General features: G+C 32.6%; 2 protein-coding genes across 3 annotated transcripts; one reads left to right on the forward strand and one right to left on the reverse strand.

Annotated features, from left to right (window-relative positions):
- Positions 1-15,005: 15,005 nt before the first annotated feature.
- On the reverse strand, positions 15,006-33,094 carry LOC149571874 (uncharacterized). Of its 2 annotated transcripts, XM_089813287.1 has the most exons (5): positions 32,422-33,094; positions 17,244-17,404; positions 16,168-17,155; positions 15,817-16,061; positions 15,006-15,716 (listed from the first exon to the last, which is right to left on the reverse strand). In XM_089813287.1, exons 3-5 carry the CDS (start codon positions 16,873-16,875, stop codon positions 15,614-15,616), a joined length of 1,056 nt encoding a protein of 351 aa, XP_089669413.1. In that variant the 5' UTR covers positions 16,876-17,155; positions 17,244-17,404; positions 32,422-33,094; the 3' UTR covers positions 15,006-15,613. The 2 variants fall into 2 exon arrangements, with proteins under 2 accessions (XP_089669413.1, XP_089669414.1); XM_089813288.1 differs by lacking the exon at positions 32,422-33,094 and having other exon boundaries at positions 17,244-21,210.
- LOC149571875 (uncharacterized) lies at positions 23,887-29,636 on the forward strand. The gene is made up of 5 exons (XM_089813286.1): positions 23,887-28,019; positions 28,148-28,444; positions 28,556-28,680; positions 28,775-29,051; positions 29,159-29,636. The coding sequence occupies exons 1-5, from the start codon at positions 26,880-26,882 to the stop codon at positions 29,543-29,545; spliced, it is 2,226 nt and encodes a 741-aa protein (XP_089669412.1). The 5' UTR covers positions 23,887-26,879; the 3' UTR covers positions 29,546-29,636.
- Positions 33,095-72,089: the final 38,995 nt, after the last annotated feature.

A 72,089-nucleotide genomic window follows, 5' to 3' on the forward strand; every position in this document is an offset into this window, starting at 1 on the left:
TATCTTAGTATGCTTTGCTTATCAACAGTAAAAATATTGGATTTCAATGTTCTAGATCATAAACTGTATTCAGGTTTGAAAAATAAATGATCTTTATATCTTGTACATGAACTATGTGAAAAAATAGATGTTTATTTAGTGCATATCATCTTAAACTCCAATCTTTATTTCTTACACATTAAGTGTTGTAAATAGCTCAATCTTTATTTCTTGCACATGAAGTTCTTTACAAGTCCTATCTTTGAAGACTTTGTAATATGTATATGATAATGCCTCCAAATGTTTTGGCCTCTACATATGCTCAGCATATGTTATGCCTAAAAGCTTATTTTTTCATGACACTACAATGATTTTTTCGTTCTACTTGGGTTTATCTTTTTAGCTCTACCTGAAATGATTCAGCTCACTACTAGCAAATATATCAAATTTCAGTGTTCAAATCTATAGATCATTTAATAATCGACATTCTTTAAATTTTTTCATATTATCTATTTTCAAAGTCTAATCTATGTAAAGTCTATAATATGTACTATTTGCATGACGCTCCAAATTGTTTTGTTCTCCATATATGTTCAGCAAACGGCAATGGTTGAAGGAATTTATTTTTTAGGTCCTCAAATGCTTTATATAGTCTGCTTTAAATGATTTAACTTGTCACCAGTATAGATGTCAACATCCAGTGTTTAGATCCATAGCAAAAGCACCACCTTTAGTTTTTTTTAGATAGTCTGTTTTAAAAATCTAATCCTTGTATTTAAATTCAAAAACTAGCTATAGTGAATGAAATATTTTCCTTTTTCATGTCATCAAACAAGTTTCTATTCCTACTTGAAATGATATATTTGCTTCCCTTATAGTATTGATCATGTGGAGTTTTTTCTACAGCATCTACATTGGGCATCAAAGAAGCAGTTCCAACATATCTAGATGACAGTCTCACCTCAAATGATTTTCTTACAAGAGTAAGCTTCGCTTCAACTAGCTCTAGCTATGATAATTTTACTGCAAAGAGTGGGGTAGGCATAAATAAGTCTTTTTAAAGCATTTCCATTTAAGCATTAAAATGGTTAAATTACCAGTGCATGTAATGTGGATAATTTGTTGTTGTTTTTTAATCTTCATAGTCTTAAGTAGTCTTCACCTACAATAAACTGACATGCATTCATTTGTGAACTAAAAAGGAGTTTGGATTTATATCTTATGGACATTGCCATCAATTGGAAATAACGCAACGACTATACTCTATCAGAGCTTATTTAAACAATTTGACCATTATTATTAGTTTTTTTGGGAGTTGATTTTGTGAATAATTTTTATTATTAGTGTGTTAGATTATACTACTTAATCCATCATCAACATTTCTTCTACTCCTTTGCATTTACATCTTGATGATGATCCAAAATGTTGATGATAGAAGATGTTCACACAATCAAATTCAGAAAAAAAAAAATTTAATAATATTGATGAATTGTTGAAATTTGATAGCTCTAACAAGACCATTTTTAAGTATCAAACAACTTATTCTAATGTCTCTTGGTATACATGATGTGTTATGATTTGTACAAGTTTTTAAAGAAACTTCAGCATTTTTTTATGTTGCCATGTCAAGTTTTTTTATTGTGGCAAAATTCTGCCAAGTTGGAGTTTTCCAACTACAACCTCAAGGATGCTACTTTTTTATAGAATAATATTTTTGAAAAGAAAATAGGCTTGACTATTGTCTTCCCAAGTGAGACAACGCATATTCCCCAAATGATAATATTATTAGAATAGCAAGAAATCAGTCAAATAACAGTTTAATCTAATTGTAAAAATAAAATTCAATTAAGTTTGGAAAGGAATGATCGAGAAAAAAGAAAATCAAATAAGAAAACTCATACCCAAATAAAGAAATGGTATAGTTCCCTAATATTATTTCTACTAACCTCTCTTATAGCCACAACCTCAGCATGTGCAGTTGGATCTGTTTGCTTTAGACTCATGTTATGACAACTCACAAAAACTTCCTCTCCAAAGACCACAACAACACCAAAGGCTCACCATCTTTAGATTCTACAGCATTGTATGCTTCTTTTATTGCCTTGGATACGAATTGAAAGTCCCTATTCTCAATTGCTGACAAAAACATAAGATATGCTTAGCTATTAACTTTCACAACCAGGCAAACTACATACTGGACTATTGCAAAAAGAGATATCATTATCCAAAGAGATGATGAATTTTGTGGCTCACATAGACCTTCATCATTTAGGTCAATTCTTATCTGGCAGGCAAGCAAATGCTTCTCAAGAAGCTCTGTAGGTCTTGGATATTGTGTTGCATGAGTTGCCTACACATAGGTGCCTTTACTTAATTTAATTTGTTTTCACAGAGGATGAATAGTTGGATGAGAAGGGAAGTTATTAAGTTTGATTTTCATTGTAGGTATTGTCCTGTCAGAAGATCTTTTTACTCTCTTGATTTGGGAAGGAGGCAATAGCTTGGTGAGGGTCTATAAAGCTAGCATGGATTTTACTAGAGCATAAGACCAACTCAAATGGGATTGTCACTTAATATTGGTAGGAAGGAATAGAAGTCCAATCTTTGTTGAAGTGTTTTTTCTTGTTTATTTTTTTTGCTCTGTTATTTGTTAACCTTTTACTAATTAGGATAATTTGCGTTTCTTTGTTAGAAAATGTTTCCCATATCATTATATTATATTCTGTATTAGGAAGGTGTAATTATTAAGTTTACACTTGAATGGTGACCTGCAAATAACAATCGACAACCATCTCCCTTGTTGCAGATATGTCATCAACTACCTTCATTGAGCCACTAAACGTTATTGATTTTGTGGCTCATCTATTAAATAGGGACATGGGATCTAGACCATTGTCTGATGCTGATCGTATCAAGGTATAAGGTTTCACGAACACCCAATTGGATTATATAAGATAATTTTAAAATGTGGACGTAAATAATGAATTTAGTCTAATATAGTCATTATGACATCTCTGTTGAGATAGATTAAGAAGGCCTTGAGAGTTGTAAAACTTGAGGTTACACATGGAGCAAATATGCAGAGGAAATATCATATTTCTAGGTTGACTTCTCAATCCACCTGAGAATTAACATAAGATTCTCAAGATGCTTAATATTAGTAATATGAAAATGGAAATATTTTTATTACAAGAGGCTACAAGTTACCTATATATGGTACACAACATCTTGTTGCTAATTATATTATTTTTATAGGTTTTCTATGGATGATAAAGGAACAATGAAATCTGTGGTGGAGTATTTCCAGAAGACTTATGGATTTACCATACAGCATACTAGTTTTCCATGCCTACAAGTTGGAAATCAGCAAAGGCCAAACTATTTGCCGATGGAGGTATACTTTTGTAATTCAAATAAAATCTTTTGGAACAAGAAGTGCTTTGTAGAAGTTAGCTATATTTCTATCTATTTATGCAGAATACTCATTGGTGTAACTAAATAGGTCTGTAAAATAGTAGAGGGCCAATGCTATTCAAAATGTTTGAATGAAAGGCAAATTACTACCCTTTTGAAAGTTACATGTCAGCATCCTCGAGAAAGAGAGATGGACATTTTACAGGTATTCTCTCCCTACACTGTAGATGTCTTTGGTGATAATTTAAATAATTATTTTTTCTATTTTCTGTAGTGTTGTAATATTAGGGAATCCAGTACAATAATTGATGCATACAAAAATGTGTTGCCCAAATGATAGCTAATTATAGTAGCTAACATGCCCTCAAATTGTTGCAATAGTTGCTACCTATCAAAATGAATGTAGCAAAGAATTATTTATTATTGAGAAATGCACATTCAGAATCCTAATCATGAAAATATAACTTTATTGACACATCAACATTCAAGAGTATAGCTTTGCAACCCTCCCAAAAATTACACAAAAAAATTTAACAAATTAAATTTAAAACATGCCAACAATAGTGCAAATATTGATTTGGAAGTTATTCCAAAGTCAAGGGTTTACCTCATCACTTAGGGAAGTAGCAACTTCTAACTTAAGAAATAGAAATGCAACATATAATTCTTTATTATTGAGAAATGCACATTCAGAATCCGAATCATGAAAATAGAACTTTATTGACACAATAGCATTCAAAAGTATAGGTTTGCAAGCCTTGCAACAATTACACAAAAAAAACAATTTAAATTTAAAACATGCCAACAATAGTGTTAATATTGATTTGGAAGTCATTCCAAAGTCAAGGTTTTGCCTCATCACACATCTTTGAATTCTTCTCTGATCACTTAAGGAAGTAGCAGCTTCTAACTTTCTTTTTAGACTTCCCCCTTGTATTATTGTATATGGATGGATATAGCCCACTATTTCCCATGATCTTAAAGTAGTGGTTTCATCAACCTAAAGCATGTGAATTGATAGATAATTGTACTAGCTCATACAATGATCTATAGAAGATTTTTTAATGAGATGTATTGGAGCTGCTAGAGAGTACTAAAAAGAGCTCCAAAAGCTCAAGATTCCTTGCCACCCTATATGGTTGAAGTAATGGCTACTTAAAGCTATTTAAAATAGTAAGTATTAAATTTGAAAGTAACAGCTACTACAGTGATGGTACCATAGTAGACAAGGGCATGGTAATGGCCCAACTATAGGTAGGTATTTTTTAATCCTACTAATCAAGAAATAGAATATATTATAATGTCACTAGGGGATTGCTGAGATAGCCATGTGATGCCTGATAAGTAAACACAACAAGTATAAAAACTCCCAAGTTGATTTATGAAGATTGGCTATGCTCAACAGATAGAGATCAGAACAAACACACAGAGAACCTGCAAAATTGAATCCCAAAATTGATTGAAGAAATCTCTTTGGGCATGTAGGATTGCATGTGCCCCAAATGTTTTTAGCACAGTTAAAGAAGAAAAGGATTTATTAGAGTACTTTGTAGCTTTTAAGACTAATTTGTTGCTTCTTTCTATGCAGACTATATTCCACAATGCATGTGATTCTATTGACCTAAAGGATCCTTAACCACAAACAATAGTAGTCTCCTCTATCCAAGATAATACAACTTTGTTTGGATTTAAATAAGAAAATCATAGCAGCATTATTAGTGAGGATTTGTGTCTGCTCAGAAACTTCTTATCTAAGAAAGCCTTCCTGAGGGTTGTGAGCTTGTCTATTTTTCCTTTACGTCAAAGGTTCAATGTGAGCATGTTGTTAAGAGCCTACCCAAGGTTAAAAATGCAAAGTGAACTGGTTTTTTATTGTCTCTTTTATTAGAGTAGATTTACCTGTGGGGTGTAGAGCACATGGAGAGCTTGCCCACTTATTTAGAGTTTTGTTTCTCATCCTTTTCCTGAATATCATATCATACAAAATACAAAGAGCTCACAAAAGTTTATATTATTCTCTTTCTAATTTTGGCAGATAGAAAACTATTATGGCTTGAGACTATGTTCAACATAATTTACAACCTCAACAAGAGTTGGAATCCCAGTTTTATACATATGTGGCATTGGTTGCAATAACAAGAATTTCTCTACATCATCTGGATATATTCAACAAATCAATATGCATATCCTACAATATTGGCTTACTATTAGATGACATTTCATGAAGGCAGTCAATAAAACAGTTCAAAAGCCTTACCTATGATTCCACATTTTGCATGCATGTCTACCAGGGCACTTGCAACTTAAACAAATATATTCTCTCAATATATCTATTTTGTGCATATCCAGCAACCATGGCTTTTGATGACCACATTACGTTCAGGTATCCTATCAAACAGTTCACATGACTTATCTATGCTTCCATTTTGCAAGCATGTCTCCCAAGGCAAATGGTACTACTTCATCTACACTGTCTAACAAAATCCTTTATGCTTTGATGGATGCCTATAGGTTATCCCAAAGCACTCATTTAGTAGTTATGAGATGATCAATCAAGAGGAAACAGTTGAGAGCTTACAGTGACATAATTTTCAGATGATCATATGAAATGAAATGGGTGTGTGAGTAGAAAGAAACTAGAAAGACATTGTGTACAAATGAAGGCATGAAATGGATGGTTTTGGAACACTCAGTATTCAGTACATATCATCATTCGAGATCAAATGGGTGTGTGGAATTATATGCATAGTGAATAATACAGGAGGGAATTGAACCCTCCCTGAGGCTCACAATTGTTGAGGTCCACTTCAGCAATGGCCCTTCCTATGAAATTATTGTCTAAAACCTTTCTAATGAGATAATGTGTTATTAGCTCTTCATCAATGGGATGGAACATGAATCCAGGAGGCATTTGTGCATCACCCATCATGACTGTAACTAAAGTTAAGAGGCTATATTATTGAATTCTCTTCCCTATCACCCATATGCATTTCCTTTGCTATTAATATGGGTGATAGGGAAGAGAATTCAATAATAGAGGCTCTTAACTTTAGTTACAGTAATGATGGGTGATGCACAATTGCCTCTTGGATTCACGTTCCATCCCACTGATGAAGAGCTCATAACACATTATCTCATTAGACAGGTTTTAGATAGCAATTTTATAGGAAGGGCCATTGTTGAAGTGGACCTCAACAACTGTGCCAAGCATTTGTCAAATTTTGACCAATGCTTGAGAATTTTCTACCAAGCAATGGTCAAAATTTTGACGAATGCCTAGCAATTTTCTCCTAAGCATTGGTCAAAATTTCGACCAATGCTTGGCAGAAAATGTGCCAACAATTTCAAAGTTTTCGACCAACTTATTGATTGAAATTTTGACCAACCAGTAGGTTGGTCAAAATTTGACAAGAAAAATTTTGACCAATGGGTTGGTCGAATTTGGTCAAAAATTTTGACTAAATTTGGTTGAAAAATGACCTCAAATGTACTAGTGTTTGAAAGTGTTGGGATATCCTAGGAGATGATCTTTGAAAAGAAATTGAGGTGACCAGGAACTCTGGATCTTTTTTATAGAAATTAACAATACCTACTTAGCTTTAATTCAAGGGTAGTTAGAATATGAGGATCCAAGAGATTTTAGGCCCATAGCTTTATGTAATACAATTTACAAAATTCTTTCAAAAGAATTAGCCAATAGACTTGAAAAAGTTCTTCCAAAACTCATTTTAGAGGAACAGACATGTTTTATTTGCAATAAGTCAATCTTCGATGGTATTTTGATTATTCAAGAATTAATATACTATGTAAAATCAAATAAGGAATTTTGTATGTTGATGAAATTAGATATTCAAAAGGCTTATGATAAAGTAGATTGAATATTTCTTTATAAAACTCTTGAATCTTTTGGATTCTCTCATCAATTGGTCAATTTAATATACAATTGTATTTCAACTCCAAAAATATCCCTTCTCCTAAATGGCACACCTGAAGGTTTTTTTAGTATTTCTAGAGGCGTGGGACTAGGGGACCATATTTCATCTTTTCTCTTTATAATTATGGCAGAAACTTTTGGTAGAGCAATAATAAATGCTCAAGATGAAAGGAAGATAAGAGGTATTATAGTTATTGGAGAAGTTTCTTAAATAACCCACCAATAATTTGTGGATGATACTATTTTGCAAGGAAAAACTACTATGCAAGAAGCTCAAAAATTTGAACAAATAATAAAAAAATTACATGGAAACTTCAGGATAAAAGATAAATGACAATAATTCATAAAGTTTCTTCATTAATAAAAAAAGAGGAAGTGGAAAGAGAAATTTGTAGAATTATGAGAAATACAAAAGGAACCTCCCCTTGTAAATGTTTTGGGATTCAACTTGAAATAGGTATTAGAGAAGGTAAATCTTAGGACTAAATTATAGAAAATTAGATTTAAAAAATGAGAAGTTGAAAGGAAAATGGTTAACTAATATTGGAAGGATGACTATGATGAAAGAGTTTCTTTCAGCTATTCCTATATATCATATGTCATGTCTACCACAACCCAAAGGTGTTGAAAGGAAATTGGACTCTAAACTTCAAAATTTCTTCTGAAAAGGGACTGAAGAAAAGAAAAAACAAGCTTTCATAGAACGTGATAAAATATGCAGACCTAAAGAATATGGAGGATTGTGAATGAAAATAATTAGTTGGCAAACCAAAGCATTAAGGCTAAATTTTGTAGAGAATATTCAAAGAACATAATAGTAAATGCGCCAAAAATTTATATCATAAATATTTAAATAGAAGTAATCCTTTATCTCTAATTAGAACAATAAATATGCCAAAAGGATCAAGAATTTGGAACTTTATGTTGAGTTGTCATCATTTAATAGTTAAAAACCTAACTTGGGATATTGGTTTAGGACAGGAAGCTTTATTTTGGGAGGACCCATGGGATGGGCTTCCTTCTCTAGATAGTGTGAATCTACTACTGAACGTAAAATAAATCCTAACAAATCTATGGGGTATGTGTGCGATTACAAAATTTTAAAAAAAAAAAAAAAAACCAATATGGAGAATGGAAATGGAAATCTTTAGATGACACCCCTTTATTAGATCAAGAGATACACATATTTAGTCAATTTTCAAATAAAAGAAAAACAAATCATAAAGAAAGGGAAGATAAACTAATTTGGGGAGCATCGAAAGATGGAAAGTACAAAGTTAAATTAGGGTATGAAAATATAATAAACTCAAGACAATGGAATAAGATTGATATTCCTCTAAATTTATGTTAGGATCATGTATGTCTTCCAAAAGAAGGCATCTTCCTTTGGTGGCTCTTCAAAGAAGAATTCTAACAGCAGATAGGTTTACTAAAATGGGTTTTGAAGGATAATCAGGATGTCCTCTTTGCGAAAAGGAATTTCAATTTGTTGAACACTTCTTTTTTTAATGTTTATTTGTTAAAGAATGTTGGTACTGGTTATGAAAGAAATTAAATTGGAATTCTACATTTCGTGAAAATCTTTTAAACTTTTCTAGTTGGCCAAAATATGGAAATTTTAATGTTTATAATAATCTGTGGAAAATATCCACATATATTCTTCTATAGGAGATATGCAAAGAAATGAGCAAAAGAAATTTTTGTAACACAAAGATGGATCTATCATGATTATTTAATAATTAGAGGTGTGCATAAGTGAGGTAGCTAATAATAATCTCAAATTTTCATATAAGGAGGAAGGATCCTTTTCAGATTGGGGTGTAGAAATGCAGAATTAATCCAATAAATCCTCCAATGATTTATACTAAAACAAATAAGATGCAAGGAAAGAATGTAAATGGGAACCTCGTCTTGTAGGATGGTCAAAATTAAATCTTGATGGGGCTTCTAGAGGTAATCTAAGATCAAAAAGCCTAAGATGTACAATTTATTCAAATAAGCAACTATGTCTAATTAAAGGTGTGAAACCCTTAAGATTGATGTCTAACAATCTAGTAGAATTAGAAGCACTAATAGAAGGCTTAAGACTAAGTCAAGATATCAAAATTAAAAGACTAATTATAGAGGGAGATTCACAAATTATATATAAATGTGTTAAGAAAAAGGGAAACCCCTAATTGGATCTTGAATTATAAACTTGAGTATACCTTAGATGTAGTCAATACTTTTGAAGAAACAATCATCAAACATATTAATAGAGAAGGTAATAATGAAGAAGATAACCTTGCTAATAAAGGAGCAGATGGAGAATAGATATTAATAAGATAAAATTGATAAGTAAACCATTAGATGGACAACTATGCTTAAATAGTAACAATTGTAGAAGAATTAAAAAAATAAAGATATGTTCTAATAAATATTAAATATAGATATTCTAAAATAAATTTAAAAAAAATAAATATAAATATGTAAAATCAAAATCATTTTTATAAAAGGCAAGAGCCTACAACACAATGGTAAATTGTGAGTCTCTTATCAAAGAGGTCTTGGGTTTGACTCTACACAAGCTTAATAAATAATAATAATAATTAATCACATCACATAATAATAATAAATGTTGGTTTCAACCTCTTACCGATAAAAAATAAATCATTTAATAATGTATTAATCATGTTTCTAACAACTTGATCTTAGCTTATTTTATTTTTGATAGGTACTTTAATAAGGATATCAAAAAAGTAAAACTGCAAATATGGAAGTTAAAAAGTTGGCAACAAATGATTAAATTAGTTAAGTTTTAATCAAAGATAATTATCCATCCCTAATCTTAGATAGCTCACAAAAAAGGATATCAAATTTATTTCTAACTTTGAGTTTAATGACCTTTTACCTATAAAAAAAATCAATAAAATAAAAATGCAACGAACAAAAAGAAAAATTATCCCCATACTTTTCCTATCATAATATGTTTCTAAAATTATTATAATTTTATGTAAACATTTTTATTTTAAAAATCATATGTTTAATCATATTAAAAACCACTTCAACTATTTTTAACTAAATTTATTCAAAACATGCTACCTAAACTTTTGATAATTGGTTTATTTAAGTTGAAAATGAAAGAGTTAAATATCTATTTAAATAATAAATGAATTAATATTTAAAATTGTACGAGAATAAGGCACATACTACATATCATATCTAAAAAATATATGCTAAAAAATATGATGTCAAAAATGGGGAGAAAGAATAGTGAACTTGTGAGATTTGCAAATTCAAATTTGGTCATTTGCAGATTCAAATTTCTTAAACCTAAGTTAAAAAAATTATAATTATTATTTGAGAGCTCACATGAATTTTTAAATCTACAAGTGGATAGATATTGATATTATCTACAAATTTTATTGCTTCCATAAAATATTTTGATAACATTTAGAAAGTAAAATGGATTGTTTGTGAAGCTCATGTCACCAACAGGGTCTTCTTAGAAAAATCAAAAAATGATTTTTTATTTTTTATTTTAATTCAATTTAGAATAATATGGAATGTATATAAAAACCTAAAACAACTATCAAAATCGTTTGAAACAAAAAAGAGTTATTTTGATGACTAATGTTAAATGGCTCAAAATTGTTGAAAAGATAATTGGTTGCAAATAAATTTTAGTATGTTTTGAAGAACAGACTTTCTTATCATTATAAATGAAGTTGATGGAATAAAATAAATTTGAGGAAGAATACTCATCTTCGGTATGAAAAGGAAATATCTATGACTTTACAAATAATGAAGCAATCTTTTGGGGAAGTTATAAAAGAAGAAATCAGATTTGATGTATGAATATGTTTTGATGATTGAAGGAGTGTTTGCAGAAATTACAAATAGCAATAGAGAGGGACTAAAATGTGATTGCTAATATCAATGAGGTATTATTGAATTGTTCTTGCAGATATAAATGTCAGATCTAAATTGCATTTGATTCTTCTACGGTCACTTTTGAATTTTCTTTAATATTGTTAGAGTGCTATTGGATGAGTTATTTTATAATCAGATTTAATATCTTGATGGTAAAATCTATACACAATCTAATTTGGTTAATGGATGTCTTGGTTTGAAAGATAATACTTATTTCAGATTTTGTTAATAACTAATATTTGAGATTGAAGAATAGATGAATGCTTTAAAGAAGAAATGAAAAGTTTTGAATATCATTTACATATTTGAGTATCACAAAATGGGTGATGGCAAAAAGGTTGACTATTTGGTTTATGAGTAAAATGTAGATTTGGATTTGTTTTAGATTTGTGAATGCAGATGTGTACAGTAGGCTTTGACAATATTGTTTATTGGTTATATTTTTGAGACTAATGAAGTATTTTGGAAACAATAAAAGAGTGGTATTCATATAAGCAGCAGTTGTCACAAATTGATTTGGATTTTTATATTACATCATATAATGACAATAGGTTTTTGACAGGTTTGATCATTAATCAAATTTGAACATTTGTGCAGATTTTGTATTACTAATATGAACGGTTTTTGCTACAAGAACTCTGGTTGCTACAGGAAGTTTGAAGGTGAAATATGCAGATTGTTCTTGAATCCAATGTTTTGTATAGAAATAGAGTAACCCTCTAAAACAAGTAATCACTTTTGTATTGGAAGGAAGTGGGTGCTTCTAAAGCTGCTATGTCAGGCAGTTTGGCTATGTGAGGCAAAAGAAATGTTATGTGAGGCATAATAAAATAATTTGAGAAAGTGGTTTTCACCTTAAGGGGATTTTCCACTATAAATATGGTGTCCATGATTTGATTTTGTATACTTGTAATGTTGTTCATTTTATCTTTATCTAAAGCACATATGATTAATGATGTTAAATGAATAATTACATATACATCATTCAATTAAAGTTAAAAGTTGAAGGAAAAAAATATATAGAACATTGATTTGCCCCCCTCTTAGTGATCGAACACTTTTACCTAATGGAAATTAAATAAAATTTAAAGGTTTTTTTTTAAGGTAAAGAACAAAAAGAAAAATTATCTCCATACTTTTCCTATCATAATATTTTTCTAAAATAATATATAATTTTATGTAAAAAAAATTATTTTAAAAAACATATGTTTAATTATATTAAAAACTACTTCTAACTATTTTTACCTAACTTTATTCAAAACGTACTACCTAAAATTTTGATAATTTATTTATTCAAGTTGAAAATGAAAGAGGTAAACATCTATTTAAATAATAAATGATAAAATTATTTTATTATTTGCAAAACATGAATTAACATTTGAAATTATAGTAGAACTAGGCACATACTACATATCATATCTAAATATAAATATATACACATTTATGCTTCATGTATTTATAAATGCTATAAATGTGTATACTCTAAGATTTTCAATATATTGATATAAAATAAACTTTAATTAGCATATCCATTAATAGCATTTAGTTAATTCAATTTGAAATTTTCAATTTTCTTTCATAATTGAAGGTGTCCATTTAACATTACAAAAGTTGAAAATAACAATGACTAAAAGTGGTTTCTAAATTTTGAAATAAGAATTTTTTTTTTTAAATGAAATTTTAAATAAGTTGTTAATTTATCTATAAAAAATTTAATAAATATAGAAATAATATATTTTAAATATTTTACTATTCATATGTTATCATCACAATTCATGAATTATGACAATCTTTTATTACTGATATGTCCAACCTCAGTTAAAAAAATAATTCATATCTCTCCCACTCTTTCCCCTTTATTACAATCTTCACATCTTTATGTATCTTTATGTGTATGTATATATATTCCTCTTTCTTTCTCTATATCTCTTCATATTTTATGAGTTCAAATAATTTATTTTAATTTATTTACTTATATTTAATTTTAAAATAATATTTTATTTGTTCTCTTTTCTTCTACATCTCTATTTGTGCATATCATCTCTTTGTATATCTACATCTCCATGTGTCTACATTTTTTCCATTTTCCTTTAGTGTATAACTTTGATGCATTGCATCTCTTATTTATAAATAGTGAAATGTCTTTATGAAACATTTTAAACAAATATATTCTCTTATTTATGAATAGGGAAATGTCATTAAAAAATATTTCAAACAAATATATTAAGTACAAACTTTTATTTTTTCGTTTATGTGGTGTATTATATTGCAAATATTTTTTAGATATCTCATTTTCATTACTAATATATCAATTTAAATGCTTTTTTTTTCTTTAAAACTTTGATGCTTTGAATCTCTTGTTCACTATTATAATATCTAATGACAATCATTTGAATATTGAAACACATCTAAGAATTGTCCTAGATCATTCAAACATTCTAAGTATGCTAAGTGATTAGGGACATTCCTATAAACACCCAAATTTAGAGTCACTTGCATAAAAACTTACTTACAGAGTATGACATTGTTTCCTTCCAATCTACCAACATTTAGGTAAGGTCACAAAGTTAGTCTTTCAAGGATATAATTGAGGAGAACAAGATCCCTTAAAATTTATCTTAAGATAATTTTCAATATGACTAATCCTCACTCATCAAGAAAAACAACCACAAACACATAAATCACAATAGCCAACAATTACAAAGTTAAAATTTTGGTCAAAAATTAATTTTTGGTATTTCATATTTTTGTACAAAGATTGATTAAAGTATGAGATTGACTCACGTAGAATTTCAAATATGTATATGTATAGATAGATCATTAATTCCAATGATAACTTTAAGAAGCCTCCCTTTGAAAAAAGTATAAAATTGTGACAAATCCAACATTACTTCAAGGAAAAAATTATTTCTTTCAGAAGAAAAGAAAATTTACTTTTATTGACTAATTTGTTTCTGTCATGAAAATTCTATAAAACCCTAGCGAATCTATAATTATTGATGAATCTCATTATTAGAAGTACAAATACCTAGAAACCATAATTTTATATCATATAAAACATCGTAACCCTTTTGAATAAACATTAGATGATCCCAAATCAACAATATAGATCCTATTTTGGACCAAAATGTTGAAGGACATATTTTAGAAAACATTTTCAAAATAATGACACCTTTGTACAATCAAATATATTTCATGCCAAAGATTAAAAGGAAAAAAACTTACTTGTAATGTCTTTGGAGTAGAGACATATGTCAAGTATATGTACTAAATAACCTAGCTTATGGATTTACCACATATTGGCAAATGTGCCTATCGAATATGATAAGCCTTAAAAAATTTAGGCAAAAATATATGATTTACTCTGTGGAAAGATTAAATTCCATTGGTGAAGCTATCAACCAAACTAATAATAATTATGTATCATTATTTGCGATTGGTCCAAGCATAGGATCCAATTTTCATCAAGTACGAACGACAACTATTCACCACTAAAATTATCCCTAATTTTATCCTTCAAATATTCATAGTCCGTCTTTATATCAGTATCTAAGTATGCATTTAATTTGTAAAAAGGAACTCAAATTTCACATCATTTATACATCATTTATACAAGCCTTTAATTAAGCAGCCTATATTTACATAAAGAAATCTATATTTTATAATAATAAACAACTATTTGAAAACTCTAAAACATTACGAGTTTTCACGAGTTTAAATAAAATCCAAATAACTAGAAGAAGATTTAATCATTGCAAACATTAAATATGTTGTCAAAGAACTATTTTATTATTATATTATTAAGGCCACTTATAGTTTCAATAAGAATGAAGGGTGAGTTATTTGAAAAAAAAAATAGTTAATCAAATATAATTAAACAATTTCTAATATTGTAGGGTAGTGATTCTTTTAACTTCCTGGAGCAACCTACCAAAACCATCTTCTTCATCTTAGTGAGACCTCGGAAGCTTGATGGTCATTCCTCTAACGCAGAACAGTGGCTCAAATCTAACTCTTCCAAATTTTGGAGCTGCCCAAAGTTTGAAGGCAATTTTTTCAAGCTTGTAAAATAATCTAAGAACAACTGTTTGAGGGAAATAAGATGTGCAAAGCTGGAGGGCAGTACACATAATGAAGAGCAGCCCGCTAAATATAATGCTGTCAAATTGCTTAGTTGCCCAAAATTTGGAGGCAATTTTTTCAATGAATAGCACTGATCCATCCACAACCTTTGTAGATTCCTGAGATCCGCCAATTTGGAAGGAAGTTCTGTCAACTGATGGCAATCAATTAAATACAATTCTTTTAACTTCACTAGCTTTTCCAATCCTTCTGGTAGTCTTTGCATACTTTTCAAATCAGAAAAGCCTAATTTTACAACCGAAGAATCTGGAATGATCTCTGAAGGAATTTTTGAGTTCTCAAATGCATTTTCAGAATAGCCTGTAAAGTGCAATGCGAGCAGGCTTGGAGGAAGCTGCATATTTGAACAAAAATTGACAGAAAGTAAGTTTTCATATACAGCCTAATTAAAGCAAAGTAAATGGAAAATGTGATCTGACGAGGTAGATCTGTACCTGGCAAGATGCCCAAGTTTCTCAAACTTCACAGGTAAATCCACAACATCACCAGGAATTCCAAGGTTTCTGAGTTGTTTGAATGGTTTATGACATTTCCCTCTGAATATTACTTGGGATCCTTCATAAGATAGCACTCTTATGGAATCGCTCATTGAATTTAGATGATTCTCATTAATTTCAATTGGAGAGTGCTCATACTCTTCATTTGAAACCAAAAGAAAGCCTTTTAGGTTTTTGAGCTTCTGCACAAAAATAAACCATATATATCATTATAAATGTGAACAACAAATGTATAATCATAATCTTGAAAAGTTAGAACAGATGTTATAACGACTGTCAACAACACACCTCTTCATCTTTCAAGCATTTTAATAATGTCTCAGGATCCCTGATCCTGTTTTGCTCTGACATCTTTTTTCCTCTCGCTCGAACTATGTCATGAACAATTACTGTACCAATTTGAGAGTCCTTGATGAATGAAGCGTCTTCCAGAGCTCTGAATTCCTCCTCTCCAACTATGTAGGCCACTTTTTGACTTGGCCAATCATGAAAGAAGCATGTAATATCTAAAAAAGCCTCTTTCACAGGTGGCAATAATCTGTGGTAAACAAAATCGACCATACGGTCACTGATATCTTCCTCTTCCACCTTCTCCCCTTCTCTAAGCAACTCTAATACTATATTAATTGTGTTTCTACTACTAATGGCCAGTTGAGAGCCAGCTATTTCCAGCAGAAGTGGAACACCACCACACAGCTCAAGGAGGTCATGAATATTCTTTTCATCTTTGTAATCAGTAGCTTTCTTCAACAGAATCTTTCTGGCCTGTGTGTGTGGAAGAGAACTGACACGATACTGTTGGCGTTGAATATTCCTGGCATTGAATATGTCTGTCTCATGGAGGTTTCTAGTCGTGACAAGTATTCTACTTCTGGGGGGAAGGCAACTGCCCAAGTCTTTGGGCAGAAGCTTCTTGAGATCTGTATTCTTAAGTCCATTGTCAATGTAAAGAAATAAAGCCTGATTGGGATGCTTTTTACAAAACAACCAGATCATTCCCGACCTTGGTCACAGTCTGTCAACTCCACATTCTGTTGGAACAACCCATACAAAATCTGCGGTTGGAGAACTTTCAGATCTTTCTTATTACAATTTTGATCCATGTGAATCCTACAATGTTTAAAATTTTTTAGGTCAATCTGTGCATAGACAGTATCAGCAAGTGTAGTTTCCCCAATTCCCCCAAGACCGTACACAACCACAACAATTGGTAAAGCATCCTGTGCATTCAAATCAAGGAGTTGAATTACACTTTCCAGTCTGCTCTGGATTCCAACTGTAAGTTTTGCAGCAAAATTCTATTAGGATTTGCTTAATATAACACGAAGAATTAGGTTTTTTTTTAAATTGCAGGTTTGCCCTACCTCGTTCCTGGTATGCATAAAACTCCTGTGACTGTAGTGCAATCTTTGGTCGTCTGCTTTCTATTTCAGTTACACCCAACAATGTGAGTTCAGCATATAGACGATTTATTTTGCCCTGGAAATCTTGTAAACTCTCAGCATTCACAGAAGCCGAAAGAAACCTTCAAACAAATCAACAATTAAATGTGACATTAGAAAATAGACCTGAATTTTAGATCCGTGTAAGGTATTAGTATCACCCAATAACATGCTGAATGCTGTGTTTATCTCCTAGTGATTGTTATCACTGGATTTCAATTTTGTTATTATGTAAAACGGGGTGCTTTAGGTAAGATCTAATAAATATTGAGTATACTGGGGTATGCCCCTTTAAAAATCTGTATAATATAAGACTTTGGTCCCGAGCAAGATTGGAGGTTTTCTTGCTCCGTTCTTTCCTACCAGTGCCCGTTTGAACGGAGAACAATGTAACTATTTTTTTTTCAAATATTTAATATAATATAAAGACTTTGGCCGTTTATTGATAAAAATTTTTAAAAAGGGGTGCTTTACAACTTACGATTCATGCACACGTCACTAGGAATAAATTATAAAAGAATGCCAAATAGAGGTTAGTTCAGTCAACTCAACAGAGCAACAAGTCGAATACCAATGGGTTTACTTCAAAGCATAAGCATTAAATAATTCATCTCAATCTTTGCTTCCTTCTTGATGGCTCTGAGGCCCGCGCTTCTAGTCAACATCAACATTGACCTGTTGGAGGTGCTAGAGATGGAAAATATTCAGATTTGTTATTTCTGAGATCAAAATATCTCTGGGATAAGATTTTGACAAGTTTCCTATAGCTTCTAGTTGTGCGCAACACTACATTGTTTCTGTGTGAGCACATTTTCTAGTGTATTGATGCACATGGTGAATGGTTCAATTAAAAAAAACCTTTGCTGATTGTCTATCTTGGAAGCCATTGAGTCCTTTCTCATTGTCTGGCAGCGGATACAAGGAGATCTCATTTTTCTCAGATCAAAAGGATGCAGAAATGCAGATCACAAGGCCTACGTCCAGTGAATATTACCTACATGTGTTTGTGCTAGAGGAGCCTTATTGAAAGACTTGATTGAATTCAAAGAACTGAGTGGTGTGGCAAATTTATGGTGTAGAGAAGGTAATGTGCAACACATTTGGGCTGCAATGACATTTGTGACCACAAGAGACGGACCTCATTCAGCAAGGTACACCAAGAGATGCTAGTAAGTTGTTTTCCATTTCCACGTATATATGTCTCATTAAGTTGTGATTTAATTTTGGCATTAGAAAAGTCTGGTTATGGTGGTTATTAATTGTAGTTTGAATATGCAGTTTTTAGCCTGAAGATTAGTTTTATAGTCTATTGTCATAAAAAATGTGTGAATGTAGAAGTATTAAATTTAAAATAAATTAATAAACACAGAAAAAGTTGTGTCAATTGGAGTGCATTATCGGTGGTACCTGACAAAAAGTTCACATTAAGGTGGGGAGGATATATTCATTCCTCAATGAAATGAGCCTTGAAAAACAAATTTTGCTAAGTAGAAAATCACCTGGAGGATGGAGGAGCACTGGAGGCTGTAGGAAATTTAGCAACCACACATCAATCACTGACAACAGGGCCGCTTATCAGCTCTGGTGGCATTTCATTTTTTATGTTGTGTGAATAAGTATAAATTTCTCATTGTAGGGGGAATGATGACCAATGTTCCATTCCCATTTCGTGCTGAAAAGACTAAAGCCAAGATTGGCTTCCAAGTGGTAACCGTAACCATCTCATATCATTTGCGATTAGAGTGGTAGTGATCTACAATGGTGGCTGCACTTGTGACAAAAGGGCTTGATGTTCAAGCTTTTTATGTAAGTAATTGGATGTGTGATGCAAAGAGAAGCGATGATCCATCAAGGATGTGTGATGATGTTTGTCCCCATTCACAAGATGATGTAAGTGATTGGAAGTGTTTGTCCCTAGTCAAAAGTTGGTGATTATGATTGGATGTGTTTGTTCCTAATTAAAATTGTTGTGAGTATGTGTGTATCCCTGTTCATGACTCGTACTGGATAGCTGTGTTTGTCCCTATCCAAACTTAATGTAAGAACTTGGATAGATGTGTTAGTCCCTATCGTTGACCCACAAGTAGATTTGTACATCATACTCATATCTTATGATGAACTATGAAATCTAGACATCATTGGTATTAAAGCTATCAGATTTCCACAATCCATAGTAATTATGCTCTTTTTGCTGGATTCAATTGTGTGGGGCTTTTTACCATCAACGTTCTAGATCACACTAGTGATCCATCATCAGGATGCACAAGAATAGCAGGAACAGAAAAAATGATAGGAAGCAGACTTAGCAGACACCAATCATAGATATCTACTTTCTGTCATTTTTTCTATTCCTGCTATTCTCTTGCATCCTAATGATGCATAATGGAGTGTTGATGCAAGAAGGGAATGAAATAACTAGGCCAAAGGGCACACCCAGCTATCCAAACCACCCTGCAAGAGTTAACACAGCAGAAAACACAACACAAGAAATAACAACCACAGGAGGAAGAAGAACAAAACACTTTTATAGATCCTTCAAATATTCAACATACATGCCCAGCTGTAAGGCCTTCTGGGTTACGGCCAAATACAAAATCAATTACAATACTCGATGATCCCACTTTGCATTCTGCTTCTTATTTCTCGAAGCCTCTCCCTTAAAACTTAGTCCAAGACCTCCTTAAATACTTGCCCAAACGGCTTACAGAAGATTCTAGAACATAGAAAAGCCACAAGTTGACTCTCAGCAAATATTAACTACCTATACCAAAATTAAATGCAAGCAAAGTCGGCCCAACCTAGAACCAGACACAGACTACACGACGAAAGAAGACTTCACAAAATACTGGCACTCGGCATCCGCACGAACTTGGCATCCAAAGGAATCACTCGGCAGCTACTACTAACCCGGCATCCTCCAACACTCGGCAACCAAAGGAAATGACTTGGCATCCAAAGGAACTCGGCAACCAAAGAAATCACTTGGCAACCAAAGGAATAACTCGGCAACCAAAGGAATAACTCGGCAACATTGAAAACTGATGCTCGGCAATATCTAATAGTATGAACAAAAGGTGCAAAATTATGAGGCAACCCAGGATGCTCCTGCATCAAGTGTAATCCAAGTTGTTGATAGGAAAAACTCTCGCCCAATTGAAGCTTGAAAAAAGAGCATTATCATTGATATTGTAACAGTGGTAAGCTAAGTTGTCAGTTTGGACTCGGGGACAGGTTTGGATTCGTGGGTTTGGGCAAAAAAAATCCATTTGGGTATGTGGGGGGAGTCATAACTATTGCATTATATATACAAAAAATAAGAGAGACAATTTTTAGGACTAGGCTTGACTGTCAATGTGGTTTCACGTTTTCCAATATATATTTCAATTTGGTATGATATTTTAAATCAGCTTTTTGATGGATTTAGACTAATGCAGTTGCTATTGATATTTAGTGTCACATTTTATTTTATAAATAGAGGGCTTGAATATATATATATATATGAGCTGTACCATTTATTTTTAAATTATATCAAATTGTAGTTTACTAATGGTACTGTTATACCATTTTGGCTGATTGCATCTTAAATTATTTTCAAGTAGATTTGTTGTTATATTTCCTTGCTCATACAGATTGATTAGCTTGTCATACCCAATGTTTGGGTTGCAAGTTTGTTCAAAGGGGCCATCACTTCAATGCTCCACATAAAAGAAACTTAAAACTTCTTACTTGGTTGCTATGCATATGGTTTTAATCAATGCTCAAGGAAAGTTGATGGGCATTTCCAGTATATACTACAACTTGCAACCCGAACACTTGGTATGACAAGCTAATGAGTCTATATAGGCAAGGCAAAATAACAACAGAAATTCTACTTGAAAATAGTATAAGATGCAATCAGCCAAAATTGTATAACAGTGCCATTAATAAACTACAATTTAATATAATTTAAAATTAAATGGTACAGCTCATATATATATATGAGATGTACCATAGTAAGATAATAATTATAGTTTCCTGTGTTTTTAATATACTTTTTGGCCTCATGGGCCATTGGTCCTGAAGGGTCTGTGCGGGCTCCTTAAGGGTCCATGCCAAGGACTATGGGTCCATAGACCCACGAGGACCCCTCGATCTGTGGCACAGACCCTGCCCAGACCAAACACGAATCCGGACCCGAGAAGGACCCAAACCCGGACCCAACTAGCAGGGTCCAAACCCAGTATCTCAGGTCATATGGGAGAGCAAATGACTATGCAGATCCTGTGGATATCAGACTTCTCTGAAGTGTGGTCAGTCGGTGATGATTTCAGTAAGAGTGAAAGCTGGATAAGTTCTCGTATGTAGGTCATCATGAGCAGCAAGATCTAGATAGCAGCATGCAGACCTAAAACTATGCATAGGCATACAATTTTGTTTCCAGTTCATGTGATGTACTTTCTACCTATGTTCACACTAATGGGGGGTGTTAGGAAATTATGTTCACATGGGTTTAGAATAACAATGTGTGCCATTAATAAACTAAAATTTGATATAATTTAAAATTAAATGGTACAGCTCATATATATATATATATGAGATGTACCATAGTAAAATAATAATTATAGTTTCCTGTGTTTTTAATATACTTTTTGGCCTCATGGGCCATTGGTCCTTAAGGGTCCGTGCGGGGTCCTTAAGGGTCCATGCCAAGGACTATGGGTCCACAGACCCACGAGGACCCCTCAATCCATGGCGCAGGCCCTGCCCAGACCAAACACAAATCCAGACCCGAGAAGGACCCAAACCCGGACCCAACTAGCAGGGTCTAAACCCAGTATCTCAGGTCATATGGGAGAGCAAATGACTATCCAGATCCCGTGGTTATCAGACTTCTCTGAAGTGTGGTCAGTCAGTGATGATTTCAGTAAGAGTGAAAGCTCGATAAGTTCTCGTATGTAGGTCATCATGAGCAGCAAGATCTAGACAGCAGCATGTAGACCTAAAACTATGCATAGGCATACAATTTTGTTTCCAGTTCATGTGATGTACTTTCTACCTATGTTCACACTAATGGGGGGGTGTTAGGAAATTATGTTCACATGGGTTTAGAATAACAATGTGTGCTAAAATAAAAGTGAATTGCCATTACAGTTCACATAATTAGCATTGATTGTTATTTTTTGTTTATGGGTAGTTACAACTTACCTATAATATAGGATATGCAACTCTCTCTGTGGATTAAATGAAACAGACAATAAGAAGAAGAAAATATAGTATAATGGTGTGCTATATGTGCTACTAATCTCTCTCTGTCCATATTTTAACAGATATGGTGTTTTGTGACATAGTCCCAATAAATGCTTGTACTTTTTAGTAGGTAGACCTTGGCTATATAACAACTATAATTTTCTATCACAGAGAAAATGCCCATTTACAGATGATAAGAAGAAGAAAATATAGTATTATGGTTTGCTGTATATGCTACTAATCTCTCTCTGTCCATATTTTAAAAGATATGGTGATTTGTGACATAGTCCCACTAAATGCTTGTACTTTTTAGTAGGTGACCTCTCTCTCTCTCTCTCTCTCTCTCTCTCTCTCTCTCTCTCTCTCTATATATATATATATATGGATTAAATGAAACAGCCGATAAGAAGAAGAAAATATAGTATTATGGTGTGCTATATACACTACTAATCTCTCTCTGTCGATATTATAACAAATATGGTGTTTTGTGACATAGTCCCAATAAATGCTTGTACTTTTTATAGGTAGACCTTGGCTATATAACAAATATAATTTTATATCGCAGAGAAAATGCCCATGAGATACAACATGAAGTTCAACTCCAAATCTTGAAACCTTTTAAGTAAGAAGGAACACCTTTAATAACAATTGTCTTAATTATAATGTGATGGAAAGAGGTTTTTTGAAAATCTAAGGGAGAGATTTATCATCTATTATACCATTGAGAAAAAGAAAAATCAAATTAGCAAACAATCCCAGCAGAAATTGTTGCAACAATAATCTGACTTGACAGCAACTAATCTAGCAGCTAGTTTGCCTCCTTTAAAAACATTACCCATCAAATTGATCTATGTCTGGGTGGTTAGCTTTCAAATTAAGGTACATACAGATTAACTCCTCAGAAAATGACAAAATGGGGACACAAATTACTGAATTATTATTTTTTTGATGAAGGGTTCAATTACTGAATTATTGAAAATGTGGTTTTAAGAGAAAGCATGAATCCTTGTGCCACATGACTCTACTCTCACTAAAGACAGAAGGAAAATGGAGATTAGGTATAGATCTAAGTTACCATATTCGCTCATGCCCACTGGAATTCGATAGTTGATTAGTGTCAAAGTCGGGTTCGAATCGAAATCGTTTAAAATTCGTTTTTTTCAGAGGAATTCGCTGCAAATTCACCAAAATGGACCCTGGTCGAATTTGCAACGATTTTTGCCAGGCATTTGTTGGAGATGACGTGCCCAAAATGAATGTCGTGCGAATGACCTGGGAATGTGGACCACTTTAAATGGATTTTTAATTCTTTTTAATACTATTTTTTTCATCGTTTTTGTTTTTAGGTTATGTGTGCGATACTCATTCTTCCGGGTTTGTTATGCGCTTGTGATAAATTTAAAACACCATTAAATATAGAACTCTGTTTTTACTGACTGCAGATTCGTCCTCTCATGACTAAGTCGCTTTTAACAGGAGCCTTTGATGAAACAATGGCCAATGAACAATTTTCTTCCACTGAAGTCAAACATACAAATCATTCTTCATGTGGTCCACATGATCCCTGCACTTGTATTTTAAATAAAGATTATAGCTATTTCTTTATGTGTCTCTGTCCATAGATACTGTTCAGAAAAATTATTGGTACATAAAGTTATAAAGACAGCAGGTTATAAAATTTATTGGTACTTGATGGCTTTCTGAAGACAACAGGTTATAAAGTTTATACAATCTAATAATATTTCTTTAATTCAGAAGTTCTACATGTGCAAACTTAATATCTTTCTGTTTGCAATTCAATCATTGAAATCATACAGTACTTTCCCAGTCCTTTGCAAGACCTGACAGTTTCATTAACAATCATCTTTGGTGCTTGCTTTCATATATAGATAGATAGATAGATTTCGCATCCGCATCCGAACCAGCAAATTAGGTATAGATTCTAGAGCCATCAACAAAATCACTGTGAAATGTTGACATCCATTGACCAGAATGGATGTCTTATTAAATTGCCTATAAAGTGCAAAGGTCTTCTCCAAGTCAACCTCAAAAGTGGATACCATCAAATTTAAAGTTGTGAAGGTGACACTTGGAAAACTACCTTCAAAAGCTGAGATAGGTTAATCGAAAGAGTGCTGGTTTCATTTGGATTGTCCAATGCTACAGCTACCTCCATCTAAAAAATTGAACTAGAGGTTTAGATTGGATATTGAAATTCTTTTATGGCATTTTAATTTTTAGTAGAAATATGGAGAATCGCAAGCATGTAGAACAGGTGAGAGTGGCACCTGACATTCTTAAAGCAGAAAAGTTGTTTATCAACCCTTGAAAAGAGTGAATTTTGCGAAAATAAGTTATCTGGTGGAATTTTATTTCAACACATGAGTTGAGCATGGATAGAAAATGTTAAGAATATTCTTGAGTACCTTGCTCCTCTTGATAATTACCAAGGTGAAGCATTTTCATGGGTTGGTGAATTGTTATAAGAAGTTCACTAGAATTTTCGGCAGCATAAGCATACCATTGAACGATTGCGTGAAAAGGAAGGTCTTTACTTGGGCAAAGGTAGATGTGAGTTTTGAAAGGCTCAAAGGGATGGTTAAGGAAGCAACTGTTCTTGTAATACCAACATAAACAAAATTTTATAGTTGAGTGTGATGCTTCAAGAGTAGCTATAGGGGGAGTATTAGACCAAGATGGAAAGCTTGTGGTGTTTTTCAGCAAGAAATGAAACGCTAAAAGTGCCTCTTATGATAAAGAATTCTACATTGGAGTGCACTCTTTTTACATAGGCTATTCATCTTGATTATGAATAATCAAGAGTTGAAGTACATAAAGTCAAAGGGTAAGATATCCCACAGACATGTCAAATGGGTTATTTCTTGCAGGCCACTACTTTTTTTGTATAGTATAGGAAGGGAAAAAACAATGTAGTGGCAATTACCCTAAGTAGAAGGTGTCGTTAATTTGTTGTGATGAGTCATGGGTTGGTTGGTTTTCAACAACTAAAAGGTGAATCTGCAAATTATACAAGCAAATGACCCAAGTAGAAGGTGCATTTATTTGCTGTAATAGGTCATGGGTTGGTTGGTTTCAACAAATAAAGGGTGAATCTGCAAATTATACCCACATATGACCTTAGAAGAAGGTGTCATTTATTTGTTGCAATGAGTCATGGGTTGGTTGATAAAGGGTGCATCTGCAGATTATACATATTTTAGTAGTATTTATGCAATTCTACAAAGTCAAAAACATTCAAGTGTGCATCCATTTATAGACTTCTTATTACTAGATGGCTTTCTGTCTAAGGCATCTCGACTTGCATCCCCTTCAGATTGAAAAGAGAAAAGCCTGTGAAGAGATATGACTTTTGGTTTAGTGAGTGAGAAATCCTTTTGGCCTAAAATGAAAAGAAATGAGGATAGATTTATTGTTGACTGCAGGGTGTGTCAAATAGTAAAAGGAGGAAATAGAAATACAGGACAATACATACCCTTGCTAGAGCCAAAGGTAAATATTTTAGATGGATTTTGTCTTTGGACTGCCACAAACCCAAAGCTGTAACAACTTAGTGTTTGTAATGGTGGACCAATGTTTCTAGAATGGCCCAACTCATGCCTTGTAGGAGACAAATGGTGCAAGTCAAGTGTCACATTTGTTCTTTAGGGAAGTCATAAATTTGCCTGGTATTCCAAAAACTATAACTAGTGACAAGGAAATCAAATTCTTATGCCACTCTTGGAGACTTTTGTACTCAGTTACCGGATTCGCCTGGAAAAGGCCGGATCCGGGCTCGGGTCCAATCCGGATCCGGATCCACGTATGGATCCGTGAGGATCCGGACAGGATTCGTAATCCTGCCTGTGGATCCGTAAGGATCCGCGGCCCGCGGATCCTTACGAATCCTGCCCGGATCCTCGAGGATCCACGCGCGGATCCGTGTGAATCCGCGGCAATGAAGGAGGAGAATGCAAAAATGTGGGCCCATTATCATTTTTTAATGTTTTTTTTTTGCCCTAAAGGCCCTAAACCCTAAAAACGACCCTCTAAATCACAATGCAAGTTCATTTGCTCTCTATTTTGCTCTCTATTTTGCTCTCTCATTTTGCTCTCTCATACTTGCTAGTTTGAAGTGAAGTGCTTGGATTCGAAGGAGATCGGTTGTGGAGCTTCAAATACCTTGCAAGAAGTGTTTAAGGTATGCATTTCAACCATATTCTTGAATTCTTTCATAGATTATTGATTTATTTTTAGTTTTCCAAATTTTCAAGTTTTTGTGCAAGTGTGAAGTATGGTTTTCTTTCACTTTTTCTAGATTGCAAGAATAGAACAATGAGTAGTCAAGGCTCAGTGGGTGGGGGTGGGGCTGCATCACCAAGCTTCAAAATTGATAAGGGGTCTCCTTTATGGAGACACACAACAAGAGTTGCACAATGTCCTGGGGGTGGGGCATACATATGGAAATGTAATTTTTGCAACATACAACATAGAAGCTCCTATTCCCGAGTGAAACTACATTTTTTGGGCCCTGCGGGTGAAGGAATTCACATGTGTCAAGGTAGTGATAAGAAGGGATTACCAGCTGCACAAATAGCAGCATTAGCAAAAGAGCAAGATGATGCTGATAGAGCAGTTGCAAAAGCAAAACGTGGTGCTTCCCAAAAAACAAATATACCAACACCATCATTTGATCAAACAAACACAAGAACACATCCTTTTTTGCCTATGCCAACTACAAATGATGAAGATGAAGACCCATCTCCACTCACCCGCAAGAGAGGCCCACTAGATAGGGCATTCCAAATTGAAAAGAGAGACATTGCTGATCACAAAATTGGACGTTGTTTAATTGCAAATGGTGTTTCATTTAATTTTGCTAGATCACCTTATTTTAGGGAGATGGTGGAAGCAATAAATGATGCACCCCATGGTTACAAACCGCCTGGTTATGAGAAGTTGCGCACTACCATATTACATGATGAGAGGAAAAATGTAGAGGCTCAACTTCAACCAATAAGAGATTTTTGGGTTCAATCGGGTGTGTCTATTATTTCGGATGGTTGGAAAGATTGTAGAAACCGTCCATTGATCAATGTTATTGCTGTATGCCCTAAGGGGGCAATGTTCTTGAAGGCAGTTGATTGTGAAGGGCAAGTGAAAGATGCAGAATTTATTTCACGCATTCTCATTGATGCCATAGAGTCAGTGGGTCCTGATAATGTTGTTCAAGTGGTCACGGACAATGCAAAAGTTTGCAGGGCTGCAGGGATAATTGTAGAGTCTAGATATGATCATATCTTTTGGACACCATGCACCGTCCACTCTCTCAATTTAGTGATGAAAGCAATTGGCACCGAAATAGATTGGGTGAAAATGATATATGAGGAAGCTGAAGAGATTCAAATGTTTGTGACAAATCACCACATGTCACAAGCAATTTTTAGGAGTTTCTCGGACTTGGAGTTATTGAAGGTAAATTTTTATATTTAATATATAATTGAATATTATTGGATTCCACAATTATTAATTTTTGTTGTTGTTTACATTAACATGTTTTAATTTTTAAATGTTTTACTAACTTGAGTTTAACATGTTCTTAGGTTGCTGAAACCCGCTTTGCCTCTCACACAATCGTCTTGAGACGACTTGTGAAGGTAAAAGAAGCATTGAAGCATATGGTCATTAGCCCCCAATGGGGCATTTGGAAGAATTCCAATACAGCAAGGGCTTTAAATGTGAGAAGAATGATACTAGATGAGGATTGGTGGGGTCTTGTGAGTTATGTGTTGGAAATCACCGATCCAATAATGGCAATGCTTCGCTTCGCAGATAGTGATGAGCCATGTCTTGGGGATATTTATGATTCCATGGATAGTATGCTGGAAAAAATTAAAATGGTAAGTTTTACGCTCTTTTACAACAATTTTTTATTTGAGAGATATCTAGATTCTAAAGTTTAAATTAACATATTCACTAATTATAATTATTATTCATATTTCATATCTTAGGTCATACAGAGGAGGGAGAATGATCCTGAGGACACCCTTTACAAGAAGGTGGAAAAAATTGTTCATCATCGATGGAACAAGATGACCACACCTTTGCACCTCCTTGCATATGCTCTATCCCCGAGGTACTGTAGTTCTTATCAAATGTTTGTGCTTATTTTATCCAATGTTTGTGCTATTGATATTTGATAGTGTTCAATTGTCTTTTGTTATCCCCAGGTACTATAGTGCAGATGTACTTCGCCTTCCAGGTAGAGTGCCACCATTTAGAGATGCAGAGGTTGCAGATGGGTATAAGAGGGCACTAGCTAAGATATTCCAAGATCCAGAGATTGGGGCAATTGTGAGGAGTGAATTTGCTGCTTTCAACTCAGGTGAGGATTTCAACCCTATTGCCATAGCAGACCAAAGCAGGATGGGTGCCATCAAATGGTGGTACCTTCATGGGCAAGCCTTCACGTACCTCCAACCTCTTGCCATAAAGGTCCTATCCCAAGTAAGTTTGTAAAATTAAGCTTAAGGTTAACATTCTCAATTCCTTGAATTTATTATTTAATTTATTTATCTTGATTGTTGTATTGATAATTTTTAATTTCTCTTTAGGTTGCCAGCTCTTCTGCCGCTGAGCGGAATTGGAGTACTTACTCCTTTATCCACTCAATCAAACGCAACCGGTTGGCTCCAAAAAAATCAGAAGACCTTGTGTTCATTCACAACAATTTGCGCTTGTTGTCACGGAAGGATCCTAAGTACAAGAAGGGGCCCGAAAAGCTTTGGGATGTAGCACCCGAGACTCCTGATTTAGATATGACCATCCGAGATCTTGCTAGATCCACTTTGATTGATGTGGATGATGAGGAGGAGGATTATGAGTTAACAATCCCCTCTACTACTAGTGGTTTGGGTTCCTCTACTAATACAGATGCAGCACTTGCAGCTCACCAGTACCCCTCTGATGCGGATTTTCTTGAAAATCCATTTGATGATTAAATAAAAAACTTTAGTGTTGACTCTTGACTCTTTTATGAGTAAATCATGTTATAAACTTTAAGTTTAATGATCTATATTTTGAATGTTACAAGCTTTCACTTTCAGTAATTCAATGTGAATGTGTTGATTTTCTTTATAATCGTGAAAATAGATTAATTATCAATGTCATTGATCAAGTATACTAGATTCATACTATGAAATGATTTAGTTTTAGAATTATGTATATTTCTCTTTTTTTTAGTATATATAATGCATATATATATATATATATATATATATATATATATATATATATATATACATGCATGAATCCTCCACGAATCATAATTGGGAAAAAAAAAAAATCCCGAATCCACGGATCCGATTCACGTGCCCGAATCGGATTCGTGTCACGAATCGGCAACTAAGCTTTTGTATAAAAATTGAATAGCAAGTTGCAAATCAGTTCAGCATACCATCCAAACCAATGGTGAAAGTAAGGCGGTGAATAGAAGCCTAGGTAATCTATTGAGGTGTTTAGTAAGTGACGAACATCAACAATGTGAGACAGTGATACATAAGATGAATTTGCCTATTACTTCAGCATAAATATGTCTATGTAAATCTCAAGCTATGGATTCAATTGATTACCAATAAGCCTACATAACAACCAAGAAGCTAGAATTTTTTTGTCGAGAATATGATGCCAGCAACTTGATTATGTACATCAACAAGTTAAGCTCAAATTACAGTCCATGAATAAGCATTATAAAAAGAGAGAGTTGATTTACATCTGCACAAGTAAAGGTATCCCCAAGGTGCCTTCAACAAGCTAAAGCACAGGATTGGACCTTGCACGAATGATAAAGAGGATGAACAATATGAATGGTAACCCCTACCAAATTGATTTTCCTGAGGACTTGGTCACGAATCCTATCTTTAATGTCACTGAGTTTTATTCAGACTTAGCTGGGACTAATGAGGATTAGAGAAAGAGAAGGAAAACAACAATTGGATGAGGCACTTGCCAAAAAAGAAAAGAAAGCAAGTTGAACAAGTACTAGATACCAAATTGGTGGTTGATCCAAATTTTATATACTGTATTAAGTGTGAAGGTCTGCCAAAATCTAACAACTCGCGGATCAAAAAGCTGATTTGTTTAATTACAGATAGAAAACTCCATCCTGTGAACCAATAGCAGGAGGTTTTACTTTACCAAGAGAAGGGGAAGTCAATGTTGAGTGTCTATGATGATTTTCTACTCCCAGACTCAGTCAGTTGAGTTGCTGTTCACCTATTTTGAGACATTTGTTCTAGTATTTTTAGTAGCCTCTTCCATCTTTGTTTTGACCAATCCTTAACAGCTGTCAGCTATTTTTACTTTCTAAGAGTTTGATACGTTTGAAATCTCTGGGAGCTGAGGAGTTGTTGGAGTTTGTTGGTTTTGACTCTTGAGGATCAGTCTAAATTACCGGTTTGAGTTCAGTTCCAAGTTCGAAGTTCGAGAACCGTTCGCAAGTTCATCAAAATTTTGGAAAGGGGCTTGGGTTTGTTTGGGTTCGTTAGTACAAAAACATACATACATACATATATATATAAACCATGAGTTAAAATTAGAATGTAGCAAGTAGCATAAACACATTTAAACAACAAAAAAACCATAGACTTGTAATCATAGTGTTCATACCATCATACATCAAAGATTCAAAGAAATAAAAATAAATCATAGCATCAAGTTCAATCAATCTTTGAACTCCTCCTTGCACAACCAAAGCCTTGCTCAACCACCTATTTGCTATTGCTTAAAACAAAATAACCTGTTTGGAAACAAAAAATGACAATGAGAGGCCACCAAAAGCATTTCATAACAACCTATTAGGGTTGTGGATGCCAAAAACTCATTAAATTTTGCAAACAAAACAGTTATTGCCGTCCACGGGGCCCAGAAATGAGGTGGTTCAATGATTAACGGCATGGTCCACCCAGGTTCGAACTTGCAGGGAAAATATCACGCCCTGCCCAAACCAGACATTGAAGCAGACCCGAACTTCAAACCAGTTCAAACTTCTGCTGGTCCAAGGGGTGCAAGGACGAACCATGGTAACTTAGGGGTAAGAGGTAAATTAGTAATGGAAAGATGGACCAAATCAGAGGAGACAGAGAACAGCAGAAGCTGAATGTTAGATGGTCAATATTTTACAATCTTTCCACAGCTATGGCTATTCCGGTAGATTTTTTTTTTTTTTACTGATATAAGATACAATAACTGGTTGTGTATTTCTCTTCGTTATAAAGTAGATGTATTGCGCCTTCTTGATTCTCTGCTGTTGACATTACTTGGATTCTTAAGGTAAGAATAGAGTATGTTTTGAGTCTAATTTGTAGCTTCTTAGAATTTGTTAACCGAACAAGCTTCTCTTTCTGGACTTCCCAAATTCTCATTTTAGTTCTCCTCGCAAAAGGAAAATATTGACCTTAGTTCTCCTCACAAAAGGAAGATATCAACCTAAGGGATGCAAATGAATGGACATCTGACTTACTTGACAACAGTCACTCCCTAAACTAATGACATTTTTGTTAGCTTCTTTATGGACTCCAGGAATCTTTTCCATAAGGAAGAAGAAGCTTCATCTGAACCATAACAGTCAGATTGCATCGAAGCCATTTTCACACCAAAATTTTGTAGTGGCTTCCAAAAATCTGTAGGTAAACCGAGCAAGCGAATCCAAACCTCCTAACGAGCAGTAGAGGATAAGGAACCCAATTAAGCCAGGGGATAAGCTTTTGAAATGGCCTTCCTGTTTTAACTTGTAATATTTTTATGGAGGAGCATAGCATCATTACTCTCTAAGAATGAAACATGCCAAAGTATTGAAAATTTTCGGGGTAAAATATACCTGCGGGGAGGTGGAAAAATAAGACTGCGCCGATTCTTGGATTGTTGGGACTAAGAGCCAAGGCTCATTACAGTGCCCTATTAAAGCATGGCCCGAACCTTCACAGATTCTGCTGCAACCAATGAATCTGAAATCTGGACTACTGGAGTAGGGTTGGCCATACCCATTGTGGGCGTAGACCCGATAACGCCATATTCCAAGCGGAACCGCATTAGCCAACGGGAAGCAGGATTAGCCCATATCAGCACGGGTTGTCACTTTGATCACTCTTTCCCTGCTTCTAGAGTTCCCCAAATTTCGCATATTCTAATCTCTATACTGCTGACTTTGATCTTGATCCATACAATGTATTATTTAGCCAGTTTATTTTCATTGTAGTGGTTGAAAATGCAGTAAAGTATGAAAGAACGAGCTAAGTTTCTCGCTTCAGAGCAAAAATTTAAGCTGCGGATGCAAGACATAGAAATCGTTCTGTGGGGGATTAAGCGTGAAGAAGGAACTTCTTCTCTGAAGTACATAGGGGAGAAAGGAATAGCCAGAAACATGTAAATGGCGAGTTTGCCTGGAGCTGTGTTCGATGTCTTCTGCAAGCAAATGCGCCGCCATTTCATATTCTAAACCGAAACCCATCAAATTATTAATGTGAGGTCTTATGGAGGGGAGTTTTTTATGAATTGTGGCAGTTTTTATTAGCATAAATTGGGCGTAATTTAGAATCTTTTGTTAAATCTTAAAGCAGTTACTATTCAGGAATTGAAATTAAGTTTTGGAAAAAGGGTCCTGAATATTAGTAATGTCTATAAATAATTTTTCCTTCTTTTTAAAAGATTTAATTTTAAAATTATTTTTTCAAACTTCTAATAATACAAACTATTATTAAATTTGTTAATACAAATTTTAATTTTTTTTTGCTTGGATGTAAGCAAAAATTAAGTATTCATGGTCATGGGTCAATAGCTCCACAAATATTTCCTTTTGAGCCACCACTCCTAGCTAAAATAATCAAAATGGCAGCATTGGAACATGGTCTTAGATCATGCATTTTTGTTGCCCCATAGTAGAAGCATTGTGATATTGCTATTAGGTTTTAAATATGTACTTTTTGAGTCAAATTCATCAAGTAGTGGTTCATATGACTCCAAACCAAACATTCTTTTAACCAAAAGTAAAACCTTTACAAGTGTCGTGCATTTAGAACCATTAACCATAGAGCCCCTTTAGCTTAGCAATTGACAAGTATGACATGTTTATCACTAGTCATATTTTTATATTGCTTTCAAGATTTGAAACTATGTAGTTTTTTACTCAAACTCGTTGACACATGCTTCATGAGTGGCTATTCATGAGAGTGAAAAAGTTAGCACTCATTACATCTAGGTGATAGTTCTTAAAGGTGAAGCATTGGACCTTCTCAAGAGTAACACATCTCAGTGCTACCCATTCTCGTATTGGTTCTTGTGAACCATTACTCAAGAACACATGGGTCAATGAGTTTGACTCAAGAACTACGTAGTTGAATCCTGATATCTCAATATCACAATTTGACTTGTTGTGGAAAATATCTCCTACTCATTAATTGAATAGCTAAATGGGCTCTATAATGAATGGTTCATATTGCATGATACTTGGTGAAGGCTTTGCAAATGAGGTAGCAAGCTAAGTGGGCTTAACCTTGGAGAAAGCTTCACACTTACATGCAGTTATGTTGGAGTAGTAATAGGATGGGTAACCTCCCAAGAAGGCTCAATGCTTTATATGTAGGAGCATCACTTAGATGCAATGAGTAATAAGTGTTCCTATTCATTCTCATGATCTCTTTTGAACGAGTACTCATTTAATATGGGCTAATGATTTTGACTTTAAAACTACATAGTTGAATCCTAATAGCAATATCATAACTTGACTCGTGTATGATATCTCTTACTTATCAAGGTGCATGGTGTTATGCATTTTGTAATGTAATTAAGCTCTTAAATTTATGGAAGTTGTCACTCGCATAAATTTTATTATTTTCTAGCATAGTAAAGTAAATAAATGTAGAGCAATAAAAAAGATAGTTTATACTATTATTTTTCTTTATATGATTGACAAGTACCATAAATAATCTATGGCAAGGAAATTTCTAGCACCTAATTGAAATTTGGAAATAAAAAATCAATGTTTCTATTGTGAGGAAACACTTATAATTAATCTTAAATAACATCATCCTTTGTTGAATGGGACCCATATTATTTTTTAAAAGATTTTTAAAGCCCCTCATGAAAGATTATCCTTATTCTCAAGGACATATAATATCTTGCTTTGGAGTTAATGAGAGCAATAATGAGAAGTTGAGATAACCACCAATGAGTTCTCTGAAGTTGACAATCATTGATCGTGTGACATGTTGATGAATCTAGGTTGTTTAAAATGTCATCACAATTTCAATTCTATCAATGCAAAATCACCTATTCTTGTTACTTTTTGGTAGACTTAGTTTTGTGTAAAATGACACCACAAAATTTGACTTTGTTGATGCAAAATCATCTAATTATTATGAAACTAGAAAGAGTCATACTAAACAGTCACACTTTTAATAGTACAACTTTTGTTTTCATTTTTTCTTTTATACTCAACAAACCTTACCTTCAGTGTAGTTGTTGCCAAGTTTGGGGATGGAAGGGGTGAGATAGAGCAAGACTAGTTCCATTCTGATGGATGGATTTTCCTAATGCACATTGTTTAACTTGGGCTACAACATACAATTCCATTGGAGTGACATCATTAAACAAGCAAGATTTTAGTAAATAGTAGCAAGATAACATTGTGATTATAGTTCAAATTGAGGCTAACAAAAACATAATATGTTTATTCGTTATGTTAATGTATTATAGTCATTTTAGTCTTGGTGTAACACACTGTATTCTATGAGAAATACCACAATATGTATAGGAATAACATAAGTTTCAGGACATGTACAAGTTTTGAAACTATTAAATGAATGATATCAAATAGACAAATCAAATTTTGCAAAAAAGTGAGATTTCCTAATTGTTTACATATTTTCTATTTATGTGATAAAATTGATAGACTTGACCCATCTTTCAAAGTACAAAAAATTGGAAAAAAAAATTATATAAGTTAATTGTATTAACCTTGGCTTCAGCCTCTTATTGATCAAAAAAAAAATTCAATAATTTTTGAAGAACAATTTTTTTTTTATATTAAGTTATTGTTTCTTATAATTATTCTTTAAAAAGTAATTACTTCTTTAAATAGTTATTATAAGTATATTGCAATAACAAAGACTGGTTTATTTCATCTTTATATAAGAGGCAAAATTTAAATCTTTATTAAATGATATTTTCTGAATTTTAATTTAATATTTATTTAGAATAATATATCATAACTTTGGACAGCAGTGAGTTATATTACCTTGTGACAGTGTTAAACCATTTCAACAACAAAATAATTGAAGTCTTTTTTTTTTCCAGAGATTAAACACACTTCCAAAATAAATCAAAGAGATAATTGAACTAACCTGAAAATTTCAGTTCTAGTTGATTGTGAAAGGCACATAGTGCATCCCATCACAATGCACTGAACTGCCTCATTTAGTGTGTGCTTCTGCTCTGGCATTTGATCATTCAATCGTACAATATGCTTTGCAAGATTAAACTTGTCTTTGAGAAGTTCAAGGCACTCTTGATAATTTTTCGACATCTGATTATATCTCTCCAATGCAAATCCTACTACAGATGATGCTGCTACCACCCAATGCATTTTTCCAGCACCCTTTAGAAAATTCATTACTACTTTCTCCGTCTCTGCCCTCACTGCATCCTTTAAATCTTGCTGCACAAATAAAAACCGATGTAAATGGTTCTCTTAGTTTGTGAATAAAGGTTGAAAAAATAAGTCAATTTTAACAATTTAACACTTTTTATTTAAGAATTAAGTCTTAGTGCGTGATGTTTAAGCCATCCTTATGAATACTAATATACTTACATATGAATGTAAAAGACTTTTAAATATAACTTTTTCAGTTTATTCTTGCATATCATTATTATTCTGATAATAGACAGTTGAAAATGTGATCAGAAATAATAATTCAAAAGCTTATACAAGATAATTCACAACTGAAACAGATCTTCACCTTTCATAATGAAACATTAAAAACAAACTTAAAAACACAATATTCTACATTAAAATTCTATAGCTCTCAGATGCATTAAATTTAACCTTATCACGAAGTCTATCAATGTGCTTCTCAACCGTTTCCAGCAACGTTTGGCCATCTTTGATATAAGGACTTGCTGATGCTTCTTCACTTTGCTTATCTGACTGCACGTGAAAACACAATATAGATATCATTCAGGCTGAAGTAGATTGACAAACTAAATTTAATATGAAGCTTGATAATGAAATTATAAAACAGAGAAATGTAATTTGAAAGAATGTGATGTTGAGTCCCTGAGTATGCATATTAAGTAAATTAAAAAGTATTCCAGTGAAGAAACGGGTACTTAAGCTGTCTGAAAAGCTCAATATAATATGAAACGATTATGCAGTGTTTGTTGTGTAGAATTTACTTATTTTGAATGTTTGGGATCAAACAAATTCTATAAAAGTTCTGAAGCAAATGAAATGTTCCCAACAAAATTTTTAGTATAGATAAACCGGGATAACTAACTTTGCTATCTAAGAGCTTCTCGATAAAGTGAATGAGATAGTTAAGCTGCCTGATATCACTGAATTTGTGGAGAAAACTCATAAAATCAGTCTCTACTGTAGTGGAAGATTCAGCAATAGTGTTATGCTGAGTAGAAGCAAGTGCTTGCTCAGGAGGAATTGAAGAGGATGAGAAGCAGCAGAAAGAAGGAAAAGAAGAATACTTTCCCATTGCAAGATACATAATTAGTTACAGGGAGGAAAGAAAACTAAAATGCTTCTGATTTGGCTCTTCTGCTTTAAAACTGAAATACTTGTGAGTTGGCCCTTCTGCCTTTCTTCCCTGTGCTTCTGATATGATTTATATCAATTTTCGAAGTGGGCTGAGGTTGAAAAGATGGGAATACGGGCCAAAAGATGGAATTGCACCCTGTGTGTTCCTGAATGGACGGGAGTTCAGGCAGAGTGTCACCCCATGTCCTTTCCTCTGATTATACTTTTAGCTGGCACTTGTTTATATGTCAAATGTTAACTTGTCAGAGCACTTCCTCGGAGGAGTAAAAAACTTTCATGATCGGATTGTTGAACAATGGAACACAATTATGTCAGCCTTTCAAATCGAATGTGTGTGGACTGTCTATCTTGTGACCACCGTATAAAAACACAGTCCCAAGGTGTAGAGGAAGCTCACTTTGTGACAAATTTGACAATGTTTGTACATGTCTTTCCTGGCGGCAAAGATCACCGCTCTTTGAAACCTCAATGTTTTTAAGATTCAAGTCCTGAAGGTGTCTTTATTGTTGTTATTATTATGTTTTTATTTTAGTAGGGCTACGGGATGTAATTATCTGTTTAGTGGTTTTTAAAATTTTCCTTTTTCCTAGAGTATAGGAGAAAAAAAGAGTTAAAAGTTGTATTATGAGTAGATGATAAGATGATTTGAGATTTGGTTATGTCTAGCTTCATTATTGACATATGATAGATTTTACTTTTTCAAAAGTTTTTATAATGTGTATGGTATTTAATTTCATTTCTATTGAACATGGAATTACATTGTTAAGTGAATATCATGAGCAAATGATAAGTGATCAACAATAAATTTTATCTAGATATCATATGTAATTTCATTAATAATCTGATTTGAGATTGATTGTATATATCTTAGTGAGAATTTAACTTCATTAGTAATTCCTATGCTATACAATCTCTTCTATATTGATAATTATCTAACGTGAAAGTAAATTTTAAGTGGATACCATGAGTAAATGTTAAATGCTTTTGTCTTCTTTCCAAAAAGACAAAATCTATTGTTGGTCACTAGTGAAGTGGAATTAATAATACATAATTGTTGATCAACCATTATTGTTGAACCATAGTGGATTTGATCTTTTAAAAAAACACTAGTGAAGTAGAATTAAAGATACTTATAATTATTCTTGAGTACTAGTAAAGTGTGTTTAGTGATACATAGTTATTAATAAAATCTAGATATTATATTTTCAAAAAAATTATGTATATAACATCTTTGATAAATTATGTAAGTGCTTGAGTCAAGATCGACCTTAATCTCTCTAATCGCTTTTATCTAACTCGTTCACATTTTGCATAGCCTTTGTATGAACAAAGACATGTTCTTTGAACATTATACTATTATAAACCTTCTTGTCAAGCAACTTACACGTAATACTTTACTTATTGGGAATTAAAAATTATTTTTCCTTTTACTAAGTGGAATTACTTGAATTCATTATAGTGGACTACTTAATGAACTTACACTTTCTTTGGAAAAAAATGAAGTAACATTCAAACACACTCACAAATGAGATGGAATATAGGGCATTTCCTAGTAATTGCAAGGAAACCAAGAAAATAGAAGGTTAATATCCTTCAATCCATTATAAGCATGAAATTTCACAAGTTTCCTTGATTCACGATGTCCATTCAAATTCCAATCATAGCCAATAACATCAATAAATTTAAAATACAATGGGAAAGTATTAACCTAAACATCAATATAAGAGTTAGCACTATGAACATTCAATTACTTGATTTCAATTTATGAAAATGCTCATTCTTATCTCCAAGGGATATGCAAATGTTTAATGGAGACTCAAAAAATATCTCAATACCATTAGGGTCCGTTTGGCTATGGGAATATAAAAATGGGAATAGGAATACTTATTCTCAAATAGAAAATGGGGTTGCGTATTCCTATTCTTGTTTGGTTCACCCAGAATTCAAGGACTCAAAAATATATGTTTTCTAAAATTTAAAAAAAATGGAATAGGAATACGTATTCCTATTCCACCTATTTAGGTGGAATAGCAAATGCTCATTTTTGGGCCAAAATTGGAATATGTATTCCAATTTTATTCCTATTCCAATTCCGATTTGGTGCATCCAAACAAAGAATTCAAAATTTTAAGAATATACATATACCTATTCCACTTGTATTCTCATTGCCAAATAGACCTTTAAGGAAAATAATATGCATTTTATGACATGTTCTAGGCTCAAATTGGAAAATTGAAACAATAAGAATATGGACAAGATGCCTTCTTACCAATGCTTCATCTTCTTGTACATTCAAGTTAGAGGATGTTCAATGCATGAAAAAGATAATAGTGTCAAAGAAAAAACATGGTAGTCATTGCTTTTGATGTAAGAAAAGATATGTATCTCCTTTAAACCATATTTTAATTAAATATAACTTTCTTGGATATCTATTTTTTTGGAATTGGAGAACTTATAAACATTGGTCTTAGTATTGTTTTCAATTAAAAACAAAAATAGGTTTTAAGGGGACTCAAAACCATATATAGTTATTGCATAAGATATAACATTGAAGCCCTAAAATAGATCACCATTAGTCAAAACTAGGCAAGCCATAGCCAAACCCCCAATAACCAAAAACTAACACCCACACAAATGAAACCACCAACAAAACAAGAAAAAAACATGAACCTAAACACCAGGAGTTAGGCCAACTCCTTAGTAGACATGGGTAGCTCTGCTTTAAGCTTGTTCATTTTTCAAACAACATTCTAAAATCTCCACCAGATCTAGAGAGGGATTGGAAGTATGCTTCTTTTTTGTATTGGACAGCGTGCATTTCCCTAGTCAAGCATCCTGCCTCACAAAGTCCATCACATCCAAGTCCAAAACCAACATTTCCCCTGCCTCTTGATCCATTTTACCGATAAGCCTATTCAAGCATTGGTCTTAGTATTGTTTAAGTCATTAAGTTGTATTGATTCTTATAATATGTACAATATGTAATTTCATATAAGTTGATAATTATTTAGACATGGAATTTAATTGATTTAATGAGGAAATGATAAATTGATAAAGATTGAGATTGATTATATTTTTAAAATGAAATGGAAATTTTACTTCACTAGCAATCAAGAATATACCTATTTTTATCTTTTCAAAAAAAATCATTATGTTTACAATCAATATAATACCTTAAGTATAGATTTACCTATAATATCTCTAATATTTTTCACTTACTTGACTCGTATGCTACATAACAAGTTTCATATGGACAAAGACACAACATGAATATTTTTATATCATTGTAAACCTTCCTATCATACCTATTAGAAATCAATTAATTATTTTTCCTCCTTAAGTGAAATTATTTTTTATTAAAAATTTAATTTTAATTTTACACTTGATTCAAAGGAAAAGGAAATAATTAACATTCAAAATCATTCACAAATGAGATTGAAGATAAGTTATATCATAGTGTAAACTAATTGCAAGAAAACACAAGGAAGGCTATCATCCTTCAATCCATTATATGTTCATTGTTGGGTGATGCGACGCGCTCCCCTGCCCACAGGTGGTTAATTATGTGGTGTTCCATGTTCACTAACAGTCATGGCTTTTGGTGCAACAGACAGGTGGTTAATTATGTGGTGTTCCATGTTCACTAACAGTCATGGCTTTTGGTGCAACGGCAAGTGGGACCTACATTCATATCTTAATATCTCTCTATTCAAATGATAAAGTATTCTTTATCCCCTTATCTATATAACTAGGAGGTGACATCTTCTTCAAGGTTCTCCTCGTCAAGTGGTCCCTATTGTTCAAAGGTAGTTTGTTGGAAAGAGATAATGGGTTTCTCCTTGGGGGTCAAAAGAGTCAATTAACCATAGAATTTAGGAGATCTTATTGGGATTTTACCCACATAAAGTGAATTTTGGATGTTATACTCTCCACAAAAATTATCAATTATTCTAGCTTCGGTCTTAGAATTAGTGGTGTTGGAAGATGAAGTAATGGTTGAAGGGTCAACATGTGGTGTGGCAAGATCATTGAGATGGAAGTAGTTAGTGTGATTTTCTTCAAGGAGTTTACAATACTATATAAGGGTTTTGGATCACTATGAATAATGATTTCTCTACCATTTTATACAAATTTTAGGTATTTTTGAAAGGTGGAGAGGACAACTTGCATGTGCATCCATGGTCAACCAAGGATAATGTTATATTGAAAGTCAAGGTCTAAAACTTAGCATGTTATTTCAAACATTACAAGTCCCACTTGAAGAGGTAATGTGATTACACATTTGGATTTTTTTTCTCTATCATCATAAAACTTCATGGTTATTTTCTTTAGGAGGTGAATGAACTCATTGAGGTATCCCAATTATTTTATTGATTTCATTGTACAAAGGTTTAAATTCAATCAACTAACTATAAGGAGTCTTTGTATTTTATGGAAATAAATGACTACATTAGTGTGTAAGGGTTTATTGTAGGAATGACAAGGTGTGGACATAGCTATATTAGTAATTACAAGATGATTTTGGATAAAGATTCCCAATTATGACTTAAAATTGTGAAAAATTCATGTTATTAGGGACATGATACTCAAGGAGGTCTTTCTTAAGGATCTCTTTATGAATGGGTGATGTTTTAAGAAGCTTTCAATTGGATATTTGTGGACGATTATTTCCAAGATGATCAAGAAGAATATATTGTTGTTTGGATCTAGAAAATGTATATGGTGAAGAGGAGGAGAGTCCCCTTGAATCACGATTCTTCTTCTTCTTGAGTGATGGTGTTACAATTGGCACTTTTAACTATGATGATTGTAAATTGAGAACAAGAATCTTACATGTGGACAAAAAGGGAATCACTTATAGATTATGCATATAGTCATAAGAAACAATTTGAGATGACAAGTCTCCATATTTCTTATGCTTGGGAGCTGTAAATCTTGAGCCATACATTGGTTGAATGTGGGTTATGATATTCTACTCTTATTTCAACTCTATTAATTTAATGTGTTGAATAAAATATTTAAGTTTTGAATATGCTTCTTTATATCATGATCTTTAATCATATGATACTTATGATATTAATTTTGTATTTGCACTAAGTAGGTTTATGTCGGGGTTCAATATAGCACTTGGCAATGAGAGATATTCTCATATTTTATTGTACAAGATAGTGAAAGATGACATCAATAGGCTTGGTGAGGGGTATGTATTGACATCGTGGTATATTAACAATGTCTGTGTCAAATGATAACAGGTTTTGAAGGGACCCTATAACCCTTTATAGTAAAATACCAAAGAGCTTCTAAACATTAACACTCCAAAAACCAAAACAACAACCAAGAAAAAAAAATAGGCATGGAAGAAGACATATTTCCAGCTAGGACAAAAGACACCAAGGGGAAAGCCCACCAAAAGAGAATACACCAACAAACAAGGAAAAAACAAAGATCAACTACTTGAGGAACTTTAGAAGCACAAGAACTCCAAGCTCTAGATTATCCATATTATCAATTTCCCTCTTAATGTCTTGGACCTCTTTAGAAACATTGTTGTCCTTATCCTTGGTATTGGCTCTAGCCCTTCTACTTGGGCCAAAATGGATGTCCCCAGGTGAGTCTTTGTCATCAACAACTTCAATGATATCCCTTTCATTATCAAAGCTTTCCAACTTCCCTAAGAGGATCTTGAGATGTTTATTGGTTGCCTTAAGGATCTTATTGTTGATAATCTATGCTCTTAAATGCATTCTCTATGATAACATAATTTTTTTCTAGCAAGGTTATCCTGTCATCCAACTTGTTGAAGTCAGCACCCACCTTCTCTTTTCCAATCATGTATCCTCCACATTTAGATTGACCCCATTAACCAAATATTTACCAAAATCTATCACATCAAGGACATCCAACTTACTCTCGATAGCTCTAATCTTAAGATTAATTTCCTTGAATTCATGAAAGGACCACTTGATTGCTCCATAGAAGTCCAACCCACTATTTATGGGAGTTAATAGAATATTAAGGCCTTGTTCCCTACTAATATCACTTAGAATGAGCATTGAGTGGTCAATAAGATGGTCTAAATTAACATTACCCTTATCCTTATAATTGGTGAAAATATTTATCTTCTAACTAGGAACTCTAATCTTTAGTTTATCTATGTCCACAACAATCCAATTATCAGTTTCCTTAGTAGGTGGAATATCCTCCTTAGGAATGTCAACTTTCTCAAGAAAAAAACCCCATCATATTCCATATTGTAAGAGGAGGGGAGACATCCGTAGAAAGATCCTCTAGGCTCTTAATATTTCCTTGAGGATGAGATTTATTCTTCTTACTATACTCCCTAGGACCATCTCTGTCAGTGTTATTGTTGTTATTATTTTGATGTAGGATGGGATAATTGTTGTTTCAATTTTGTTGTAGTTATTCTCATTGTGCTTGGTTGAAGCAATATTTTTCAATTGGACCTATTAGGTTATGTTGACTATTTTTTCTTCCATTATCCCATTGTAGATAATTGATCTAAGATACCTTTACCCTGGGCTGAATTTTTCCAAGAATTAAATCTTATGTTATTCAAGGATTTGTTGCTAACCTGTCATGGTATCTTCCTTATCATTGAGGCCCATTATTTTACCATAAGGTTTGATAATATTTTTGATGATAAATGAATCAAAAACATGTGTAAATGCATAAATATTTTAGCATGTCTACTAGAGTTAACCATGCATGCTCGTAGTTAAAAACCAATAAACCCTACAATCCTACAATAGAATAAGAAAGTATTGTGATGTTTGTAGGCATGGAGGGTGTTAGAATATATAGTCCACTCATATAACTTGGGGGGGGGGGGATGTTGGGGGGCGGGGGCATGAATCATGCCAATCATTAACTTTAAACAATCTTAACCATATAAGTAATGTTAACTAAAACCACAACAAGATACTCATACTTAATTAACACTAGATATGTTAACTAGGGAAACCTTTGATCAGAGCAAAAACCATGGAGGGAATGGTACCCACAAGATGATGTATTAATATAAATATTCCTTAGAGGATAGACCATGTTAAGAGTCAATTACAACATTCAATACACATGAATCCATATTAGGAGGCTTTGAATCCCTATTAAGAGATTCCAATCATGTTAGGAGTTGTGCCAACCCTGTTAGGAGTTGTGGAAGATAGCTGGACCCACTGCCCAAATAGCTTCAAGGTTAAGATCAAAGAAACCACTATCCAAATGAACTATGTATTAATAATAGAACTAAAATGTACTTCCTTCCTCTGTCTTTGTCTTTTCAACCAGACTTCTGCTTCTTCAGATCTTGTAACTAGATCTCATATTGCGCACCCAATGATCCCTTGGATTGCTTACACACATTCAATAAGCATTTTTCTCCTCCTTGCACTGCGTACTAGTACTTCACATTCCACTTGATCTTCTTCTTCTACATTCATTATAAACAACTTTCCTTTATACCTTATTTTCATAATAATCCCTTGAGTTGGCCTTAAGGCTTGCCCAATTAATTAAAATAAGATAATTAGTTAATTCATAATTGAAATAGAAAATTGTTAGCTCACAGTCTATACAAAACATCACACGTGTGAAATCACGTCTTACATACACACTAGTGTCATCACATGACTGTCCTCAATCACTGTGTAAGTACACATCTCTTCATTACATCTCAGATGAAAGATAGCAATAGATCATCAGAACTCTATTTTCTAATGTTCTGTTTCTGCACTACTTCCAATAAATCAAATGTAACTTCCATATACCATCTACTCAGACTTAGTCCTCTTAACCATGTCATCAGGACAACCTTAGAAACATGTCCTCCATTGTGCATCATCTAAAACTTCCTCATCTTTTGTGCATCATAAGATTACTAATCGCTATTATTCTAGTCTTTACAAAATTACTGCTATGTTGACATCAATGACAAATGTAGTCATGAATGCAATATATCAATACTCTTCAATGCTTAGTATACTCCCCCAAAGTAGTATCATTAGTATTCATGCTAACACGGCATATTCATAATCCATAGTGTTATCCCACCTCATAATTTCCCTTCATTTCCATGTGGATATTTTGTCTTTTATTGCCTTATGGATATAGATGCATGGGGAAAGAATGTTTGTACTTTATACCTAACAGATGTGTAGGCTAAAGGGAAATGTGTGATTTGGGTATGCAAGGAACTATGTGACAAGGATATAAAGGATATTTGTGCACTACAACCATTATGGTAATTGACATGTTTGATGATGCTTCTTGTAGGTATGTAGGGTGATAATAATGTATTATATTTATTGCATTGATACTTTCTTTTGTTAGTATGATGCTTTAATTGTTAACAACCATGATGTGGTTGTAGAGGTTAAATCCATTGTCCAATTGTCTCTATTAAGAGAAATCTTCCTTGTAAATGGAATCTTAGTGAATTTACGTGCTTATTTACAATTTTTAGGTGTTGTTTCTTTTGACAAGAATTTTTTTTTATGTCAACTTTTTATTGAGCTTGGGATTTTATTTCTTGACTATAGGCATTCATTTCATGAATTGGGATTTCCCCTACTAATCTTATGGATCAAGTTAAAAATAAATATTAGATATTGACATGATGTTTATTCCTTCTACTTGTTTTAACATTACTCTAGTTAGATTAGGTTTGGAACTCAAATGCCAAATCTAAATTCTAAAGACTTTATAAAAAGCAATCGTGTACATATTTTATGGGTTACTCTTGTTAGATGTTTTCTTAGGAAGATCTTTGGAAGTGTGTTGAACATGTCATAGATTGATATGTGCATTGGAATTAACATTTTTTCTTTGATGCCAAAACATACTTTTGTTAATACAAACATTTGATTTTTGTTTGTTTAGTTTAGTGATTTTTGATGTTTAGATGACTCATTAAAGATATTGTGGTGTGACTCTAGTTGGAGTTTATTATATATTTTTTAATGGCCACATTCAACTTAAAGAGGTTCACATGATTATTTAAGAGAGAGATATGATATATATTCTATGTGTAGACACCTAAAAACTTTTAGAAAATAAAGTATTTTTATTTTCTGAAAAAGTCCTAATGACATCATCATTTATTAATTAATTAATTATTTAATTAATTAATTTATTTTTATGCCATTAAATCCCTTTATCTTAATTAAAAATATTTAATTAAGGAATCCCTCCCAAAAATGTTTAAATCTTATTTAAACATTATTTCCTTATTTATTAATTATTTAATTAATAAATTGACCAAAAATCCTAAAATAAATAAAAAATTTATTTTTTGCCCAAAACTTGGCCAATTTCCTTATGACCAATAACCTCTTCCAAAATCTTCTAATCCTTCTTTAATTTCGATTAAAGGCTAATCCCATCATTTCCTACCCCTAATCCCAACTCAAAATATTTAATTAAGATTAAATATTAATCCTCATGTTTATTAAAAATATTTTAATAAATATCTCCTCAACCCAAACCCTTGAAATAAATAAAACTTTATTTATTTCCTAAAAATCTAATTTATCCTCATCCTAAGAAGTTCTAGACTCTTCTAGAAAGTCTTCATCCTCATCCTAGGAAATTCTAGACTATTCTAGAAAGTCTTTATCCTCATCCAAAGTCTAGACTCTTCTAGAAGATGTCTTTAAACCTAATCCTAATCCCCTCCTAACCTTGTCACATTCTCTAAAAATGGGTTAAGACTTACTAACCCAAGCCAAAGTTAACAAATATCTCCTCCTTCACCCTCCCTCATTAAATGCCATCCACTTGCCTATCCCTAAGCTAATCCTAAACCATCCTAATCCATCCTCTAATCATTTGCGCAATCCTAAGCAAGCTTAAAACCCTCCTAATCAAGCCCAAGTCGAAATTGCTCTCATCTCCCTCAAAATATCTCAACCATAAAACTTTATGAAGTCCACTAGGTCATAAATGACTCTTACAAGCCCTTTTATGGCTCTTACAAGTCATTATGAGGGTCTTTATGAAGATTTTATCCCTTGAGCCTCCTTTGTTGACTCATCCTTCCCCTTTCCTCCATCCTCTCACCATGTGACATGTGTCACTCCTTGATTGGCTATAAGGAAGCACAATCCATGTGCTCTCTTCTCATGCAATCTGAGCCCTCCATGAGCTTTTTCCCATCCTTGCATCTTAGCCCTCAATCCATCAAGCCTCTTTCCTATAAATTGGATCCTTCCCCTTTGCAAAATAACACAATCCATGAAGTAAATTCATAATGCCATTTTGAGAAGCCATTTTACATCAAAACTATACACTCACACCCAAATTCCAACTCCATTTGAAGCCCTTTTTGAAGCATAAGCTTGAGCATACATCCTATCTATTTAGACAAAGCCACTCAACAAGAGAGATTCTCATTGAGAGAGTCCATTAATGGATCATATTCTCAATTGAGAGTTCATCTTAGTCTATCTTGAAGTTTATGAATTTTGTTTAGTTTGTAGAAGCTTTATTTTAATTTAGTTTCTATTAGCATACTAACATTGCTCATATACACTATGATTATTCTAGTGTTATTGTGTTCTATGGTTGAGTATTTTCTTTAGTGTGGATCAAGGATTATTTATTTAAATGATTGTAAAGCCTAATATTTTTTGGTGGAACTTATCATTGTGTCCTTAGTAATGTTCACAAATTAGAGTGCACCAAGCTATATTTTGATATGACATGGTTTGATATTTAAGTGTTCTCATTGATCAATACAAATAAGAGATTGGATTTTGAGTTAGAGATGATGAAGAGATTTAGGATAGTATTCATGCTACTTATTGGCATTCCTGTGATCATGTTATTGGTACAAATTTGTTGAGGGAATCAAATGTGTTGTTTTTGTAGCATGTTGTTGTTTCTTCATTTAGGATCTAAATGAATTGATGAAGTATCATGTTGTGATTCTTGGTGATGCTTTAGTGATGTGATTGCATGTTCATGATTAATTATTTGGATTAGATATAAGTCTTGATCAATTTGATTTGGATAAAATTGGATATTTAGCATAATTTTTATATATTTTACTATATCTAGTTGATGTTTAATCTTTGTAATGTTTATAAATGAGACATCATTATGTAATTGAATATGTATGCAAAGAGTGGAGAAGAGAGAGGGCCATGTTTATATTCTTCATTTGAGGTAGAAGTTGTATTGTATTGGTATTAGATCTATGGTTTTTATTAGCTTGGGGTAATGGATTGCATGTCCATTATATTATAATCAAAGATTAGATTGGTGAACCCAAATAAGGGATAGATCTATGATTCTATTACACGACAAGTGAGATCTTGGAAGCGAGCCTATAGTTTGGTCTATAAGCTTATGGTTGCAAGTGCATCCTATTGTTCTTTCTTTTTGTCATCCACCAAAAAATAGTTTCAAAAAAGTACATTCACCTTGTGGGTTTGAATCCCACCAGATGGTTTTCTCTTAACATGGTTTACTTGAGAACATATAGGGTGCTATGTATTATGTATTGTGGATCTTGCATTACTATTTTATCATTTAGATCTAAGATTGGTTTAATTGGTTTAAAGTTTTAATTGTACACACACAAATAATTAACACCCCCCTTCCATTATGCTTGTCGCCTTTTGAGCTTAACAACTCTCCTTTATTCTCTTTCAGTGTCTATGCTCTATAATTTAAAATTTTCTTTTTCTCTCATAAAAGAAAACCACTATTTTTACCTCTTTTCCTAGTTTGATATATTGGGCAAATTAACTTTCCTTATGTTGATTATTTCATTTATGTATTTTTAAGTTTGTTTGTTGTGTCAAATTTTCTAATGAATTATATATTGTGAATGAATATTTCTTTATAGGATCTCATTATCTTTGACCTATATGTTGAATCCTTAGAGAGCTTATTAGAATTGAGATAGATATGTATGTTATGGGTTCTTGTTGATGTACAATCATCAACATGGGAAAAATATAATTCCAATCTAGTGTATAACCCCCTTTGATTTTATTTATTTTTTCTATCCCTCTCTCCCTCAAAGTTGTTATCCTAGGCTAGAAGAGGTGTATCCTGATTAGAAGGAACCTTATTTTCTATAGAGATTCAAACTCTCATGTGAAAGGTCCCAAACTTGGAGGTTGATTCAATGCTTCTCAAGGGGGTCATACCTCAAGCATGGGTACAACATTTTATGTTAACAATTTTGGAAAAATTGATGGGACTTAGATTTAGATTGAGTTAAAAAAATTCTATGGTGTGCCAATACAAGCTTCATTGACTAAAAAATTACATTCTTTCTCATTTCCATTAGTTTTCATATTTTATTAAACACCATGAAAAATAAAAGTACAAAATCTACTGGTTTCATGTTTCAGTACTTGTGTGAGTAAATATTACCTCATGAGAATTCAAGAGGTCACCCTTCAATGGTCCCAACATGTGCACCTAGAAACATGAAACATGGATTACGATATGTACCTAGAAACAAAACATTCAAAAGATAATTAGCTCAATGAGTTAGTGAAATACAAATATAATCAAAATCAAGATGAGACTCATCAAAATCAAATTGTTTTTTTCCTAGTTATGAAGATTCATTAGATTGTTTATTTTCTCTCACAATGCATCTTAATCTAATTGAATAGAAAATCATAAAATAGATAATTCTATAATGAAATGCACCTAATTATGAAAAATTAAAATGATGATGATTTTAATATGAAATGTATCCTAATTGATGAGAAACTATATGGATTATGCTATGAAAACCGATCTAAATGTTGCAATAATGAGCTACATGATTGAATTCTAAGATGAAATGATCTAAATGAGGAACTTAAGCTATGAATATGATAAAATTCTCTCAAAATACAAATTCAAAACTCAAATGAACACAATCTCCTTATGAAAATGATATATGTGAAATGACTTGAATTAAGGTTGATTTTAACAGATTTCTCAAAGAGGGAAAATAACTCGATTTTAATTAAATGGCCAAGATTCATCCCTTGAAATGGATGGTAGAGATAGCAAAGGCATTGATAAATCCCTATGTTGTTTTTCATTGGTTGTTTTATGCCAAGGTCGTTATCCCATTTTGGTTCCATGATTTCCATGTGGAATTAGTTTGTTGAGCGAATTTGTGCACTTAATTAAATCAATGTAATTAATTTCCTTAGCTATGTATTTTTAATTTAATTAATTAGCTACATGAATTAATGGATTATTAATTACTACTTGTTGATCAATTACATAATTAAATTGAATGCATTTAATAACACAATTATATTTTGATTTAAATTGATTTGATTTGATCAACTTGATTAGGTCTTTGTCCCTTGGATTGACTAGACCATTTTAAGGCGAATACAAAGATAAACTGTAATATTTCATTTTTTACTTGTGTTTTCTAAGATTATTTATTGTAATGCCTAATAATGGATCATTTCCATTGAAATACATATTATTCTGCCACATATAATGATTATTCTCTCCCTTGTCCTCTTATTATGCATAAAACTAAAATTGTATCTTGGTTATTACCTGATCTTACACCAATCCTACATCCAATGCATGCCACATGCTTTTTGGGTGACAAAAAAATCATGTTTTTGGTCTCACTTCATGGCACACATACCCTTCTATATGAGGAATTTTTTAATTGGAGCATGCAACTACTCAAACTCACCTTTGCAAGGTTCATTACATAGTTTCCACAAGTCTAATATATATAATGTTTTATAAGTGATTTATATTTATAGAAAGACTCATTTTTAATGTGTCCAAAGAACTTGAAATGAGTCCTAGAGATCTTATCTTGTGCATTTTTATATTTTAAAATATTTTCAAGGGGCTTAAATAATGCCTATATAGATACTATGTTATGCTTGTCATGACATAATCAAATACATTTTAAGTCTAAAAATGATGGATATGTTTATTATCCTATGTTTATTAGGACTTATTATTTCTAGCATGTAAATGTCAAGACTATATAGAAACTAACAATTATAATACAAAAAAAAATGTATAATTTTTTAAAATTACACTTGAATGGAGCCTTAAAAATGACCCCAAAATAATAAATAAGTTGTGTCACCTATAATAATCTACAAATTCTAGTAAAATGCCTATGTTAAAATAATGAAAATTAATGCACCATTAAAAAGAGTGAAAAAAAGTCTAAGAAAATAATTTTTTTCAAAATATTGGATCTCCTATGGTAAAGAATTGAGTCTTAAAGATAGATTATTGAAATATAAAAATGAATGCACCATTAAAAATAGAGAAATAAATGTTTAAGAAAATGAAATTTATCAAAATATTGGATATTCTATGGTAAAGAATTGAGTCTTTAAAGATAAATTACTAAAATCAAAGTAGTGGCCAAATTAAAAAGAAAATTGATGACATACCGATATCATTAATTTTTTTTAATGGTTGATGTATTTCCAACATACCATTGAACTATCTTAAACTACTATAAAGAAGTCCAAAATAAATATTCTTTTGAATTAAATCACATTTAAGAAAGAAATGAACTACTTTCTAGGGCCAAATAATGATTTTTGGTGCTTCACAAGCACACGCACACACACATATTATAGAGGTTAGTTGCATTGAGAATTGTCATTCAGGTGGTAGAATTTGGTGCTCCAACTTAAAGTTACCATTGCATAGTAGTGTCAGTCATTCTCATTCTCGTTCCGTTAGGTTGTAGTTTTTGGGATGGGTATTGTCATTCAACTAGCCCTAATGTAATGCTTGGAAGCTACTTAAAAGTGCAATCCTATAAAATAGTGTATAGATATTTATAAAATAAGTAAATAAAAATACACCTGCATGGCTGTTAGATGATCTCATTAGATGAGTTTTTTTTTCTCATATAGTACCAATACCATATCTAACAAACTTTAAATGAAAATAAATGTTTTGGATCATTTGAAAGAAATAACAAGACCAAAAATCAAATCTCTTCTTGAAAATAAGCTTCTTGACTCATCTAAGTTAAGCTAAACAAAATCAATGTTTATTAGTACTTGTCGGTATTGTGATACTTTTTGGATTTTATGCTTTAACTAGTGATTAAATTATTTGGTTTCTACAACATTAAAATTAATTGATTTTATCCCCCAGATTACTTGTAATTATTAGAGAAACTATTTCATTGGGGTATGCCTCTTTTAAAGTTGCAATAATATAGGACATTTGTCCCGGGCAAGACTGGAGGTTTTCTTCTTCGTTCTTTCCTACCAGTGCCCATTTGAATGGAGATATGCTTTGTAATTGCTTTTAAATTAATAATATAGATCAAGGCCTTGGCCATTTACCGATTTAAAAAAAGTAAAATTAATTGATTTTATTTTTTTCTATCAAACTAATATGTTACATAGCATAGATGCATGATTGTTAACATTACAATTTTAAGAAATTATTTTTGTAGGATTTGATTGGTTGAATTCATTTAGGCCCCGTTTGGTTGCTGGCATAGAAATAGAAAATTAGAATAGAAAAATGGAATGAGAATGGAAATGAGGAATGGGAATAGAAATAGGCAATTCCAATCATGTTTGGTGCACTTAGAATTTGACTTGGAATATGTTAATCTGTTGTTTGGTTGTACAAAAATAGAATAGGAATAAGGTTAAGTTTTGTATTTTTAAAAATATTTTTCCTAATTTCTAAAAAAATTAATTATTTTTTGAATTAATTCATTTTCATTTTCATTTTTTTAAACAAATAGATATAATTTTAAAAAATGTTATTAAAAAAAAATTTTAAAAAAAAATTCAAAATGTAAAAGTTAAAAAAAAAATTCAAAAAAAAAAAAAAATTTAAATTTTTTTTTTTTTTTTAAAATTCAAAAAAAAAAAAAAAAAAATTTTTTAATGGAAAATCGGAATGGGAATGGAAATGGCCTATTCCAATAACAAATATTTTTTGGCATAGACATATGCTCATTTTAGGGGCAAAATTGGAATATGTCTTCCTATTCCCAATTCCGATTGAGCTTACCAAACAACAAATATAAAACATATTCTAATTTCGTTTTCCTATTCCACTCATATTCCAGCAACCAAACGAGACCTTATCTAGTCGGGTGGATTGCAAAACTAAACATTTTTAGAGTTGGTTTTTATGAAGGTGAATATTATTAATTAACGTTTAATAATTTTATTGTACATGATTTGGTTTTATTTTTTTATATTTTAATATTGTAATTTTTTAAATATAATATTTGTCATTCAATTAAAAATACTAAAATGATATCTTTTATATATTATATAATAGTTTAAGAAATACTATTATATATTATTATTATAAAAATATTATTATTTTCATATTTAAATATATTTCTAATATAATATTGTCAAGATGACATATATATAATAAAACATTTATATTAATAAATATATTTATAAATAAAATTATAATTATAATTATAATTAATATCATTATAGAAAACTATAATTATTTAATATTTTTAGCTTGATGAAGATCGAGAAAGAGAAATGAGCTCCACGATGAAAATCAGATAGGATGATGCGCATGCACTCCACGCTGAGGAAAGACAAGATAAATCATGACACCGTAATTTCTCACCCACTTTATTATGTCCTCCTGCAGGCTGAACCAGTAGAAATTTAAAGTCCCCACGTCAGATTATCTTGTGAAATGAAATGAAATGGACTCAGTGCCAACTTGAATGTACTTGACGAATTATTGTCCAACAATATCTACGTTTGTCACCCAGATCAACACTCGTATATGGAGGACAAAATCATATCAGTTGTTGCAATGGAAGATTTTATTTTGCTGCAATCTGATCTATCTATTTACTTACAAAGTGTACCATCTCAGGCACCCATACTACATAGTTTCTACAGTTCAGGTTGATAGTCATAAAGTACCTGGATGATACTGAGTCATAAAGTACCTGGATGATACTGAATGATATTGTGTTCAGTTATATAGTTTTAGAAGGTTTAAATGCTATACATTAAGGTTTGATTTTTAAACTAGAAGTGTTAAATAGTTAAAATCAACTTATTTTATTCAAGTTTATTTTTCTTAGTGTGTGATGTATAAATGTAGCTCCTCAATTACTTCTAGTTGTAAGAGTTATTTCTAATTGTAGACAATCTTAAGTAATATCATAAAATTTCATTTTTCTTGTGAAAAATAATATATATTATACTTATATGTGGAATGAAAATTGGAAATTGAAAACTTTATTATGGTTTGTTATTTTTTCATTTCTAGAAAACATTAGATAGAAAACAAGTGAAAATACATTTTAAATATATGTTTTATATAATTCTAACATATTGTAGTTATAAATTAATGGTCTAATTGATGCATCTATTCATCAAAGTATTTAATTGTATTTGCATTCTAAGATTTTAGATTTTCATTTTGTAATTCTATTTTGAAAAATTATTTCTAAAAGGAAAATTAGCAATGTCTCAAGACTAGATTGTGTATCAAATTATAAAATGCAATTTTATTCCTCCCACCTTTTCCTCTCATCCTCTCACCTATATATATATATATATATATATATATATATATATATATATATATATATATATATATATATATATATATATATATATATATATATATATATATATATATATATATATATATATATATATGGGATATTTGTCAATTATCAACTTTATATTATGCAAGTAGACTATGCCAATTGTTGCAGCAATAGAGACAATGTGTTTTATTGCACAAATTTCATTTAAGTGAATAAAATAGCAAATGCATCTCAAATTGTGTGCTGACAAAGATTGTAATACATAGAGGGAAGAATAAAAATGACATGAGCACGTTGACTACTAAAATTTAATATGATCTTTGAATATATAGAATCTAATTGATAACTCCTAGAGATCTGAAATCACTCTCAAACATCCTAAAAATTTATACACAAAATAAAACCTATATGTATATTGAAATGTGATTTACACTTAAATGTTATAAATGCAGTCTAGTTTAAAAAAAATTGCATGTGTGTGTGTGTGTGTGTGAGAGAGAGAGAGAGAGAGAGAGAGAGAGAGAGAGAGAGAGAGAGAGAGAGAGAGAGATGTAATAGTTAGTGTACACCACATTTGGTATGTGCCAAATATGATACATGCGTCTAAACCATATGGTGTGCACCATATAAGATGCACATGCCCCCATTGTTCTTGGGGGGTTGGAGGTGAGGGGGACAAGGAGTGAGTGGTGACTTTTTAGTCCCTCATATGTGCACTTACATAGTTGTCATTGTTGACAAAAAAGTTCTATTTAACTGTACAATATATTTTCTTTAGCTTCATGAGACCCTTATTCTTTTAAAATGGATATTAAAGAATCCTAATTGGGTCATTAAACATTTTTCTTGTATTCAAGGGAAAATAATACCTTGCTTTAGTATTACAAAGAGTATCTAAAAGAAGTTGAGGTATCCACTAATGGATCTATCAAGGATAACAATCATTGATTTTGTGACATGTTACTAAATCGTGTTTTTAAATATGTCACCACAATGTATGTTTTCAGTCTATGACATCTAGCAAACTTTGTGGCGATCACGTAGAGGGAGGTTAGTTTATTCCCTAGGTAGAGGGTGACAAAAGATAATGTGTCTTTACTCATTAAGTAATTTAGATGTAAAAATTATACATAATTGAATCCAAAAATTTCTGTGGTGCTTATTTTAAGGCCTTTTTTGTTTAAATATAATGGTTTGACAAAATATTAGCAAGATCATTATTATAGATAAAAGATATAAAATGAGATGAACATTCTTGAATTAACACTATAACGCATAGAAAATATACAAAAATTTACTAATATCAAGTTTTCAAAGTATGAGCAACACTAGATAGTTACACATAAGTAATACTTAATAAAAACATAAAATATATTCAAATATATAAAAAGTGGGTTGGATTTCTAATTGTTCATGTATACTTGTTTTTCATCTCTTATTATTTACTATTTATCGACTCATTCTAAACAATTGGAAATGAGCATAGATTGGTTTTCATACAGTTCAAATAATAGAAATAAAGTATTTGGATAAAATTTAGCATTATATTTTGTTATCTATCATCATCAAACAAATTATATTGCATCTAGTTACAAACCTATAGTTTCACATCAGTTGCCGATAGCTTAATCAACATATAGACCTTAATTTGTTAAAGAACTGACTTACTTTAACTAAGCTTAATTTTTTATTGGTATGTGATGTATAAAGGTATGTCCTCAATTGCCTCTAGTTGCAAGAGTTGTTTTTAATTGAAAACAATCTTAAGTAACATCATAAAATTTTAGTTATCTTGTGAAAAAATATATATTATATGATATATCAAGTGAAAATTGAAAATCGACAAATTTTTTATGGTTTTCTATTTTCAGGTTTTAGAAAATATTAGATAGTAAATAAGTAAAAATACACTTTAAATTTTTTTTTTAATGTAAATTCTAACAAATTATTTATTCTAAAATAATATTCTAATTGATGCATTTATTCATTAGATTATGTAAATATGTTTGCATTCTAAGATTTTAGATTTTCATTTTGTAATTCTATTTTGACAAATTATTTCTAAAGAGAAAAATTGCATGGCACATGACTATATTGTGTCTCAAATTGTAAAATGCAATTACACTATATGTCAAGTTTTAGAATAAGATTATGTTGTCAAATAAGTCAATCATTTTTCAGATTCCTCCCACCTTTTTCTTTCATCCCCTCGCCTATATATATGAGATACTTGTCATAGTTATCAACTTTATATTATACAAGTAGGCTATGCCAATTGTTGCAACAATAGAGCCTTTGTGTTTTATTGCACAACTTTGATTTTAGATGAATATAATAGCAAGAACATCTCAAATTGTGTGTTGAAAGAGATTGTGATATGAAATCCATGTTCTTATGTTGCATGCATGTTCTATCATCTTGAGTTTATTGAGAAAGGTGCATATACTATCTATTTTAAATTGTAAAAAAAAAAAATCAATATAATTTCCTATAAACTTTGTGTAATAACTTTATGGATTGAAAGAATTGAAAGAATTTGTGCTTAAATTTTAGTTATTCAAGCAAGTTTAAGACTGCACCATATTAATAAATTTTGATTTGTTTCATGCTGCTATCATTGTAGAAAAGTGTAGAAAAATTTGGGATTTTGTAACTCTCTTGCTAAGATAGAAGAATTTGTGTCCTTCTGATTATTTTTTAAATGAAGAAGCAACCAAAATAGGGGCTGACCTAGATTAAAGAAAAAATAAAAATAAAAAACTTGAAAGTCACACTCAACACATTATCATCCTACCCCCTTCTTAATATAAAAAAACCCCACATCAAAGTACCCTAGTTTCTAACATAATTACAACCAACACGAAGAGTAATATACATAAAAGTAAAAATTTACCAAGTCTAGGTAATAAAACTAAACTTAGTCCAACTAGAGACTATATAAGAAGCACTCCATGGTAGAGTGCAAGTAACTAACACAATCAAAAAAGAGAGAGAGAGCTATCTCTCTTTTTAAATCTTTATCAGGCTTATCTAGCAACACACAAAGCCAATCATCCATAAGACATTGATACAAAGAGCTCACAGTATCCACACATGTAGAAGTAGAAAAATCATCCTTTTTAGCATGAAGAAGATGCAGATTGGTGGCCACCGAGTGGATAAACTTAATAAAAAACTTGGCAACCTCATCAAACATTTGGTCTAAATTATCATGTCTCCTCATGAGTTTCTTAATGCTCTCATTGAGTGTGGTAGTCTCCTCAACACATCCTTGAACACCAATTCACAAAGTCACCTGGGAGTCATTCGTAGCCCTATTGACATTGAGCTTATCCTTATCTTGTTGATGAGTAGGGGAAGTGATAGTATTAGGGTCACCATTGTCACCCCAACATTAGTACTCTTTGGGCCATGGGTTTCATTTTTAGGAGTGTCAAAGACATGTGAGGGCATGGGGATCAAATCGTTATCTATAGGACTATACTCACCCCCTTTTGTGGACTCTCACTTGCAGTATGCTCTTCCTCATTCTTAATATACCTCTTTATTTAATCTTTCCTTTTCTTTCCTTTAGTGGATTTCTTATTCTTCCCACTCACAGTAGAGTATGAGTTAACAATGCAGTCTTGTGTAACCTTAGGATTCCTCTTCTTTAGGTTCTATCTAGACCTAAGGGATCTTTTGATATCCACTTTGACCTTGACACTAGAGTCAATAATATCAATATCCTTTTATGGATGAATTTGGAGTGGGAAGTTTGGAGGCATTTAGTTTCTACAACTGAGATAGTTTCTGTAGAGATTTGAAGAATAGAATTGAAAGGTGAAGGGTTGGAAGAGAGGACTTGAATATAAATGGGGAAAGGGGGATAGAGGTACCTATGAAAATTATAGATGAGGAACATGAAGAATTGCTGAAAAATAATGTGGGATTTACCCTCTTGCCTCTTCTTTCTAACATGCATAATATTATCTTCCATAAAATGTAGAATAAGACAAGGAAAGGACATGAGATCATGATTCCTAAAGTGATTTAAAATGGGGAAGTGGTAGTAATAAAGGATTTAAAATCTATACACTAGCATAAGATATTTCATTAACATACCTTATCCCACGCTTTAGGGAGAGCTTCCCTTTCAAAGACTATACACATATGAACTGACACTTCATCAGGTATAAAGAATTTGTTCTAACTTTCTTCATCTATAATGCATGCTAACTTATGCCATTTCCTACCTTTAAGGGAGTGCCTATTGGCTCTAGCAATCACTTCTTCATTAATCCCAAAAGAATTCCCATTAATTGTGACATGCCTATCATTCCATGAATTGAAAAACCACATGGAAACATTTTTTGTCATAGCCCTTAATACTTCTCATGAAGGGAACCACACCTCCCTCATGTAGATACACCCAAGATCCTTTTTTTTCTTTAAAGGAATCCTCAATTTCACTCTACTCAATATGCACATAATTTCCACCCATTTCTACGCTCTCCCCTAAATCCACAACTACATTTTTTAAATTTTCCATCATAACCCCACCTTCAATAGATAAAAGAATCCAAACAATAGTAAAGTACTCAATAGAAAATTCCTTATTTGTAAAAAAATTTACCAAGTAATAATACTTTATGAGAATGATGTTGAAATTACATGTCATCTTCACATGGAAGAAAAAATACAATAAGCAAGATGTTAATACTCTGATTAGTAAGCCACCACATAAGGAAATAATACCAACATGTATGATAAACTCATGGATAATTATTATTAATTATGCCCATCCTATCATTCTTGAAAAAATCCCTCTGTATCTTGCCTTGAACACCACCCATCTCATCTAAATGAAAAAGGTGGTAATACATTTGAGCAAGAGTAATCAAAATTTCAACAAACTTATTTAATTTTAAAATACATTCCTTCCACCTATTGAAAAGGTAGCCATCCTAATGGGACCACTAAGATGATGCCCAATGTGTATAAGGTGTAACAAACCCATATCTTTAACTTTTATCACTCCCCATAAAGGTCTAAATGAAATTTGACATGATTTCCATATTTCTCAAGTGTTGTATACCCTTTGTATCATGTTCATACCTAGTAAGATAATCTTCCACCTAGCTCCCTTCATGGTAATATGTTATATGGAAATATTGTGTAATCTATTAATTAAGGCATGGATGTCATTAATAATCATGGAGACCCTCTAGCTTTTTATTAATTTGGCCTCTAACTACCTCATAATAAGCTACAAGTCACCTTCCACCACCAACTGAAGAAGCCTCATAGAGATTGTAGTATTAACCCCCAAGAAGAGACCCATAGCTTCGAAAATGTTGCTTGTATTATCTCTACAATTGCCCACATAAACCACCACTAGTCTTCCTTGTTTGTCCTGGATAATCCTCCTGTAGCCATGATACCTCTTGAGAAAAATCATCAAAGTTAAATTTGTACCAGGAATTACTCATGGGGGTTTCTATTTAACCTTCTACCTAGAAATAATTTTTGAACTATCAAATTTGGATATTAATTGGAGAAAACCCACCCCCCATCACTTAGAGAAGGAGGGAAAGGAGGGATTTTCCATTTCCAATTAGGAGTGCATTCCTTGAGGAGATTCATTATGATTTGTAGGGTGATAGAAGGGGGAGAGTATTTTTCTCTAAATATACAATTATTTTTTCCTTCTATAGGTACAAGTAGTCATATAGAAGTATGGCTCTCTATGTTGGAATTATAAATGAGAAACATATACTTCTGAGGAGGGGAGGGGGGAGTGGGTGAATCAACAATTAAAGCATGAACCCATAAAACTTTTCACCACACATCCATCTCATGAATTCAATAGATAAACTAAAATAATATGTAAAGCATATTCATCTAAATCATGTAAACATATAAGCAGTCACACATTTGACACTTGATATGATTACCCAGAAACCCTCCAAAGAGAAGATAAAATTGGGGTGGGAATGACACCCACAATTCTTCACTACTATATCAATAAAGTGTAGCAAATTAAGGTTACAATGGTTTGGCCATGAAACATGATCTGCCCTATGAAAGGCCTACCCTATTAAAGGCTTACAAGGACTGTTAAGTCCCAGCTTGTTAGAGGATTTCAACACCCTGTTAGAAGTGTGTCTAGTTAAAGGACTTCTGGTCATTCACTTGGAATGCCACCCTATTAAAGGATTTACAATAGTCTATTAGGATTACTCCACCTAGGAGATTTAACTAAAATCACTTGTTGGGATGTTTCATCATAGATCTTATGATTGGCTCTGGTTGCCTAATTAAAGATCAAATTCGTACAATTTTCTTCTTGATCTTTTTTGATCTGATGTGTCAATGTTGTATCCTCTATCCTTTGTTCTTCTCAAATTGATTATGCAATTCACTCTCTATAACTTCTAAGTCTCCATGAATGCTTTGTTTGCGCATGCAAACTTCTCTATTTTCCTCCACTTCCTTACACACTCATATAAAGTTTAGGGTTTTGTCCTCCTCAAGAAGGCTAGAAGACTTAGGGTTAGGTATGAATCTATGACTGAGATTCATCCTTATTTCCACTTAATCCTTCTCTTTTTCTGAATGGCTGCATGTAATTGCATAGGGAATCTAAAAGTAGATTCATCCTTATCTTTAAAGAATCAAAATCTAACCTTATGTCGGCTTGAAAATGGTTTACATAGTTGTTTGTGCAATAAAAAACAAGTATGTCCAATCTATGTTACTCGACACTTGAAGTTACTAATGCTTGACACATACTGCAATTCTGTTTCTAACCCAACACCTGAACTACTCAACATCTATTTACTTGACACTTGAATCACTCGCGTGGTCTTGTATTTACATATTATACTTGGCATGCATTACTAGTTCAAAATAAACTTAGCAATGTCTTAAGTGTGTTGACACTCAATTGTCAAAACAATATGAGATCAACAATCCCCCCCTTTGACATTAGTGTCAAAAACACTTAACTATACATAATCAATCTAATCTTCTCGAGTATAATATATTCACAACTTAGCTTATATACAAAACTTCAAACTTGCAAAATTTTGTAATAGACTATATACCTCAAAATTTTTGTAATTCCCCCTAAGTCAATATGCCTGTTTTGTATCCAAAATCTATTCTCCTTTCTAAGTAGATTTGTCTCTTGTTGATACTCTTAATGTACTGATGCTCTTTATCTAATATGCTCTACTTCTATTCTTTCTTTGTTAACTCTATTTGCTCCCCCTTTCATTATTTTGCTTATTCTCCCCTTTTTGTGTCAAAATTTGCTGTCCTTTCTTTCTTATTTTATCTCCCCCTTGTTTATTTATCTCCCCATAAGTGTATCTCTCCCTTTTTGACACTTATGTCCAAGGGTTTATACACTTATGGTGTATTTTTCCAAAAAAGATTTATCGACTTCCATGATTATTTTCAGAGCAACATCCCAATTGTAACATGCAACATCCACTGACTTTATTTGGATTGCTATCTCTTCTACAAGGTGAACTAGTCCATCTAATGTAGAAAGACTAGGATCTTTCTTCAACATCATTTCTGCATATGCTAGTTCTTTATGGAGTATCTCCATATGAGGGGTAAGGGAGGCTTGGATATTAGTCAACTTGGCTCTTATATTAGCCTCTTCTACTATTAACATAGCTAGTTGAATTTGTGAATGAAGCAATGAGTGAAAATGCTTCTCACTCTAAGTTGGGTTCTGAGGTAATTGCATACTTGAGACTTTAAAATTTCTCTCTAGACTCAAAATTCTATGGCTTATTTCTTGAGTGAAGAGTGTGGGATCACACAATTTGGTGTACAATGAGAATATGTTCTCAAGTACCTTCTTCACTTTCTCAATTTTTGTAGCCAATTCAACTTGCATCAGTGCTATGTCACCAAATATCTTTTCATTTACTTTCCCTTGAAATTTCCTTTTAGATCATTCCAAAAGTTTTGCAGTCTTCATTATCCACCTACTCCATGATAATTGTTCCAATAGTGGCTTTGATTCTTCAGGTGTTTGTAAGCTGAATGCATCTAAGAAGATGTCTTTGATTTCTTGTAATGCTTGCATCTGTCTATACTCCTTTCTAAGTATTTCCTAATTTTTCTTCTCTTCCAAGGCTTGTTGCATTATGCCTATCTGTTCTAATGACATTGTTGCATAATCAAACTTAGGTATCACTATTTCTTCATATAGAGTTACATCTCCATAGTGGATTACCTTAGCAACCTTGGAGAAACTTGAGCCTAGTGCTAAGATCTACAATGGTACAACTTTAGTGCTCATCTTCTGAAGGTCTTTTGTAGGAGTGCTAGATGTTGGTAATGTTACCAATGCTTGAATGGCCTTTTGTTCCTTCTCCTTTGGTATTTCTTTGCTCTCTTTAGATTTGCTTCCATCAATCACAATTATTTGAGTTACACCTTGTGTTTGTGCTGTAGGTACAGATGTGTCTTTCTGTCCTATTTGCTCTTTTGTGGTTTCCTTTATCTCTTCTTTGGTAGTCTGCCCTTACTCAACTGTCTTCTTTGATAGTTGTGTCAACCTTGATAGATTTATCTACTGATGTTTGTATTGAAGGTTGAGCACAAGTAGTTGAAGGGATGGCGAAAGGTGGTTTTTGTGTATTCACCTTATCCCTTGTAATGTCAGCTACTACCTTCTGAAGTTCATCAACACTGACCAATGCTAGATTTTCACACAATCTGGCTTGTAGTGTGGATTGGTCAAGAATCTTCTTTAGGTCTTCTACAGTTAAAGGATTGATGTTCTAAATAGAGACATCAGAGACATCCTTAACAGTTATAGTTTCTATAGGCATGCTTGTGTCATGTGGAGGGCTCATACTAGGCATTTGTGTGTCTTGCACACTCTGTTCTTCCTACTACTTTTCAGCTATAGCCATGTCATCTTTTTCTTTTTGTGTCTCCTCCACAACAGTAATATCTTTTTCAGTTTCTTCCTTCTTGTCCTCATCTTCATCTCCATTGTTTCTACCTTTAAATGGATCTTCTTCTCCTTCTATAACAATTGTCAACCCATAGATCAGTTTCCACATTGGAGTGGATTTCTTGACAACATCTTCCATATTGTTCTAAAGGATACTAAATGCCTTGTATTTTGGTATAAACTATCCTCCATATTTTTTATTTTCTTTGAGAATTTATCCTTTTGTCAATTTTGGCATCACCCAGGCTAGTGTGGATTCTCTAATTTGTTTCTCCAGGTTTAAACAATAATGCCACTTATTTTCAACAATAGTATACAAATCCTTAGGCATTGTATTATCTAATTCAAGTGGAGTCTTCTTGAATTTTGTTCTTCTCCACCAAGTTTCCCAAAATTAATATTTTTCAAACCTGTCAAAGTTGCATTGTTCTTATCATTCTCATAGATATTTTCAAGATCAGATTTTGGTGTGTGACTCACCACTCTAAATTGACTTGTATCTTCAGATTCTATCCTTTCATCACCAGTCTCTAGCTGTGCAATATATTTTCTTCTTTGCTTCTTCTGCTCTAGTCCTTTTGGCTTTGTAGCCTTGATCTTTTCTTTGGCTTGTTCTTTGGCCTTTTGTGTGATGGCCTTTGTGCTTTCCCTAGTTGTTTGTGCTGTTGGCTTTGCTAGTCTTGGCTTGGCAATCTTCTTAGCCTTTATCTTTGCTAAAGGCCATTCTTTGGCCTTTCTTTTCTTAGGTTCTATTTGTATTGGTGCTTCTTTGGTTTCCTCTTCCTTGAAACCTTCTTCTTCAATGTCTTCACCCATGCCTTGGGTCAAAGAAAGAGGTTCTTGGGCTTGTTCCTGTTGTACCTCTTCATCCTCTTCATCATCTTCTTCTTCCTCTTCACCTGTACCTTCTCCAAATTTGGCCTTTAATTTTCTCACCAATTTGTCTTTCTTCTTCAATGTGGAGGTTTTCTTCAACTCCATTTCAACTTTGGATTTCATAACATCATAATTACCAAATATTTTAGCTGATTTATCAACTTCCTCAACTAGAAGTGCAATGATGACAACTGAGGCTTCATCAATGTTAATCTCATATCCTAGAGGTCTTAACCATCTTACCCTAGGTATTGTTGCATGTATGTATGTATAATCAATATCTACAAGAAAACATATGCCATTATAGTATTGTTCAACTAAAGAGATAGGTATCCTCATTCTTTGCTTCACAAACTTCTTGAAGTCTTCAAAATAGCTTGTCATAATTGTATCAAAGTTCTCACCCATTTTCTCAATATAATCATTGATTTGTACAACCATTGATCTATTTGTATTCCAACCTATTATACCAAAGGATGGGAATTCATTCTATACATAGAAAAATATGCACACAAGAATTGATCCAAATTTTCACTGAACACTTTTTGTCTTCCTTATTGCTCCAAGATTTTCCATTATCTTCTATAATTGAAGCTCGACAAAATCATAAGTATGATCTTTCTTGACAATTTTATAGCCAACATTAACTACAATACAAGGTACACTATTTAACCTGCTTGACTGATAAAACTTATGAGAAATAACCCTAATTGCAAAGTCAAGTAGATGATCAATGATGGTATCTATTATCATTCATCTCTTGTTCCATTTTGCACATGTGTTCTTCTTAATTAGCTCTTCTGAGTCACTTCGTAGAGTCTTTGGCCGATCTAGGGTTGGAAAACTAGTCACCCTATGAATAATTATTTTTGAAATCTTGATTCGTCCTCCTGCCAACCACAAATATCCATCGTGTATCTTGCTTAACACTATCTTGATCCATTCTATTTTGAACACCATTGGGAGGTCTAGGGCATAGGTCAAACCCTTTCTCTCAAAAATCTTCAATTCTTCCTTCAAAAAACTATTTTCACACAACTTATCATAAGATTTCCTTATTTCCATATCACCTATACCTCCTACTTTGTAGTTGTAACATTTCCTTACGTCTTGAACCATTATGACCTTAGGTGGAATCATGGATAACACACCTGATGGGTCTAATTTATAAGGAATGTCTGGGATGGCTTTGAAATTTGGTTGTTTGACCTCATTATTGACTAATTGGACATCAAAAACTTCTTTCTCCTTCACATTCTTTGAACTGGAAGCCATTTTGTCAAACTAGGGTTTAACAAATTTTAAATTGTATAACTTGACTTATGAAGAATACCTTGGTGATTCAAAGAATCTAGAATGTAAATGTTGCTATGATCTTTGTAGATGATAAGAACAAATTTTTGAATTGCCTCTTTGCTCTGCTTGCTCTTGCTTGAGTTTGTAATGATGAAAAATAGGTGAAAATTGACCATATACCCTTCAAAACTTAGCATTTAATGTTTGGTGCTTGTACAACTATAAAATCGGCATCAACATGATTTTTATTCCATTCAACATCTATAGAGACTTCCCTCACTTGACAACTACTATTGGCTCAACACCTACTAGCCAATCTACTAGCTCGACATCAACTAGCATTTCATTTGGCATCTATTGAATTCTTTCCATGCTCAACAACAACATGAAAACTTAAAGATTTAACCTTGAACTTTCAACAACATCTTGCATCTTTATTCATACTAATCTATCATTTTTAGTGCTAACTTCTTTAGGAACTGATGTATGATATAACACTTTAAGTATTAGTCCCACATACCTTTTTTTGCTTAGTTTGATGAAGTGTGACCACTTGACCTATTAGGTGAAGTGATTCCTTCTTCATTTGATGTAATGCCACCATCTTTCTTCTTCCATGTCTTATTCATCTCATTCCTGATGTGTTCAACATCTGCTTTGCCTTTACCTCTATCAAGTTCACAACTTGGTGCCTTGGACCTAGTTGGATAATATTTATTGAAGTGACTAGTCTTCAAACAACTAAAACATGTGGTTTGACTCAACCACCTCTTATAATTACCACTAAAGTCAGTCTTAAATGCAGTTTTTAGGTACATGTCCATATTCTTGACAATAGTGATAGCTATATCTTATATTGTAATCCTAATTATAAGAGTTTTCATAGCTTCTTACCTTTGTTGGCTTGTTTGTTGACCATGTTGACTTGGATCTGCATTTAAAAGCTCTATGTCCATACTTCTGATAGTTGTAGTAATATCCTTCAAATTTTGGTACATGCATGGTTCTAGTTTTGCATTCATGTGCTTGATGACCTTGTTTATTACACTTATGACAATGGACCATGTTCTTAGGCTTAGCATTTTGATTTTTATTCTTTCTCCTGCATACATTAGAGGTATGCCCTTTCTTTCCACAATGATGACAAGTGGGTTTGAAGTTATTACCTTTGTTGTTCCTTTCCTCAACAACTTTGTATGATTCTCCTTCTTCATTGCTTGTGTAGCCCAATCCTGATGTATCTCTATTGGATCTAGTGGATTTCAGTAATTGCTCAAAGTACTTGATGGCTTCATTTGGCTTGTTGAAACTTTCAACAAATTCTTTTCTCTTTTCAAGTCATTCCACAGTTGTTCATTTTGCAACTTTAATGTAGTTATCTCAATGTCCTTGACATTCAATTTATGGTGAGCATTTATCATTTGGCTTAAGGTATCCAATTGCATTTTGGAAATTCTAGATAGCTCTATTAACTTTTCTTCCAATCTATTTACCAAGATTCTTTTGTCTTCTTTAACCATGGCCTTATCTTCTATAGCTTTCTTCTTTTGTTCAGTCACTTCACACAGTAGTATAACTTGTGATTCTTGTTCCAACTTGAGATTTTTGATCTCTTCGGCTTGTGCTCTATTCTTTTCCATTAGATCTACAATTGCTACATCAAATTCACTTGAGTCTCCATTTGCAAATAACTTGGTGGTGTCAATCTCTTTGTATTGTGTGTCATTTTCTGCTATAGCAATCTCCTTCTTTTCAGGGAACTCTTCAAAGCATCTCTGGCTTCATTTAGTTGATGTGGTATAAGATGTATTTCAATCTCCTAGTTCTCAATGGTCTTTCCCAATTTGTAGACTTTCATTTCAAGATCTTTTCTCTAAGCTATAAAGCTTCTCCTTCTCAGAACTTAGCTTTGATACCAAATGTTGGAATTACAAATGGGAAACATATACTTCTGAGAGGGTGGGGGGGTGAATCAACAGTTAAAACATGAACCCATAAAACTTTTTACCACACATCCATCTCATGCATTCAATAGATAAACTAAAATAACATGTAAAGCACATTCATCTAAATCATGTAAACATATAAGCAATAACACATTTGAAACCTGATATGATTACCCAGAAACCCTCCAAAGAGAAGGTAAAAATAGGGTGGGGATGACAACCACAATTCTTCACTACCACAACAATAAAGTGTAGCTAATTAAGGTTACAATGGTTTAACCATGAAACATGATTTGCCCTGTTAAAGGCTTACAAAGACTATTAAGTCGCACCTTGTTAGAGGATTTCAACACCATGTTAGAAGTGTACCTGGTTAAAGGACTTTTGGTCATTCACTTGGAATGCCACCCCGTTAAAGGATTTACAATAGTCTGTTAGGACTACTCCGCCTAGGAGATTTAACTAAAATCACCTACTAGGATGTTTTAGCATAGATCTTATGATTGGCTTTGGTCGCTTGATTAAATATCAAATCCATATAGTGTCCTTCTTGATCCTTTCTAATCTAATGTGTCAATGGTGTATCCTCTATCCTTTGTTCTTCTGAAGTTGATTCTGTAATTCACTCTCCATAATTTCTAAGTCTCCATGAATGCTCTATTTTCACATGCAAACTTCTCTATTCTCCTCCTTGAATTCCTTACACACTCATATAAAGTTTAGGGTTTCATCCTCCTTAAGAAGACTAGAAGATTTAGGGTTAGGTATGAATCTATGACTGAGATTCATCTTTATTACCACTTAATCCTTCCCTTTTGCTGATTGGCTACATGTAATTGTATAGGGAATCTACAAGTAGATTTGTCCACGGGATATTAGAATATGATAGTTCAACATTAATGATAGAAAGAATGGTATTTATGTTTAGAATATGAAGATGATGTAAACTGATGAAATGTGTAGAATTAGATAAATTTTTTGCCTATAATGTTAATATTTTTTTTGAGTGAGAATTTTTTCATTTTATTTTATTTTGAAGTTGCTTTTTTAATTGTAAAAAATATAGGGTGTAGTTCCTGTCAAACAATTATATGGTAATCATCTTCTTTTGTTCTTATTTGAAAATATCTTATAGAAGACATGTATAGCTAGAGATCAAAAAAAGAAATAATTTTTTTTTTGATGTATATTTTCTTTGTTATAAGTACTCAAGTTTGACCTTATCAAAATCCAACAATTTTTTTCTCCCATCAAAACTTCCCTATCAAATCTATACCTTCTTAAAAAAAAATTACATATTCATGAAGAGGATTCTCTCCTCTAGAGATAAATATGATTTTTTAACTTTTTTTGATATGTTTTACTATTTTTTTTCCTTTGTTGAGGGAGCATCTTCTGAAATGTTGAAATATTGACTTATAATATTTTGAGATTATAACATATTATAACTAATCAATACACTCAAAAAATTATATAATGACATCTGATATTGAATCTGAGATCTATAAAAGGGTATTTTTATTTTTTGAAAAAAATTGAGTTTTGATAGAGAAATGAGATTTGACCAAAATAAGTTTTGGTATCCTAAATGGTGACATAGATCTATGCTTTTACCTAGCATAAACTTAGTAAATGTCTTAAGTATGTTGACACTCAATTGTCAAAACCAATATGAGATCAACACTCTAGAGGGTCCCTAATAGAGAGTGATTAGATGGGTAGTTCCAATTAAGAATACATTATTGGAGGTCATAATTAAAATTCTAGGGAACCTCAAGTCTATTTAGAATACTTGACCAATTAGTAGATGCACGTGGGAAGTGAATGAGGAGGTAGCAAATGGTTTCCTCTTTGTTATTGCATAATACACATTGATTGACAAAATGGGAACTCCTCCTCTTAAGGTTACCAATTGTGAGTATATTGCAATGGAGAACTAACAATCAAAATAAATTAATCTTAGGGAGAATAGAGGGATTCCAAATACATTTCCAATAGTCAACATTGTTCTAAGGACCAATAATGGTATAATTGGTAGATTTGACACTAAGGTCGCCAAGATCTTTCTAGTCCTAAATAGTAACATCCTCTTTAGGGAAGGCAAGAATACAAATACCCTAAATAACTCATTGAATGTCCTCCATAAGTCTTGTTGTATTGTGGTTTTGACCAGCAATGGTTAACCTATGCCATTTTCCATTGTTATCTATATAGTTTCTTAGTTTCCAACTAGATTGGGTAGTAGAGATGTCTTTGATCAGATTGAATGAGTTTGATTAAAAGGGTTACCACCCAAATAATTATCTTCCCATAATCAAATAGTATTCCCATCTCTCATAAACCATCTCATCCCCTTCTTGAGCGGTTGGTGACTCCTAACAATATTAATTCAGATCTTAATCCAATAAGGAGGTCATTAGTGTAGAACTCATGAGAGAAGGAACTTTCCTTTAGATACTTTTCTCTCATGATTTTGCACATTGAATTATGAAGTAGTCTCTATCCAAACTTAGCCATGAGCCCTATTAAGGTCACCAATTCTCCTCAATATTATACCCCCTTGGGATTTAGGTCTATAGAATTTTTCCTAGCTAACCAGGCTCATCCTAGACTTACCTTTTATTCCTGTTCACAAGAAGTTGTGCTAGATTTTTTCTATAATATCTTTGAACTTGGTGGAATTTTTTTAAAGATGTAAAAAATAGACAGGTATGCCTTGGAGAGAGGACTAGAAAAGATAAAGCTTAGCCGAGTTGCTAAGAACCTTCCCTTTCCATCCTACAAGTTTCCTCCATATACGTTTGAAAACCATATTCCAAAACTAGAGGGAAAACTCCTTGACAATAAGAGGGAGACCAAGATAGGTGTAAGGAAGATCCACTTCTTGATAATTAAGTTCCTAGGTTAGCCACCTTTGTAGGTCTATCTTTGTATTAAAGAAGTATAATTTTTTCTTCTAATTATTTATGCATTGCCCCAGAACTTCTACATATTGATTCATAAGCTATTTCCAAACCTTGGCTTACCTTATTAAGGATAGGCCATGTAAAAAGGTGTCATCAACAAATTATTGTAAAATTTCATGTAGGAAGGTATAGGTCAATTTAATAAAACATTGGATTTTCCCCTGCACAACCAAGGAAGTAAGGTTACTACCACAAACCTTAGCCACAATTTAAAAATTAAGGAGATAAGGGGTTGCCTTTCCATTACCCCCTACAAGCTTTAAAGTAATTCCATGACATTCCCTTGACTAAAATAGAGAATTGGATCATATTACCCACCTTTTTAATTGATGTAAAAACATCCTAGATTTCCTTTCAATCTTGCTCATTTTTTTGTTCATTATGCCACTTACTACTGAGTATATAGTGTTGACCAAGTTGTAGTGTCAGGCTTTGCTAAGTTCCTAGTATGTGTCAAGTTCCTATTGGTATTGATTTCATACTGTGTCGAGCATTTTCAGGTGCCAATATTTGTCTTGGTCCTTCTTTGAATGAGTTGTTTGCATTTGGTTCAAGTTTGGGGTTGACCTTGTGTGTATCTAATTCTAGTATTTGTATTTAATAAGTGATGCTATCCGACTTGTGACTGTAAATGCATTTAATGTGGGATTTAATTTCTATGATAGGCCAACTTGTGGCCACACAATTATTTAAGGAGGTCTAGGATCAAGTTTTAGTGAGTCAGTGGGAGTTAAGGATAGTTTTGTCTAGAAGAGTTAGATTGTGAAGTCCATCATCGAGGATCAAATTTTGAATTGTATTGTTGGTCGTAATTTGAAGGGCCTTATAGCTGGGCATGTATGATGATAATCTAATGAATCAATAGAAGTTATTTGTTCTCTCTCTTTCTCTCTCTCTCTCTCTCTCTCTCTCTCTCTCCCTCCCCCCCCCGGCCTTCTCCTTGGTGTTGTTCTCTTTGCTTTTTGCTTCTATTGAGTTTACTCTACAAGGTGTTTTGGATAGCTAGGTGTACCATTGGTCCTAGTTCTTTATCCATCCTTGCATCATGTGGTATAAGAGATAGAGGTTTTCCCTTGTGAAGATTGGATCATGTAGAACCCTAAGTGAATTTGGTT

Source organism: Cupressus sempervirens, chromosome 2, assembly GCF_028749045.1.
Source record: "Cupressus sempervirens isolate cs-2001-9-10 chromosome 2, ASM2874904v1, whole genome shotgun sequence".
In the NCBI taxonomy this organism is placed as follows: domain Eukaryota; kingdom Viridiplantae; phylum Streptophyta; class Pinopsida; order Cupressales; family Cupressaceae; genus Cupressus; species Cupressus sempervirens.

Coding starts and splice junctions, on each gene's coding strand:
- LOC149571874 (XM_089813287.1), bottom strand. CDS start 16,875: ATGATCTGGTTGTTTTGTAAAAAGCATCCCAATCAGGCTTTATTTCTT. Junction 16,062..16,167: donor AATGCTTGAAAGATGAAGAG/GTGTGTTGTTGA, acceptor ATTTTTGTGCAG/AAGCTCAAAAACCTAAAAGG. Junction 15,717..15,816: donor AAACTTGGGCATCTTGCCAG/GTACAGATCTAC, acceptor TCAAATATGCAG/CTTCCTCCAAGCCTGCTCGC.
- LOC149571875 (XM_089813286.1), top strand. CDS start 26,880: ATGAGTAGTCAAGGCTCAGTGGGTGGGGGTGGGGCTGCATCACCAAGC. Junction 28,020..28,147: donor CGGACTTGGAGTTATTGAAG/GTAAATTTTTAT, acceptor ACATGTTCTTAG/GTTGCTGAAACCCGCTTTGC. Junction 28,681..28,774: donor GCATATGCTCTATCCCCGAG/GTACTGTAGTTC, acceptor TGTTATCCCCAG/GTACTATAGTGCAGATGTAC.